At 38.1% G+C, this 60,948-nt stretch overlaps 1 protein-coding gene and 1 long non-coding RNA gene across 4 annotated transcripts; both read left to right on the top strand.

The window, feature by feature from the left end:
- The first annotated feature begins 18,415 nt into the window (after window positions 1-18,415).
- Window positions 18,416-20,716, top strand: LOC145030794 (uncharacterized). Of its 2 annotated transcripts, XR_013676713.1 has the most exons (3): window positions 18,416-19,034; window positions 19,167-19,496; window positions 20,168-20,716. It is a non-coding gene; the product is annotated as an uncharacterized LOC145030794 (long non-coding RNA). The 2 variants fall into 2 exon arrangements; XR_013676712.1 differs by lacking the exon at window positions 20,168-20,716 and having other exon boundaries at window positions 19,167-19,751.
- Window positions 20,717-22,352: 1,636 nt separating this feature from the next.
- LOC145030790 (TMV resistance protein N-like) lies at window positions 22,353-26,873 on the top strand. Of its 2 annotated transcripts, none has more exons than XM_078979212.1 (5): window positions 22,353-22,925; window positions 23,078-24,179; window positions 25,165-25,479; window positions 25,585-25,750; window positions 26,081-26,873. In XM_078979212.1, the coding sequence occupies exons 1-5, from the start codon at window positions 22,441-22,443 to the stop codon at window positions 26,761-26,763; spliced, it is 2,751 nt and encodes a 916-aa protein (XP_078835338.1). In that variant the 5' UTR covers window positions 22,353-22,440; the 3' UTR covers window positions 26,764-26,873. The 2 variants fall into 2 exon arrangements, with proteins under 2 accessions (XP_078835338.1, XP_078835337.1); XM_078979211.1 differs by having other exon boundaries at window positions 25,585-25,806; window positions 25,938-26,194.
- Window positions 26,874-60,948: the final 34,075 nt, after the last annotated feature.

Genomic DNA, 60,948 nt, shown 5'->3' with positions numbered 1-60,948 from the left:
GGCTCAGTCCCAGCCGGCAGCCAAGCGGGCCAAGCCTGATGATTCGAGATCAAGGAACCAGAATGGCCGTACTTGTGCCAAGTGCGGAAAGGGTCATGAGGGAGTGTGTAGAACAGGGTCTTGCTACAAGTGTAGCAAGGAGGGGCATATGGCCAAGGATTGCCCCAAGGGATTTGCAATATATCTTCACTGCAACTAGACCGGACACCGGAAGGTCGAGTGTCTGCAGCTCTGGGGATCAGAAAAGGGAGCATCATAGGGATCTTCCCCTGCTGTTTTTCGAGCTACCGAGAGCCGGCTGGTGAAGGCCGAGGCACCAAAGGAACGAGGGAGAGCTTTCCAACTGACCGCGGAAGAGGTCCGCGCGATGCCCGATGTTTTGGCAGGTATGTATTCTTTCACGTATTCACTATGATGTTTGAGATATGGTGTTTATATTATGTTATGTGTAGGTACTTTCCTTGTGTGTTTTGTGCATGCCTTGGTGTTATTTGACTCGAGTGCGAGTCGATGTTTTGTGTCATTAGCCTTTAGTCAGCAGATCAGTATTCGTCGAGAGGCATTGATTCAACCTCTGCGAGTTTCCATAGCTAACAAGCGAGCAGTGTATGCCACCGATATGATTCGGGGATGTGTGCTTGAAATCCTCGGAGTTGAGTTTCCGATTGATTTGGTTCCGATTGCGATGGGGGATGTCTGTGTCATCCTGGGCATGGACTGGTTGAGCAGATTTGGAGCGGTTATCGAATGTGAGCGGCAGCTGGTGACCATACGAGACCATAGTGGGGGATTTCTTACGGTTTATGGTGAGGGTACCCGTCCTGGGTCAGCATTTTGTTCGGTCGCTAGAGCAAGGCAGAGCCTACAACGGGGTTGGAGTGGGTTTATGGTGTATGTGGTGGATACGAGAGTACATGCAGAGAGGCCGAGGTCGGTCAATGAGGTCCCGATAGTGCGAGAGTTCCCAGACGTTTTCCCTGAGGAGTTGTCGGGTGTGCCTCCCGAGAGGCAGGTAGAGTTCCGTATCGAATTGGTTCCGGGGGCAGCACCTATCACTAAAGCACCCTATCGTCTTGCGCCTCCAGAGATACAGGAGTTATCCTTGCAGCTTCAGGAGCTGCTGGGGAAGGGATTTATTCGGCCGAGTAGCTCGCTGTGGGGAGCGCCGATCCTTTTTGTTAAGAAAAAGGATGGTTCGCACCGGATGTGTATCAATTATCGGGAGTTAAACAAGTTGACGGTCAAGAACCGTTACCCCTTGTCGAGGATCAACGATTTGTTTTATCAGTTACAGGAAGCGTCTTGGTTCTCCAAGATTAATCTGAGATCTGGATATCATCAGATGAGAATACGCGATGAGGATATCCAGAAGACAGCATTCAGGACTTGTTATGGGCATTACGAGTTTGTGGTGATGCCTTTCGGGCTCACCAATGCACCGACGATATTTATGGACCTCATGAATAGAGTGTGCAGGCCGATGCTGGATCCTTCAGTGATCGTGTTCATCGATGGTATATTGGTATATTCGAGATCTAGAGAGCAGCGTGAAGAGCATTTGAGGGAGATCCTCGGAGTTCTAAGATCGGAGAGGCTTTACGCCAAATTCTCCAAGTGCGATTTTTGGTTACGAGAGGTCCTGTTCCTGGGGCATCTCGTTAACCAGAACGGGATATTGGTCGATCCGGCCAAGATTGAGGCAGTGATGAGTTGGGAGGTGTCGAGATCCTCCTCAGAGATCAGGAGTTTTCTGGGGCTGGCTGACTATTATCGGAGGTTTATCAAAGATTTCTCCAAGATTGCAGTTCCTCTCACTAGGTTGACCCGGAAGGGCGTAACATTTAGTTGGGGCCCAGAGCAGCAGGGTTCATTCGAGTCACTTCACCAGAGATTATGCGAAGCCCCAGTATTGGCCCTTCCGAAGGGGATGGAGGATTTTGTGATATATTGTGATGCATCGATATCAGGATTGGGTGTAGTATGGATGCAGAGAGGCCATGTGATAGCATACGCATCGAGGAAGTTGAAGCCTCATGAGATGAGATATCCCACTCACGATCTAGAGTTGGGGGCTGTGGTGTTCGCCCTCAAGATCTGGCGTTACTATTTGTATGGGGTTCGGTGTACCAAATACACGAATCATAAGAGCTTGAAGTATCTGATGGATCAACCCAACCTGAATATGCGCCAGAGGAGATGGTTGGATGTGGTAAAGGATTATGAGTGTGAGATCCTGTACTACCCGGACAAGGCTATGTTGTAGGCAATGCCCTGAGTCGCAGGGTGGAGAGTGCCTCGATACGAGATGTTTGTTTGAAGTTGGCAGTGATGACTCTGGTGTTGGACACCATTCGGGAGGCCCAGACAGAGGCCATGAGACTTGAGAACCGCAAAAGAGAGCGGGTGATCGGTCAGATATCTGAGTTCGTTGTCGATATCCGTGGGCTTATGACATTTTAGGGTCGGATTTGGGTCCCGTTTGAAGGTGTGACACGTACGATTCTGATGGAGGAGGCGCATAGGTCAAAGTTCTCGATCCATCCCGGGGCCACTAAGATGTATTTGGACCTAAAGAGGGAGTATTGGTGGCCCTGTATGAAGAGGGATGTCGTGTGGTTCGTAGAGAGGTGCTTGACCTGTCGTAGGGTGAAGGCCGAGCATCAGCGTCCGCATGGCAAGTTGCATCCACTTGAGGTTCCCGATTGGAAGTGGGAACAGATTTCCATGGATTTTATCACCAAATTGCCGAGGATTGCAAGGGATTTCGATGCAATTTGGGTGATTGTTGATCGGCTGACGAAGAGCACTCATTTTCTTGCTATCAATGAGAGCTCTTCTACTGAGAGGCTGGCAGAGATATATGTGAGAGAGGTGGTATTGCAGCATGGAGTACCAATCTCGATCGTGTCAGATCGAGATGTATGTTTCACTTTTAGATTCCTGAAGAAATTCCATGAGGAGTTGGGTACGAGGCTGCATTTTAGTACCGCATACCACCCACAGACGGATGGTCAGAGTGAGCGGATGATTCAGACGGTCGAAGACATGTTGCGATAATGCATGATCAACTTCGGAGGAAGTTGGGACATGTATTTGCCGTTGGCTGAGTTTTCGTATAACAACAACCACCATTGAAGTATCGGTATGCCTCCTTTTGAATTGTTGTATGGGAGGAGGTGTCGGACTCCCATATGTTGGGGAAAGGTTGGGCAATGAGTGATGGGCAACACTGAGTTAGTGCTTCAGACATCAGAGCAGATACAACAAGTTAGGCAGAGGCTACTAACAACTCAGAGTCGCCAGAAGAGTTATGCGAATAGGCGACAGTTCGAGCTTGAGTTCCAAGTGGGAGACTTCGTACTTCTGAAGGTATCTCCTTGGAAAGGAGTGATCCGATTTAGGAAGAGGGGCAAGCTGGGTCCCCGGTAAATCGGTCCGTGCATGGTGATTGCGATGCTAGGAAGGGTAGCATATCGTTTGGAGCTACCTATGGAGTTGAGCGAGATCCATGGTACCTTCCACGTATTTCAATTGAGGAAGTGTATAGCCGACGAGTCACCGGTAGTACTGTTGGAGGGTATTCTAGTGGATGCAAACCTGAATTATGTTGAGAGGCTAGTTGCGATTGTGGATCGGAGGATCAAGGTTCTGAGGAACAAGGAGGTGCCCCTGGTGCAGGTTCAGTGACAACATCGGAGAGGGTTCGAGTTTCCTTGGGAGCCGGAGTCGGAGATGTGTGAGCAGCATCCAGAGTTGTTTGCAGAGAAAGACTTCGAGGGCAATGTCTGATTCTAGTGGGGGAGAATTGTAACATCCGGATTTCCATGTATTATATTTTATCATTATTTTTGGAGTTAAGAGAGGGACTCGACGAGTTGACGTCTAGACTCGTCGAGTAGGATCGTGTATTGTTGACTGATAAATGACGGGACTCGACAAGTCGGTAAGGGTGGACTCGACGAGTCCGTGCTGATGACTAAAACCATAAATCCTTGGGCCTGTGCCCTATTTAAAGGACCTTCTAGCCCTCAGGTGCGACTACCTGTCCAGAGAGAGTGCCCTTTGAGAGGTTGAGCGAGTTGAGAGAGAGATAAGGCTATAGTAATCAATTTTAGTGTGATTTAGCAAAGGAAAAGTTGTTTCAAGCAAGAGGAGGTCAAAGGAGCAGTGGATCTAGGGTTTTCAAGTTCAGATCTACACTTTTGAGATACCAAATCGAACTTCCTTTCTATTTTTGGGTTAAGATCCATGATCTAGGGTTTTCTATGGCCTTTTTAGAGCGTGATAAGTGGAGCTTATGGTCCTTTGCTATGTTAGACCTCAGATCTGGACCCATAGACGTCCAGAGAGCCTTCCCCATTATGCTTTATGTTGGTTTATGGAGGAAAGGAGGCTAGGTTGCCATGTTAGAAGGAATTTCACCAAAATAAGGCTTGGGGTGCAATGCATGTATAGCAAGATTCGACCTTCACGTGGTTATTGGCTATGGGGAAGCCATATCTATAGATTAGGGAAATAGATCTAACCTCAGAAGGTCATTTGAGTGTTGTCATGGGAGCAACTCGCCAAGTTCATAAGTGGACTTGACGAGTCGAGTCGGGGTTGCCCCGCGATTCGTTGCTGAGTAACCCTGCAAGTGGAGAGGGGACTCGCCGTGCCAAGTGGGGATTGGAAGGATCCAGAGGACTAGTGTGGACTCGATGAGTCGCCTGAGTGCACTCGACGAGTCTGGTCAAATTTTGACCGTTGACTTCGTTGACTTTTAGGATTTAGTCAATGTTTGGACTTATGAGCCATTAGAGGGGTAGAATGACCTTTTACCCTTCTTAGAGGACTTAGAGAGAGGGGTTAACCTAGCCTTTAGAAGTTGTATTAATTACAGTAATTATTATGTGATTAGGCGGAGGCTAGTACAAGGTTTCAGAGTTCGAGGCTTATCGAGTTATCCGAGGTGAGTCTTCTCACTATACTTTACCTTGTGTGGTAATTGGAGTTATGTGATAGAGTATCTTGTATGCTATTCAGGTGATGTGTTGCACAACATTATTTCTATGTGATTTATGTATATCATAGTTTACAGAGTTAGGACCGGAAGGTCCATAGAGTTAGGACCAAAGGGTCCACAGGGTTAGAGCCAGAGGGCTCACAGAGTTATAGCCTCGGGTGGCTATTATGTGATAAATGTGGTATTTTGGGAAATTCACAAAGCATTTATGCTTATAGTGTTTATGTTATGTGTTTCAGGTACCAGTGAGGATTACGGGTAGGCGCCGACATGATCAGTACACACAATTGGAGATTTTATACATTTTAATCTTGGGATGTGTTTTTATGGATTTGATGTGTGATACAACGAGATATGAGAATGTTTATGAATTAAAATTAACAATTTTAAATGTGAAAAATTGTTTTGAAATTTACGTTATTACAACTAATCTAGAAACACAATAGTACACGTATTTTATTCTATACAACCTAAAATATAAAAAAATATATATACTACAAAATTTCAAAGCATGTTCATTTCTTCATGTCAAGATTTCTTGGAAGTTTGTGACAATTTTTGGGAAAAAGTGAGTCAAGCTTGAATCTGGACTTATGGTTATAGATCTGGAACTCCTTAGGTCCCAAATAGGATAAAGTTTCTCCCTTTATGCGATTCAGCCCCTTTCCATGCAGTAAAACCTTGTATGAAGAATAGTTTTGGTGTTATTTCCATAACAGGCCTTGCGGGCATGTAAAGTTTGCAACTTTACGTGAAATCTACATTAAGGAAGGCTAGATATGAAGTCTAAGACTCTAGATCCCATTGGAAAAGGCTGAAAATGAGAAGGACTAAAAGAACTCGCGGAGTCCTTTAATCAACTCGATGATTCTGCCAAGGAGTTTACAACCAAGGGGTTTTCGACTTGATGGGTTTTTGGTCAGGAGTTTGCAGTTGAGATTTTTTGCGGCCACGAACATTAGGGAACTCGACGAGTCACTCGAGTGACTTGGAGAGTTAATGAGTTAAGCAAGAACTCGACGAGTGGCTAGCTATAATTGACAATTTGAGGTCAACATGGGCTGTTAACCTTGGTGGTGGACCTTGACTTTGTCCAGGGTTGAACTGAGGGTATTTATGGGTTTGTGTCAAGTTAATCACCTAATGATTATGGGTAGTTAAGATGGAGCAGCGTGTGGGATATATCTTACTTCAGTTTATCAGTTCAATATTCGAGTGGTGAGGCTTCTCACCACACCAAAGGGTCTAAGGCACCAAGGCCGGCCCATTGTCTCATAGTGGGCATACTTGCTTTTTAGAGTTGTGTGGCATATTTATGCAGTAATACGTGGTATAGATAGCCTTTATGGCTAAGGGTAGAGATAGCCCTTGCGGCTAACGGTAGAGATAGCCCTTGTAGCTAACGGTAGAGATAACCTTTGTGGCTAACAATGGTAGAGATAGGTTTATAGGTAATTGATATGTGATATGTGGTAGAGCTAGATTTTATAGCTAATTGATATGTGATATGTGGTAGAGGTAGCTTTTATAGCTAATTGATCTATTATATGTGGTAGAGGTAGCCTCTATAGCTAATTGATATGTACTATATGGTACAGATAGCTTTTATAGCTAATATGATTTGTTTTTTGTGGATTGTGTGTGAGGTATGCTCTGGGGGGCTCACTAAGCTTTGCCCTTATGGTTTACAGTTTTGGTTTCAGGCATCAACGTTTTGGAAAAAGAAGAGCTTAAATTGATCGCAGTGCATACACCTATGATTTGCGTAATGAATGATTTTGGGATAAACTTTGATAAATGATTTACTTAACGATGATTTGGAATCGTTGAAATAAATGGTATCAATGTTTTAGTTATATTATAAATGAATTTTTTACCCTTGATTTTTGGGTCGTCACAAGTTGGTATCAGAGCCTTGGTTTGAGGGATTTGAGGATACCTTCGGGTGTGTTTGAACTCAAACTGAGGATCTGTACATCTTTTAAAATTTTTCAAAAGAAAATGTTTTCAAGGAAAATGTTTTCTAAGAAAAGAAAGGGTGTGGTGCATGCAATCAACCGAGCTCAAGTAAGTTTCAACAAAATACCTATATTTGTTATCTGTTATGATTTGATTGTGAATCTATGAATCGTATGCTAGTTAGGGCTAGGGGAGATTCATGTATATGTTGTAGGAGCTAGTAGACTTGCATGCTAGTGTTGAGTAGTTAGTAATAGGTTGGCCTGATATGTGGTGCTTGTAGCCGTGAGAATCTTGGATGCCATGCTGGAATGAGAATGATAATTGGTATTCTTAACTGCTATGTGGATGCTTTCAAAATTGTATACGGTTAGGATCTTATAGCCTTAGAATAATTGATTTGGCCTTATTTCATGTTCCTTGTCTGGTTGTGGTCCTAGGGTAGAGTCTATTATGCGACAGTCTATTAGATCATGTTCTGTGTAAAATTTGCATGCATAAGGCAGCCGACTGCGAGGGTGGAGGTGGACAGCATGTGTTGTGGTATGTGGGTCGAATGTTCAGCTTGAGGGTCGGAGATTTCCATAGGGCGAGCCTAGGATGAGATAAGTGACAGGAGTTACCTGATTATGAATTATATGTATAGATGGAATTGTTTGATTAGAATATGTTGGTTAGTTTTCTGTTGTCCGAATGCTACTTGCTTTGTGCTTTGTGGGACCTCTAGCAATGTGATCTAGCTATTAAGTGAATATGCTAGGTCACATGTGGCATAGGCTAGAAAATCTCAGAGTGATGGATTTAGCCCTATTACACAACTCTTGTTTGAGTCTAATCGTTCTAGGATTGATTCTGTTACTCGAAGGATTATTTGATCTCTGTTGCATGTGGCTATATTCATATGGTAGATAGTTGACATTACTGGGAATCTTTCAGCAGCTGAGGACTAGGAGAGGGTGGGAACCTAGGAGAGCCTATGATATGCTCTAATGAGTTAGTGGGGTGATTCAGTTAGGTTGGGAACCTAGGGGGAGCCTAGGAGATGCTACAATAGAGGTTGTCTCGCTATTTAGCAAACATTTAGTATACCTATGGAGTAAATGACTAAGAGGATTCAGGAGGATTACTAAGGAAAGTGTGGGTAGGTGTGGAAGTTAGTATTGGGCACGTACTACTGAAAGCACATGACCCATACTCGAATCGGTGAGAGTCTTGGAGAATCTGAGAAGCTTACAGGAAGGAGAACTCTTGGTTATGCTGTGATCATGGGAATAACTATTTTGCAGAATGAGGATGAGCGTGCATGAGTAGGACCAGGGTTTGGTTCCAGCTCCAGAGGTGAGCTAGTTAGTGGAATGACTACCAGGATTTCGAGTTTGCCTTGGATCTCCTGTATCAGGTGACAAGACGTGATTGTGCGATTTATTGTGCTATAGGATTTGAAACTACGTCTTGGGAATAGTTTATAGCCAACTTAGAGCAGAGGTTGCTCCGGATATGATACTTCAGCTGATGGCGATTGAACTGGTGAGGTTGTCAGGGTATGAGACCCTGAATGGTATGGATCTCAGAACCGAGGATGGAAGATTGATTAGGGGTACCTTAATGAGAGAGGTTCAGGTCAGGTGAACTTAGTGGAGGGCCTTGGATGGAGACCCAAGAGTTTGGTTCAACATTTAAGAGGCCAGTAGGGTTGGATCCAGTGCAACGTTTGCTGAAACTGTGCAAAGAAGATTGTTCCAAGGGTTTAGATTGTCATTAGGATCGGAATGAGGTGTTTCATCATCTTCTTAGGGTGGTCGAGGCATCACATGAGGAGGTGCTCAGGATCCCCTCGGATATTGTAAATATGCTATCTTCGGCCATTTCCGGTGGATATCGAGTACTTGTATCGCTTAGGAATTGTGATAAGTTGGATCTTGGGTCAGTTTTTTGTTATTGGTTGGGTTAGAAAGGGTTGTCAGATGCCATTCAGCTTGTCGATGAATCTTTGAGAGATCTTCAGACGGATGTACCTTGCAGAAATCCGCATGTACCATGATTGTTACAAGCCGTTGTCGGAATCTGTTCAGTGATCTGAGTTGCTACGGGTGTAGCAGGTTTGGTCACGTTTTAAAGGATTGCCCACAAGGGGGAAAGCCTGTTATATTTTTTGCTATCAGAAGGGTGTCAAGGAGGTCGACCTTTTGAGAATAAGAGAGGATCGGTGAGTGTATCCGCTCCGGCTATTTTGAGGATCACCATTGGAAGAGAGGGTAGAGTCGGAGCCTAGCAGGGAGGGACCGCACTTTGCAGGGTCAGAATGGGGTGATCGAAACTCCTGCAGGAAAGGATGCGAGGTATGTGCCCTTTTTCCTCCCCACCAGTGTTGCCTGTATTTAGTAGCGGTTATTTTACATCAACATGGGAAGGCGTATCATTAGTTGTTATCTCTGGTGGTCGTTGAATTACACACACCTTCAAGAAGGTTATATGCCATCTATATACCGTGAATTTGGGTGGAGTAGTACGAGGTCATCTCCTGGTATATCGCGGATTTTTCCAGCATTCGAGTGTCATTTTGAGTATGGTCGGGGTTGGTTCAAGGGTTCGTACGAGGGATTTTGGCTAGGTGTCAATAAACTTGGCAATTATGTTAGGAAATCATCTCAGAGTTGCTGACGGAGAGAGAGAGAGAGAGAGAGAGAGAGAGTATTGTGGAAGCATCCGACCTTTGACTTAGGATCTGAATGTGATTTCAGTGTGAACAACTAGAGTCATTGGCAGTGTTGGGACACATGATGTGTTAGTTGGTTTTTGGGAGCCGTGTTGTTTTGGAAGGGTTATTCATGGGGTTCTAGCTTGGTAAGAACCGATCATCAGCAAGGTGAGCATTGCAACATAATAAGGATTGGGAATCCTTCAATCTTCTTGTGCCGAGCAAACTTAGTTGAATCTAAGTGGGGGAGAACCGTCCATGTATCCAGGACAGAAGCAAGGGTAAAAGTGTTGTAAGACTACAGGGGAGCCATAGCATTCACTAATGTTCAGTTGGGGTGAAAGTGATGTAAGACTACAGGGGAGCTATAACCTTCACTAATGGTCAGTTAGGGTGTAGGGTTGTAAGACTGCGAGGGAGTCGTAGCATTCACTGGCGGTAGAGAGTGTTGTAAGATTGCGGGGGTGACGTAGTGTTCGCAGATTCTTTCAGGTGATTTGGACTAGGGTAGGCTAATTTTCAAGGTTGTGGGAGAACCACAGCTTAATTAGGATCAGGATCCAAGGTGATTGATCGATTAATTATCCGGGGGCGAGCTCGGACGTGTATAGGAGTTCAGGTTGGAACCAGTAGAGACTACTGAGCTAAGGGTTAGACCTTGTGATGCAGGATCTTGTGGCCGAGTAGGCCATGTTTTTGTAGGGTTATGGTTGGGTAGCCCTGTTATGGGATCTTATACGAATCTGGTGGTCGGATCCGATGCAAGATTGGAAATCTCAGGGAATCAGCTAAGGATATTTATTAATTGGTCGCATAAAGGATTACGGGAAGTCATGGGGCATTATGTAAATGCCAATTCGTGGATCTATGGATAGGAGCAGAGTAACAATTCATATTTGGATAGGAACCCGAATCATGTTTCAGTGAGATGGGATGTGAGATGTATATATGCCAAGGGCATCGAGAGCAGAATTCCAGGGAGGTTAACGGGTTGGTTTGATGGCAATTTAAGCTATTGTGATGTGTCTCGGGTGGCTCCATTTGTAATAGAGTCACGACATCTCAGAATTAGGAAACCGTAGGTTGAAGGAGACTGGGTATGATTTAAGACTACAACTATTTTGGTAGTAGTTTCCGTTTCACGTCGGATTCAGTGGCTATAGGTTGTCAGCCTATCCCGATCGGGTGGATCAATTGGCTGGAAGGTGATTGGGCAGTTATGGTTAGACGAGGTATCGTTCGGAGGTCGCAGGGGACTGCTGGGTCTGTTTTGGCTCAGCAATCGGTTAGGTGTCTAGCGTTCCGGATTGTTGGTAGACAGGTTAGGACCAAGGGGGTCCCCGATTGTTCTTCATGAAAGCAGTCATGTGGCAACAAGAGGAATAGGAGCGACTTTAGTGATTTGGGGTCTGGGTGTGGAAACTGCTTGTTATTCGTTAGTTACAGTTGATCGGTTGCTTTGTTCTTTAGGAAGCATCAAGGTATTGTGAGTAGGAAGTATTATGTTTAGGCTAGTTTTCTTGAGGAACCAATTCGAGGATGATTCGATGTGGGCAGTCTATCAAGGAGACAAACCATATTGAGACTTCAAATTCCAGATGGAGCAGATGCGATCAGGTTGCAAGGAATTCATTCATTTTTGGATTTTACATTGCTGAAGGTGTTTCCCTGGAAAGGGATTATCAGGTTTCAGAAAGAAGTACAATTGCGGCATCGAAGAGGCTCCGAATGGACAAGGGAGCTGGAAGAGGAGATGCGAGAGCACTACCCAAATTTGTTTGGGTCAGCAGACTTCAAGGACGAAGTCTAGTTCAAGTTAGGGAAACTTGTAATACCTATTCCAAGTATTATTGGATTTATTTAATTTTAGGGTTTTGGCTTTGGAATCGGCAAGTTCGAGGATCAACATGTCGAGTAGAAGTATTAATTTCGAACGAGGGATCGAGACCTACTCAACGATTCAGAAGGCCCCGACTTGGCGAGTAGGAGCTGTAAAGAGAAACCCAAACTTTTAAGGGTTTTATAAAGGACTTATGGCTCATTTGTGGCCTCCTTCAGCCACTTTCTACGCAGAGGAGAGCGTTTTCGTCCATAAATCCTCCTTTGGTGAGAAAAAGAGCCTCTGTGAGCACCTTTTGGAGGATTGTGGAGATTGAAGGAGAAGGAAACAAGATAGGAGCTGTAGATCCAACATCTATATCATATTGGCCATCAGCCTAAGGTAAAAAGTTGTGGCCTTTACCCCTAATTGCTTAGATCTCTTTTCTTGGAAGTGAATGACTATTTTTGGGAAAAATGGAGTCAAGCATGAATTTGGACTTATGGTTCCAGATCTAGACCTCCTTAGCTCCCCAACAGCATAAAGTTGCTCCCTTTATGTGATTCAGTCCCTTTCCATGCAGTAAAAACTTGTATGAAGACTAGATTTGGTGTTATGGCCATGAGAGGCCTTGCAGGCATGTAAATTTTGCAAATTTACGTGACATCCACATTAAGGAAGGCTAGATCTGAGGTTTGGGACTCTAGATACCATTGGAAAAGGCCAAAAATGAGAAGGACTAAAGGAATTCTCCGATTCATTTAATCAACTCGACGAGTATGCCAGGGAGTTTACAGCCAAGAGGTTTTTTACTGGATGGATTTTCGGTCAGGAGTTTGCAGTTGAGAGTTTGCAGCCACGGACATTAGGGAACGCGACGAGTCACTCAAGTGACTCGGCAAGTTGACAAGTTAAGAAAGAACTCGACGAGGAGTTGGCTATACTCGATGAGTTGAGGTCAACATGGACTGTTGACCGTGGTTGTGTACATTGAATTTGTCCAAGGTTGAATTGGAGGGTATTTATGGGTTTGTGTCAAGTTAATCACCTGATGATTATGGGAAGTTGAGAAGGAGCATCGTGTGGGATATATCTGACTTCAACTTATCAGTTCAGCATTCTAGAGGTGAGTCTTCTCACCATACCAAAGGGTGTAAGGCACCAAGGTCAACCCATCTTATGATAGTGGGTATGCATGTTATGTAGAGTTGTGTGGCATATTTATGTAGTGATACATGGTAGATATAGCCTTTTTGGCTCACAGTAGAGATAGCCCTTGCGGCTAAGGGTAAAGATAACCCTTGCAGCTAAAGGTAGAGATAGCCCTTGCGGCTACGGGTAGAGATAACCCTTGTGGATAATGGTAGAGATAGCCTTTGTGGCTAATGGTAGACATAGCTTGAGAGCTAATTGATGTGTGATATGTGGTAGATGTAGCTTTTATAGCTAATGGATATGTGATATGTGGTAGAGGTAGATTTTATATCTAATTGATATGTATTATGTGGTAGAGCTAGCCTTTATAGCTAATTGACATGTGGTATGCGGTAGAGATAGCTTTTATAGCTAATATGATTTGTGTTATGTGGATTGTGTGTGGGGTATGCTCTAGGGGACTCATTAAGCTTTGTGCTTAAGTATTACAGATTTGATTTCAACTATCAAAGTTTTGGAAAAGAAGAGCTCGGATTGACTGCAGTACACACACCTATGATTTCCACAATGAATGATTTCTAGATAAACTCTTATAAATGATTTACTTAACGATGATTTGGAATGGTTGAAATAAATGGTATCAATGGTTTTGTTATATTATAAATGAAATTTTTACCCTTGATTTTTGGGTCGTTAAACCTCATGTCATGGGTGTTACACTTTCATTCAGACTGTATGGGTAAAAAAATATGTAAGGCCAAAAAAAGTTGTGAAGATACAATAGCTACAAGACAAAACCTGATATTATTATTTTATCTTCTATTAGTAATAGATGTCATTTTATGCATCTTTTAGGTAATTTTTATTAACATTTAACATCATATCTTACACAATTTCATTTCATTAGTTTAAATAATGTCTAGCTCATGTCATTCATTTGAATTCCCATACTGCTAGCGTTTTTTTTTTTTTTTTTTTTTTTTTTTTTTCATTTTTAGATAATTCGAGTGGAGCAGTTCTCTGGGAGCAACTTTGGATGCGTATAATATAGCATTGGAGTTAACTGGAGCTTGGAACTTATGAAGGATTATGAGGAATGCTTGGAAGCTATTTTGGTCGATAAAAATTCGATCGAATTGATCTTACCAAGATAGATTGCTACATTCTAAAGCCTAAAGGATGTGGCTGGCAGCTTTGACCCTCTGTCAGTATTTTGATAATATATCATGGATCATAACTCTGATTCACGAGATTTAAAATGTTCCGGAAAATAGACAAAATTTTGGACGACTTTTGTGTTTGTGAAAAATCAGAAAATGAAAACATGCGATCAAATTGTGCCTTGAAATTCAATCGAAAAAACACTTCGCAGTTCAGTAAGTCACAAACATCAAAAAAATAAATGCAAAACTCGATCAAAACCAGAAAATTTTGATCTTGTGCAGCAAAATTCGATCGCATTTTTGGGTTTTTTGCTCCTGAAGATTGTTGCTCGTAAATATAGTATGTCTCTCCGATCAGACGATTGCAGACTCCGAAAACCCTTCTGAAGGCGATTTCTGATACTTTTAATCACTTTCTGAAGATCCAAAGGTTGTGGATCTTGTTTTACATTTAGTTAGCAAGATTGGTTAGTTAGTTTATTTTTTTATTTAGTTTTAAATTGGTTTTTGGCCATGTCTGGCTAAACCCTAGTTTTCAGATCTACAATAGACTAGTACTTTTCATGTGATCAGTTATCAGATTTGGTTTTCAATGTGTTAGTCTGATATTTAATGAATGTTTGATATTTAATTCTTGTTAGTCTGCTCACCGAGCTTGTGAGAAGTATTGGGTATTGCTGGGAATTTTACACAGATGTTAATGCAACTTTTTTTGATATTAATTAAGAGCTTGTTTAATTAGACAATAAAAAGTGATGGTTAACTGAAGAGCTTGTTTTGGTTAATTTTAACTAGGTAAAAAAGGTGACACTAGGGCTTGTTAGTTTTTCTTAGTACAAAATTAGATAGAATGCATTTTGAATAACCAGATTTGGGATGATTGCATGATTAGTAAAGTCGCAACATAACTAAATTTGCTTTTATTACTGATTTCATTTTATTAATTTCACTGCAATTTTAGTTTTTAGCTAATAATGAAAACCCCCTTTTATTATTTTTTGTTTTAATGAATAGTATGTATATTACGCAAAAAAGCATTGACCATTAGACTGTGTCCATGAGAATTCGACCTTGCTTCCCTATGCTATCATTTACTACATTCGGGCAATGAAAATAATATTTGCTTAAATCGTGTGCGACCATGGTTTAACAATAAGTTTTGTAAATATTTTTGGTGGGTTTTTTGTTAATTTTCAATATATATACCTAGTATATTGGGGTATGTTGTTGTATACCCAATATTTTTATTAATAATTAGTTTGATATTTTTTTGATTTTTGTTAAGATTACCTATGTTAAATATTAGTTTGGCAAATTCTTCCTAGTATTATTCTTTCTTTTCCTTCCTATGATTTGATCGTATTTATTTATAACATAGATGCATGGGAAGAACAATATAAATCGAATGTGATGAATAATTTGAATTACCAAAAAATACTTATAGCAAGACTGATATTTTACAACTTGTAATATCAAATTATAATATTATGTTTGACGTTTTTAAAACTGGTTCGAACCGGGAACCGATTATAACATGTGGTTCAATAATAACCAATTTTATGCTAATTTTTTTATTGGATTGAAACAAACGATACATTAAAAAACCGTTTGAACCGGTTTCTTGGACTTGAATAGTTGGATTTCACATAGGCGATTAAAAATACAGTTCATTTTCCAAGAAAATTGAATAACTCGATCAATCAAGTGTACATAACTTGATGGCTGACACATACCACTGCTAGATGTAGACCAACGATTGAACCGAGAATCGGTAATCAAACCGGTTAAACTTAAAATAAGTTTTTAATACATAGATTATGACTATTGTTTTCTCTGTCATGGGTTTTTTCATGTAACAAATTTCAATATAGAATTCAAAACATAAATTAAGGTACATATTAAATAAAAAAGATGTTATTAAAGATGACATTTGTCCACCGGTTTTTTTACCAACGCACTACTTGTCATGAGTTTTTTCATGTAACAAATTGCAATATAAGATTTAATCACTTAAAATTAAACTTTATCACCTTATGTCTTTACGTCTCACTAAATACAAGGCACAAAGTAAACGTACATATAACATTAAAAACATGTTATAAAAGATAGCATTTGGCAATCATTTTCGACCGTGGCTCAACTTGTCAAGGGTGTTTTCATGTTACAAATTTCAATAGAAGATTTAATCACTTAAAATGTACATATAAAATTTAAAAAAAAAAAAAAAAAAAAAAAAACTTGTTATAAAAGACGACATTTGGCCAACGTTTTAGGCCGTCACACTACTTGTCACTTTTTTTTTATGCAAAACTGATGTTAATGTGTGAAGTCCGATTCGCAATGGCGACTCATTCTTCAGTAAATTATCATGGAAACAATCATGTGAATTAGTTTATGACCGTCATTGACGAAAAACAAGAAAACCGACACCACCTAGCTTTAAAAAACCTACGCCCAAGCAAGTTTTGTACTAGTGGATGCATAGAAAACCTATTGATCCAAACCTAAAACTCAACATCAGACCAACATCGATCTGCAAAGCTTTTCAATTGACTTTGTGCAGTATGCAGTCTTTCCATCACCTACTAAATCATCTCAGTGGTCTTAAGCACAACATCAATACCTCTTATCACTCTCTGTCCAACCTCTCCCTAACAAATTAGGGTCCTACACTTCTTCCCTTAAAGCATCCCGAAGGGATGTATACCTATATTACAACAAAAACCAGTGACGACTTTTACGGTCAATAATTGGATAAAACAGTGACATCTTTTTATTGTCACTGATTGGCTAAATCGGTGATGACATTTTATGGTCACTAGTTGGATAAAACAGTGATGACCTTTTACCGCCACTAATCGGATAAGACAGTGAAAACTTTTTATGGTCACTAATTACACAAACTCGTGAGGACTTTCATTGATTAGTGACTACTTTTTGTAACATTATGACCACAAAACTTTAGGCACTATTTAGTGACCACTTATATACGTTGGTCTCTAATTAGTTTAGTGACGGACCAATAGTGATGACTAAATTTTTGGTCACTAAACCATTTAGTGACTACTCATTTTATTGTTGGTGACCATTTTATATTCCTCAGTAACTAACATTTTTTTTTGTAGTGGCTTTTATGTAGTAAGGTTTTAGTTGTAAGTAGAATCGTTTGAATAAAAGTGAAGGTTTAATGCTTTAAAAATGTTATCCACAAAGACTAAAATTTTGTTAGGAGTTCTAGCAATGTAAAACCACTACCATTACAATCAACTCCAAAAAAAATACAATAAAAGTAAAAAAAATAATAATAATAAAAAATAAAAAATAAACTAAAAAGAAAAACTAAAAAAAAATCCACAAGAAAATCAAGAGAAAGGGTGTATGAACTAATTAAGGAGATGAAGGAAGCTGGTAAATTTTAAAGGTTCTTTTGTTTTTGGTTGAGTTCCTTTGATCAGATTTCATCCACAGATCGACCAAGGATGATTAAACTTGGTTTTGATATGATTTCATTCAAATTGTTTACTTACAAACATTATTCTTGAAAAGAGGTATGGTTTAGATGTAGTTAAATGTTCCATGAAGCAAACCGAAGCTTTGAAATATGAAAATGGCAGTAGACCCGTTTTCAGTAACCAGGTCGACTAAGAAAGGAACCAAATTGCTTTGAAAAGGCGGTGAGATGCTGGTAATGAATGCCTCTGGTACATCCTTGATCTTTGGTTCTAGTCGTATCCCATGTTTTGCTTCTTTTATTAATTTTATTTTTAAATAAAAATTTCAAACCAGCACATCCACTTCGGATTATCTGTTCTGTGTCAACTTGATTTTTTTCCCAAACGGCCGAATATTATTAAAAATAGAAAAACCAGCGGGTTAGCTGTGCTAAATATAAAGTTGGACTAATCAACTTGATGTATTGATGTAAGAGCATAACAACTACTTTTTAAAATGTAAGAGTATAACAACTACTTTTCTACTTTTTAAAATGTAAAAGCATAACAACTATTTTAACAACACCCGTGTTTGGTTGGTGAAATTGGGTGGGGATTAGATTCCTCGTAAGGGAAATAATAATTTATTCATTTGGATACAAAAAGTAGTTGTTATGCTCTTACATTTTAAAAAGTAGTTGTTATGCTCTTACATCAAGTTGATTAGTCCAACTTTGTATGGTGTTGTTAAAAACACCCAAAAATTGGGTCAAAACCACTTATTAACTAAAGTCAAAACCACCATATATAAAACCCAAATTGATATGATGTATTGAGCCAAAGAAATGACGTTTCAGTTTCCTAAAAAATTAATCCCACACGACATACTTAATATCTTTTATTTTATAATATATAATCAAAGATTAAATAATTTTAACACTTTTACCCCCTTATAATTGAAAGAGTAAATTATACGAATCGTCCCTCGTGTAGGTATCAAAAGGCGCGTTCGGTCCCTATTTTTAAAAATTAACTCGGATCGTCCCTGATATGTTTAAAATGTGCATGTTTTGTCCCTGACAGTCATAAAATGACTATATTTCCCTTTCCTATTTCTTCTTCATTTATTTTTTATTTGTTTAATGTTTTATTTATTTATTTATTGATTTTTTATTATCTGAAATCATAAACCCTAAGAATGCCTAAAAGCCTGTGATCCCCATCAAAGATTTCCCTCATACGCGACCGAATCCATCTACAGTTACTCTGTTTCTTCCTCCTCGTGAAATCCGGTCACCGACTATTCTGGTTCTTCCTTATTCGACAACTTCGGTCATGGTTGCTTTGTTTCCCCTTCATCCTGATCTAATCCATTGGGATTGAGTGGCGCAGATGTCAAGATTGGGATTGAGGGAAACATATTGTAGAGGGGTGGAGTTTACATGTTCGTAGTCATCTAAGGATTCATGGAGCTTCCGATATATAAGCCTTCTTCCATCACTACCACGATTACATCACTATTTGTCCAAGACATCCCCATATCTAACCCTACTTTGGTTATGCTTGGAACAGAGTTCAGAAGACTAATGGTGATCGGAAAGTATATGACAATTCCAGCCGGAGATGATAATTTCAGTGCTCAAAATCAAAAAACTGGTGGTTTTCAGAAAACTGTTGGGGAATTTTGGAAGAGGGAAGTGAGATCAATAAAGAGAAAAAGAAGAACATCATCTCAATGAAGATTTTGATGGTGTTGTTGTTTGAACAGGACATTATACAGATCCCTAAATTGCATAGATTCCAGGTATTCATTCCTCTTCTCTTGATTCAGTACCCTTTTGGTTAATTCATGATCATTAAACTGAAACTATGTACCCCCAAATTCTCAATAAAATTAAAATCAGAAGAATCTTAAACGAGATTTGGTTCTTACTAGGTACCGATCGGTAGCCAAGGAAACAGATTCATATACGCATACCGTACACCGGAGCCCTTGTGAGAACATGTATCATTGTTCTTGTATGTCTTAGGGTTTTCAAACATGGAATTTGAGAAAAATTACTAGATGAGTAATAAGTTGACAGGTTGTGGTGATAATTAGGAGCTCTGAAACTGCTGTCAAAATTTATAGAGAGATTGCAATTATTGCTAAGAATTCTCTGTTGTATCTTGGTCAACCTCTAATGACGGAGGTGATGCAGCTGGATGGTGGAGAAGATGAAGTGACGAAGGGTGTGGGTGGTATAGTAGATGTTAAGGGTTTGTGGTAGAGGCCCCATTTTATTTTATTTTTTAATTGTTAATAATATAAACAAACAAAAAAAATCAAAAAGGAAATTGATAAGGGTAAATTTGTCTTTTTAGGTCAGGTTAATGAAACTAGGGACGAAACGTGCACCTCTTAAATATATCAGGGACTATCTGAGTTAATTTTTGAAAATAAGGATTGAACGTGCCTTTTGACACCTACACGAGGGACGATTCGTGTAATTTACTCTAATTAAAACATATTTTCAGTTTATACCTTTCTCTATTTTAAGAAAATTATTTTCAATCCTTAATAATATATTATAAATATATTGATATTCACACACATATAAACACGAATGGTCCAATATGGTTTGGTGTAATTTACGAGTTTGGTCACTAACTTTTTTTTTTAACTCAGACAGTCTTTATTACATCTTTTTGTTGAGCAGTTAGTCCGATCTAAAAAGATTGTTATGCCCTTATTAACTATTTTAATTAATTTTTTATTTACAAATTATTTATAAAATTAAAAGATAACAACACTCCTCACCCCTTCCATTTATCTTCATCACTGTGCAATTGACCCCATCCTTCCATTTCGTATTAGACAAAACTAATAACTATATTTACATTTATGGTCCTTTAAGTTACTCTATATTTACAATAAATATCATATCTTTATTTCAGTGTGGTGTAAATGAATACCACTACGATCAAATCAAAATAAAGTACCAAGTGGACGTCCGCGGTTGAGTACTCAAAGAAGACCTATTGTTCCGCCTAATCAAGATCCAACAACTCAATATCCTCGTAGACATAGTTTTGCGACGTCTATGTCAGATTATAAAGGGTCTAATCAGTTTGATTTAAACCAGGAACCAGAGAGGCACAATACATTATCATTTCAACAACCTTCAACATTTTATTCAAATTTACTTATGAGTGAAATTCCAAATGAATTTCATCCGTACGTTACTAACATTGAAGATGTGGAGGGAGACAGAAATTGTGGATTTCGGGAAATAGCTCTCTCCCTCGGGTATAGTCGAAATTCTTGGCATCAAATCTGCTCAGAATTACGCAACGAGTTATAAGAAAATTGGGGACGATATACAATGATTTTTCAGGATGATATAAATTATTGGCACCAAATTCGCTCCGAATTACGCAATGAGTTATAGTCAAAATTATTGGCATCAAAACATGTAGGTGTATACGAGACTGTTTATGTGAATTATCTCACTATACTATGTATTACTATATATATATATATATATATATATATATATATATATATATATATATATATATATATATATATATATATATATATATATATATATCCATGTATGTTAAGGATAGAGAGCTAGTAGAGTAAAAGTATATTCTTTATATGCTTTAAGTTATTAAACTCGAGTTATTGAGTAGCACCGAAAATATATTTTCTATGTGCTTATTATTATTATACTTGAACCAGTAGAATAGTGTCGAAAGTGTACTCTCTATGTATTTAAATTTTATTATATTTAATTTATTACGGTTAAATTAGGGGTATATGGTTTTTTGGGAAAACTCACTAAGCCTCGACTTATAGTTGTTGAATAACTATTTTTCAGGATGTTCTTTTGATCGTGGAAAGGCTCCAGCATGATTGTACTCGCATCAAAAAAATTAATAATGTTTTTAGACTTCCGCTAAAACTCTCTTTTATGTTTAATAAATGTATGACAATGATATTTCAATAAAAATGAGCTTTTGGACATATTTTCTGTATGTTTAAAAAAATTGTGTTGAAAATTAGGACGTAACATTATGCCGGGTACTGAATTCCTCAATGCTAATAAGTATGGTGTAATCGTCTGCTTTTTAGACAAACAAGGTTCGTCGACATGTTTTCTGTTTTGGCATGGCCCGCAAGACATCTTACATCTAAGATCTATTGTTATCACCTTCGTTTATAATTGCTATTACGTAAAAGTTGATTTACAAGAATCACATCCAATGCCTATAGTTTTGTCACTTTGACACTAACACATATCAGAACGTGCCGCTGGATGAGAAATATTGTATAATGCTCGATTTAATTCATATATTTCACCGACTGCACCATATAATAATTGTAATATTTATGTAGTTGATGTCCCTGATAATTAATAAAATTAAAATATATCAGTGTTTGACAAAACAGTGGTAAATGAAAATGAAAATTTTATTTATTATAGTTGTGAAAAAATATCATATTCTGTTTTTTATTGTTCGTTTAATTGTTTGTGATCATTATTTATCGTTAAAGGTTAAATGAACAAATATGAACAAATCCATATTCATGTTTGTTAGGTTCATCTCACAGCCCGATTGATATCGTTAATATTAAAACATCAAAAAAAATTAAAATATTATATGAAAATCCCTATAATAAAATTGAGATATTATACAAAATAAAATTAATTTTGTAATTATACAAAATAAATTCTATAGGTATACAAAATAAATTTAATTATGTAATTATACAAAATAAATTCTACAGGTATATAAAATAAAATTGGAATATTATGTTAATTCTTAATATAAAATATTTAATAGTTGAAGGTAAAAAATTATAAATCTAATATATATTAGAGGGTTATATATGAAAGTTTTAATAAATTGGTATAACAATACCAATAATTTATTTAGAGATCGTTACTTTACTGTGCACAATATAATATGTCGATTTAATAAATAATCATCATTTAAAATCCCATCAAATTGGGTTAATTAAAGTCAAAGAGGTTTTTGACCTTTACAATGGTTTTTGTTCGGGTGTATATAGAATCCCCACCAAACACAGAGTTCGCATATCAATCAACATCTCGAGGGTTTATACATATGATCTCTAGTGTCTTTTCATTTCCTAAAGCTAGATTTCCAGCAGCAAATATTTGGTTTTATAGGACCTGTTAACATATAAGTTCAGTTCAATGGAGTCTTATTCAACATCGTCCATTCAGAAAAGCTATAAGTATGATGTGTTCTTGAGCTTTGCAGGCCAAGACGTCCGTAAGAACTTTCTTGATCATCTTTATGTTGCTCTTCAGTGGCAAGAAATTGTGACTTTCAAGGATGATGAGAATCTCGATAAAGGAAAAAGGATCAAAGATGATCTCTTCAAGTCCATTGAAGAGTCAAAATTCCACATCATTATTTTGTCAAAAGCCTATGCAGCTTCCACCTGGTGTTTGGATGAGCTTGTCAAGATTATGGAGTGTCAGAACGCCGACAATACCAAGCAGATTGCTTACCCTGTGTTTTATGACGTGGATCCCACGGACGTCCGCCATCAACGTAAGCTGGTTGAAACAGCTTTTGCCGAAAATAAGAACAAGCCAGATGCTGGAAAGTGGATAAAGGCTATGGAAGGAGTAGCTGGTTTAGCTGGATGGGATTTGAGGAATACCGATGATGGGTATAACTCTTTCTTGGTGTTTTAATTATAAAATTCTTGTATTGTAGATTTTTATCCCAAACTGAATTATGTAATTACTTGGTATATATACGTTATAGTTCTTGAATTTTTGTTCATACGGGAAGCTAATTGACTCTCCCCTTATTCTACAGGCATGAAGCCAAAGTCATCAAAAGAATTGTTGAGAAGATTTCACTCGAGTTACGTTCCACTAACTTAAAAGCCGATGAATACTTAGTAGGCATGGAGAGCCGGATAAGAGATATAGTTTCCTCTTTGGAAATGGATGTTGAAGATGTTCGTATGATAGGTATCAAGGGGATTGGAGGCGGTGGGAAGACGACTTTGGCCACAGCTGTTTTTGACAAAATATGCTTTCCGTTTGAAGTTAAAAGCATCGTTGGGAACATTAGGGAAGTTTCAAAATCATCGATGTTTGGGTTGCAATCGTTGCAAAAACAAGTGCTTTCCATTGTGATAAAGGATAGAAATTTCACCATATCGACTGTTCGTGATGGGAAAAGCTTAATGAAAAAGAATTTGTCGGGTAAGAAGGTTCTACTTGTTCTAGACGATGTGGATCACTTAGATCAGTTGGAGGCATTAGTTGGTGCGCTTAATTGGTTCAAGGGAGGAAGTAGAATAATTATTACAACTAGAGATGAGCAATTACTCATTGCCCACGGAGTGAAAGCGATTCATGATGTCACTCTTTTATCACAGTTTGATGCAACTCGCGTCTTTAATAGGTATGCATTTGGTAAAGATATTCCAATTAAAATGTGCAAAGAGCTATCACTCCAAGCTGTCCGTTATGCTGCGGGTCTTCCCTTAACCATCAAAGTTTTGGGTTCATTTCTCTGCGGTAAAGATGAGCTTGAATGGAAAGATGCACTGGAAAGATTGAAAAAAATTCCATTGAAAGAAACCCTTGAAAAATTGGAACTAAGCTATACCAGCCTCGATCATGATTACCAGGATATATTCCTAGATGTTGCATGCTTACTAAAAGGTTGGCGGAAAGACGATGCTATTAGAGCACTTGAATGTTGTGGATACCATGCTAGGATTGGCTTGAGAGTTCTTGAACAAAGATCTCTCCTAACTATTTCACGTAATCAGGAGTTAGGCATGCATGACCATATACAAGAACTAGGCCGGAATATTGTTCGTCGGTTGCACCCTGCTGAGCCCATCAGACATACCCGGTTGTGGATTCGAGGGGAGATTGAAGATCTATTGACCGATGACTTGGTAAGGATTAAGTAATTAATTATATATATATATATATATATATATATATATATATATATATATATATATATATATATATATATATATATATAGATTCAGTAAGAATTTTTTTTTGTAGAAAGGTAAGATGTTTTTTTTTTCTACATATTTTTTTGACGAACAAAATAAATAAATCACTAGATGATTCATTTGTAAGATTATTCACAAGAAAAAATTCCCAAAAAACATATTTATGATTCATTTTTAAGTAAATTAAGAAAAAATTCACTTTTATGACAATTTTACTGAATAACAACAAAATCATTGTATAAATGAATCATCGAGATGTTTTTTTGAGAACTTTTTCTTGTGAATCATCTTACAAATGAATCATCTAATGATTAATTTTGTTTGTTCGTGAAAAAAATATGTAGAAAAAAAACTTCTTACCTTCCTACCAAAAATTTCCTTCTTATTTGATCTTGACTCTCTCTCTCTCTCTCTCTCTCTATATATATATATATATATATATATATATATATATATATATATATATATATACATACATATAACAAAAAGTGAATACACCCTTAAGGGTATATAAACTTAGTTACCCAAACACACCATAATACGTCATTTTCTTTGATATATTTATTATAATGCTCTTAAACTTCAACCTTAACTTGATTTACTTTCAAGATATTTGAAATTTCACTATTATCTTTCTCTTAAATCACATCTTTTTGCCGAACATCTACTGGACTATATATATTGTAGTTAAAAATGAAAATTATATAAGAGGAAGATAAATGTGTAATTTACAAAAATCTTAGAAGTACATCAAGTTAGAAGTTAAATTATAAAAACATTGGACAATTAGAATGTATTATATGATTGAAAACGACTTATTATGGTGAGTTTGGGTACCTAAGCTTATATACCATTAAAGGTATATTCACTTTTCACACATGGCGGGAGTCTCATGATGACTGTTATTGGATTACAGGTTACTGAAGCAACAAGAGCTATAACAACTCACACATATCCATTGCTATGCGAGCAGGGCATCTGTCGTTGTAGAATTTTTACAAAAGGTTTTGGAAACATGAAGAAACTTAGATTTCTTCAGGTGACTTCTTCGACCAGTGATTTGTTGGAGGGGATTGAAGTTGGAAAACACTTGCCAAATGCGTTACGATTTCTGAACTGGCGAGGTTACCCTCATTCTTTTTTACCTAAAACATTTCAGGCAAATAATCTTGTTGCACTTGAAATGCCTTATGGAAGAATTAAACGACTATGGGAAGAGGGGGAAAGAAAGGTAGAATGTTTTAATGCTATATTGCATGATATCATTATACTGTTATTGTATACGTATTACTGCATTAATTAATATTCATCTCTTTCTCTTTCTTGCTTATGATAGGCGCTTAATAACCTCAGATATCTTGACATGAGCCATTCAGATTTGACGACCCTTGATTGTGGTTTACTTCCAAATCTCGAGAAGTTAAATCTTAAAAAATGCTCCGATTTGGTGAAACTTAATGCCCCCCATGGATCTCTAAGAAGGCTTGCACGGTTAGACTTACGTCGGTGCCAAAGTCTCGATACTGTTTCGTTTATCAGACAGTTGGAATTGCTTCAGGTTCATGATCTATGTGATTTATATCAAAACATAGCTCTTTTGCTTGATTCATTTTGCTGCTATACATCTGATTCTTAATATATTATTACTGCAATATTAATCTACTTTTTGTTCTTGTTAAATTCTCATAGGTCCTTGAAGACCTCATTTTCCTGGACTTCAGCTATTCAAGTTTGACGACCCTTGATTGTGGCTTAGTTCCGAATCTCGAGAAATTAATTGTTGAAAATTGTTATAATTTGGTAGAACTTCAGGTGCCTATTGGATCTTTGAGAAGGCTTGAATGATTGCAAGAGATTAAAATCAATTTCTTTTATCGAACAGTTGGAGTCACTTCAGTTTCTTAATCTAGGTTGTTTAGATCTCACGCAGTTCTCAGATATAATCCCAAGGAATAATATCCAAGAACTACCCTCTTTCATTGGAAATCTTCAAAACCTTGTTTCTCTAAAGCTCTATGGGTCCAAAAACCTCAGGAAACTTCAATCAGGCATATGTGTTCATTTACGACATCTAAAACACCTTGACCTTGAAGGTAGTGACATAGAAGAATTACCAGAGGATCTTGGCCACTTAGAGAGTTTAGAAACTCTAGAATTAGGTTATATGCCTCTTAAACATCTCCCTAACAGCATTTGTATGTTGACACATCTGAAAACTCTACTTCTTGATGGTTGTAAAGGTATTAAGGAGTTACCTGAGGATCTTGGCCTATTAGAGTCTTTGGAGGAACTAAGTCTAGGACAATGCAAGATAAGAGATGTTCCAAGTAGCATCTGTAAGTTGAAACTTCTCAGAAAGCTTTACCTTCGCTACTGTGATCAACTTAAGGGATTGCCCGAGAAACTAGGAGACTTGGAATGTTTAGAAGATTTAAATCTAGAAGGTACAAGAATAAGTCATCTTCCACGGAGTATTTCATTATTGAAAGGTCTGAAAATTGTTGGATTTAAATAAAGATATGACGAACAACAACCACAAAAAAGGAGTTTGCTATGCCATGGTATTTTGAAATTTAGTGTTGTTTAAACCTAAACGATTTTGTACTTTTACTTTTTTTATTTAAAGACATGTTAAATTGTAACACTGTTGCTTTTGAATTGTTTTCTACTTACGTCACATGGTTACATATTTTAATGGTGAAATAACATAAATGTCCTACCAACTTTTTAGGGTTTATCTGTTGAGTCCTTAAAGTTTTTTTCGGGTTTTATGGATCTCTAAACTAGGATATGACTTGTTCTTTTAGTCCATGTCAACCTGTAATAGCCGGTTCAGTGACCTTTTAGACTAAAAAATTTCAAATTGTGCCCCTATAAAGTCAAAAAAATAAGTTCGGAGATCAACTCGTACAAAAAAACACTAATTTTCTTCTAAAGTCGGTTCACACTCAATTCGTTTTGATCCCCGAACTTATTTTTTTTGGCTTTATAGGGACATTATGTGAGTTTTTTGGTCTAACAGGTCACTGAACCGGCTATCACAGGTTGACAGGGACTGAAAGAGCAGGTCATATCCTAGTTTAGGACTTATAAAACCCTACAAAAAATTCAAGGATTCAATGGGTAAACCCTAGAAAGTTCGTAGGGGATTTGTGTCATTTTCCCTATTTTAATTGTTACTTTTTATCACTTAACAGTTTATATTTTTCCATTGTAAGTATTTTGAGTAATCATGTTTTCATTTTTCACCTTGTGGTGTACTTATTTTTTTCTTCACTTTTCTTGTTTCAGTTTACCCTTGTATATTATGTTAAATTGAGTTTTGAAAACTATTTATTGATTAATGATAATAAAGAACAAAGAAAAATACTCTAATGGATTGCCTTCTTAGTTACACTGTGTTTGGTAGAACACAGGTGCCAAGAGCAACGGGTTCAGATCCAAGGATATCATAAACGAAAGTTTTGTGGAATCAAGACATGTCATCAAGATACGAGTAAATTCAAGGATCAAAGATTAATAGGTCTTGATCCGTTTTGCTAATGTAGATAAAGAGGAGACTGTTGACTCCGGGTAAGTGTGGTTCACAATATCACCCATGTGAGTTGGATTCTGAAGGTCCTTATCTTAGGTTGGAAGTTTGTTCCGAGTAAAACATCTTTGGACCCAGGATACCAAAAGTTGTGAGTCACATGCTCATTGGACTCAACTATGTCAATAGAGTTATGTAATTTATCAATACCAACATTAATTCAAATGTTATTGTTAACCAAAAAATTTCCTTTGCTTACTAAAATTGCACATTTTTCATTTAAAATAATACATTCATCCATAGGTATTACAAGTTTGTTTTCTAAGGAGTATATAATAAGCTTGCATTCATCATGAGGTAGTCTAAGTTTGGTCAACTCACTATTAATCTTCTATCAGTCATCTACGACAGTCTAATAGACTTTTAGGGCTTTTAGGGATTTTGTTAAATCCGATTAAATTTTAATTAGATAAGGTTCACAGACAAAGCTATCAAAATTATATTCAAAACACATAAATTATACCTCTTGGATGATGTTTTGGTTTGGTGGGTTGTTTGAGTCTATATGGCAATAGTTGTGCTAAGCATCATCATCAAACCTAGTAAACAATAACTAGTAAGTAGAGTCACATTCCATGTTGTGTCTATCCATAAGACACAAATTATTCTCTTCACCACTCTCCTCATCAGCAAATGACTAGTACCCATCATTAGAAGAATAAACACATATGCCGACAACATCTATGCTGACGATAGTTGTTATTGGGACAAGGGACCCCATCTTAATGACTAGTCATCGAGACAGGGTCGAGTAACTTAATTTTAATAGGAAAACTATGACAACGACTTGTCTTCGCCATAGATTTGGTAGGAACGTAAAGTAATTTACATGGTTTCTCAAAACCTATCCCGACGACATGTCGTCGGTAAAGTTTGTGTAGATTATCAAGTCCAAAGTCTATGCAATACTTAACCAATAAGCACTTAATTCATAAACTCCAAAGCCTATCCTTTCCATATGTTATTCTAACACCAAAACTAACCTAAAAGTTGGTGCTTTATAGACATGCATGTCTAATGCATGTATTGAACAAATATTAGGTCAAAATGAGGGTTTATGACCTAAATTTCATGCATGGCTTGAAAATCCAACAAAACTCTAGATCCAAGGTACAATTTATACAAAATGTCCCAGAGATTGATATAGTTACAAACTTGATGAGATCTCATCACCCCAACAAGCTAGAACACGAAGTTTATGGGACAAAACTCAAGATATAGCAACCTAACTTGATAAAAATCGAGTCTCAGACACTTATTAAGGTCTAGAAGAGTGCTAGGCTACAGAATGGAGACTTGCTTGCTTGATTTTTTCTTCATTTTTCCTTCTTAACTTCAAGGAACACCAAAACTAGCTCAATAATGGATGAAAATAATTATTGAGCCGATGGAGGCTGAGGATGAGCAAACCCTAGCCTCCCCATTCCTTGAAATATGGAGCAAACCCGGAAAAATAGGATTTGCATGCCACCCCTCACCATGTCGTGGCCAATACTATAATGTCGTGGTGACTCGAAAACACACGACCTATTTTCGCCTCGCCACGTCATGGTGATGCTTGCACTATGCCATGGTGATCTCAAAATGATATTTTTAATTGGAAATGAAGTACCTAAAGATCTGGGTGTATATATATATATATACACACATTGTAACGTCCCAAAATTTCTGAGTAAAAATTTCATTTTTGTATATGTGAAAACCCGTCATTCATTAGCCCAAACGAAAATCATAATAAAAGTATTCTCAAAATATTATAGTTAAATAAAAGATAGTCAATGAAATATAAATCTCCAGAGGATGGAGGGTGATCAAGTCGGGACATTCCCATTGAAACTAGAAGTACATGAAACATTTTAAACGTAAACCGTAAGCTCAAAGCTTAGTGAGTTCCCTAAAATACCCCATATCGTACATACGTAACATTCAAAACATAATTGGATGTATTTTACCCCCATTCAGTCTCTTTCAACCGGTAATGGGACTATTTCACCCCCTCTAGTCTCTTTCATCCGATATCGGGTCAATTTCACCCCCTACAACTATGCATACAATCATATCAACAAGTGTCACAAATACAACAAGCACATACAGGCGTAACAGTAAGTGTCAAAAAGACAACTAAAATCCTACAAACATGATTTATTGGGCCGAAATTGGTGACTGTGACCCACGAACATTGTGAAAGAACTTACCTTACAGACGAAACCACCACTAAGAGCATCAATACTTGAAGAATGGTGTTAACACCTCCTATTAATCCATACTAAATTAATCCTTAGTCTACCTTCTAAAACTAACAATGGCCAAGAGTCAACCAAGTCGAAAGTCAACCTTCAAGGTCATCAGTAAGTCCATAATCAGTTCATCTCCATGTTACGGCCAGCCCATGTCCACATTGTGGCTATCTGACAAAGTCACGGTCCAAACATTTACCACACAGCGGTGCTCAATTTTCCACTATGTGGCATGCACTAAACAGACAGATAGTGGATAACATAATCATCACGTTGTGGCACCATCCAGCCATGTCGTGGCCGCTGCCTTTGGGATAGCTTAAGCAATAAATCCTTAATCATTTTACCCACTCATAAAAACCCTTAGAAGCCATTCATGCACCTTAAACATCCAAAAATCATTCCTTTTTACATATGCATGACCTATGCAAGTCTTGGGCTTAATTTAGGTCAAGAAGATAAAAAAGAGGTCAAAACCTCAAGCATGGAAACATGACCTTACCAATTCATGGATCTAGAATATATGATGACCAAGGTACCAAAGTGAGCTAAAAAGTTGAAATTTTATCTCTTTCAACCATCCTAAACTTAACAATAGACCAAAACATACCAAATAACGAAGATCTATAAGGTAAACATCATCAAGATGAAAATTTAAGAACTCGCAAATGACACAAAAGACGCACAGAAGAAATATAGATGAGTAGCTTGCTTGATCTGTGCACAAAAGCTCCTTCTTCTTCCTTCCAAGGCAATAAAAACACACCAAATGTGACAAGAGCTTCAAAGAGGGATAGGGTTTAGTTTTCTTGGTGTTGGAGGTTGTTAAGAGATGAAACCCTAGCTGGTACTTCCTTTAAATAGAGTGTAAGAACACGAAATTTAGGGTTTAGACCACCAGACGGCTGCCATTCCATGGTCAAAAGAATGACACGTCGTGGTGACTTAAATGAAGTTTGCGACCAATTTACCCTCGTCTCGTCGTTGTGGTTCCTCCACCACGTCGTGGAAACCCCTAAAACTCATAATTTAGCAAATAAAATATATCTCAAGAGTCTTAGTGTTACAACTCTCCCTTACTTGAATTAGATTTCGTCCTAGAAATCATTCCTCATAACTTACTCAACCATACTATCCGGCCTCGTTTGAACTTCTTGAATCCCAATTAGAACTAAGAAATTATTACACACAATGACTGACTTCCAATACCACTACCAGATAGATGGTAACAATTAGATAGAAAGTCCAATTGCCCTGCTCAAACAATAAAAGCCCCGAACCATGTCTAACTTCTAGACAGACAATACCATTTCAAACCATCTCAATAATGTAACACCCCGTTCCTGGTAGGCATTTAAAACATTATATTCTTCATCTTTTAGAAGTGTGACAACCCAAAATTCCCATTATGAACAAACAATATCACTTCAATAGAAGTTATAACAGTCACAGTAAATTTTCAGACTTTTCAGATAAGTTTGAGTAATTCAAGGTTTACACTTCAGGAGATATCAGGAGAGTGGATGCACTAGGGTTTCGTGCAACACTATTATTCCAATACTCTGTTATATTAGAAATCATTTCGGGAATAAAAATATTTTCTGCCAAAAATATCTCAGGACTATAAATAGAATTCTGAACCAATTTCATTCGTTATTCGCATTTTCAACTAGAGAAAAGCCATTTTCTCTCTCACGGATCTTTGGGTTTTTATCCCAAAACGTGAGTATCTCTTGCTAGTAGTGTTAGATAGCTTATTATGTGTTTATAACATGATTTAGATAACTAAATAACTAGATTTAGGAGTTTACTCCCCAAGGTGTTCTTGGGCGGTAAACTCCCGAAACAAAGCCTAGCCTTTCCCCCGTGATATGCTACTACCTTGGACTCGTATATGGTGTATTTGGGACATGAAAAAAAAAGAATCACCAAGTTTTGGGTGTTCACATCCCAAGAAGATCTTGGACCGTGAACTCCAAAATCATGGACCAAAGTGTGTTTTTAAGACACCTAAAGCCTTGGACATTTACGTGGAGTTGTTCCTACTTAAATCAAGGACCAAAACACATAAAAAACACATCATTTTGGATAATTATGGCCCTAACAAGACTCTTGGGCCGTAAACATGAAAGAAAGGCACCAAAGTGTGCCTAAGGCCTTCATATGCTTGGGATAAAAGTCTAAGACCTATACTACATGTGCAAGAGACATGAAAGCATCAAAAACACCATTCCAAGGGAGTTTACGACAGTAAACTCCAAAGGAAATGGTCTTAGGGTCGTAAACTCCTCAAAGGAGTCTTTCTATGCCCTAAACCTTCCAAGAATTAAACCACCAAGTTGGAATACTTCTAGGGATCATTTAGAATCTCAAAACACAAAATAACACCAAGTTTAGGAGTTCACGGCCATAAACTCAAAAGTTTACGACCGTAAACTCAATGTGTGGGATTATATGGAGAGTAAACTCAAGTATGAGGTCCTTTGGAACCCTAAACCCATTTTCCTTGTCCCACAACAACTTAGATGCAATCCTTAGGGCTTATAACACTTATATAAAGTGTTTATCATGTTCTAGGATGTCTTAACATTTACAATTAGTAATTTAATACTAATTTGGTGCATATATGTATGATTATATGTTCATTAGGATCATAGTGTGTGTACAAGTCCTCACTTGACACCTAACAATCTGACACCGTTCAGTGCGTCAAAACCACCATCTACAAGTGAGTTCATACCCCTGAATCAATGTTTAAAATGATCTTAAATGCTTTAATGGGGGGGGGGGAATACAAGTAGAAAACAGTATGTTATTAAATCAATCTTATGTATTTTATAACTGTGTTTTCACTCAGTAGATTTCACATACTTCAAAAGGTGACACATGAAATGGTTTTCTATCTTAAAATACCTTGATAACAAAAGTATTAGTTTTGAAATGTTTATTAAAACGACATCAAGTCACTCTTAATTATTGTTCAAAAGTCCTAGATATCTTGCAAAACCATTATTCTTACCTTCTTGAGCAAAACTACACTTATACGCATATGATCTTATATATGTATTAATGTTGTAGTTTCCATCCTTCGTTCAGTATCCCACACCCTGGTGTATCGAGGGTGCATAAATCTACTTGAACAACCAATTACTTTCCAGTTAATTATCATAGGGATAGTTAGAAGAAACAAAACATTATTCCTATTACAAGGAATCACACAAGAGTCAGTTCATTCATGAGTCTATACCAGTACTTTACATGATACATGAGTACAAATACCTAGGATTACATGATACATGAGTACGTTTACATAGCTAAATTTATCTGAATACGCTTACATGAATACCATACGTGAGTACTGTTACTTAGATACATTATCCTGTATTCACTTACCTGGATACTTGTATCTAGAGTTATTAGGAAGATTTATTCGTACCTTCTGTGTAAATTTTCCTGCCTATCCCTGTTCGATGGGATGTCTAGATGGGACTAACCATTCCGGAACCCAACTGTTAGCAACACTGGGTGATGAACATCTATGGATGTCTAAGGTTATCACTTATAATAGGTGGATCGATATCGGAACTAACCATTCATCCATCCTACTGTTGCAACAGAGGATGAGATGAAAATCTTCGGATGATTATTAGGTTAACGCTTATATTTGGAGTCAGCCACCGGATTAACCCTTCCTCCAACGTGTTGCTGCTACAGAGGACAATTGGACAATCTTCGGATGTTTATTAGGTTATACATGTCGCTTACTGCGATGGCGTGTTAGTCCTCGTAACCAGGGATAACACTTACATGATTATATTTTTCCTATTTACTTTATTTTGTGATATATTAACATAAACGATGAGTTAGACTACGTACTTTTAGTACTAGTCAATAGAAAGGAAAAACAATCATTTTACTTACAGAACATTTAGGTCTTGGTAGAAGACTATCATATTATTTTCCTATTTTACTTTATTTTGTGATATATTCACATAAACGATGAGTTAGACTACGTACTTTTAGTACTAGTCAATAGAAAGGAAAAACTATCATTTTACTTACAGAACATTTAGGTCTTGGTAGAAGACTATCATATCATTTTCCTATTTTACTTTATTTTTTGATACATTCACATAAACAAAGAGTTAGACTAAGTACTTTTAGTACTAATCAATAGAAAGGAAAAGCCATCATTTTACTTACAAAACATTCGGGTCTTGGTAGAAGACCACATTTCATACTTATATCAACTGTTCTATTTAAAGATTTATACGACATTCTTAACAACATTCCAAAACAGGACAATAACACCTAAATACTTATGAATTCACCAGCTTTAAAGCTGATACTCGCTTTCAAAATAACGTGTATTCTTAGGTCATCAGTTAGATAGGTGCGATGGCCAGGTTTTTGAGAAGACGGAGCACAATCAAGACTCATATTATTTTGATTATTTATTTTGTTGTTGTACATTATGAATGAACACACATGTATTGAAACTTTACTTTTAATGCAATGGATGATGTTGTTGCTTGTTTACTACTTTACACTATTATGATACTTCACATGACGTCCTGCACCCTGGAACGTTTCCGCCGTTCTTGGTTTTGGGGTGTGACAGATTGGTATCAGAGCATTGTTTATAGTGAATTAAGTATATCAACCCATAAAAGATATACTAACTATAAACACATTGGGATTAAAACACTCTGTATAAGAGTTTATACTTTTAAATAATAAAACATTTAACAAAGTATATGTGCCTGCATTCATACTAAAATCCGTGTCACAATGACAAGAACAAAAGTATTGAGATTGTTGAATATCATAGGTAAGCTTGGGGATGTATGGTCAGTCTTGGGAGTGACATAGCCTGATCAACTATGCTGTTCCGAGGAGTGATTAGCACATGCCCAAGAATGGTTGTGATATGGCAACAAGTCTAAAAACTTACCAACATTACCACAATGAGAACATTATAACAGAACCTAAGTCTAAAATACCATAGGGGTGTTTTGTGTTACTATAAGTACTTTATACTTGAGAACTAAAATGGAATCTTCATTCCTAAGTTGATAATTGCTAATTGGATACGCTAAAATTATATGTAACTAGGATGTTATAGACTTAGAATCGGTGAAATTTTTTCTTTACCCCTATTCCTTGTGAATTTGGAGTTGAGGTCACTTATTCGAAGGCCTATCCTGTGTTGATTACATATAACTGGTATGCACTTTACAAATAGCGAGGGAACTAATGAAGATTTCCTAAATATTATCTAGATAGTTCGTCTAATAATTATTTTCTTACCCCAATTCTTGCGTAGATAACATGGCTGGATTCCATCCCCACGGCAACCTGTTCCTTCCGAACGAAGTGATTGCTGGATGGTTTGGAGAAGAACCAGATCATGATCATCCAATCCCTCTGAATGATCATCATGTTGACGACCTTTCAGATGATGCCATCTTCGAACCTGAGGTTGAGAACCTACCCTAGGCAACTCCCTTTCCAATTCCTAACCCTCGTTCGGCTTTTTATGGCCCGATGCCTGAGTGGGTAAAATGTTTGGAAACATGGAGCCAAGGACAAGATCAGTCCATGCCATTTAATGGTGACCGAAGCTTTTATGACGTGAGCAATGGGGGCTCAGCAGACAGAATCATGCCAATTCTGATCCGAAGAGTTGCCCAAAACGAAATTCAGGGCAGGACAGCTCTACCACATATCACAGAAGTTGATACAAATGGAGGAATGCATATGCTTCGCACCAGTCGCCTTGAACATGCTTGTGAGAGTTCTGAGAGAGACCATGAAACCCTGCTGCAAGCATTGGCTGAATCATGGGCCGAAGTCATAGAACTTCGAGTACGCCAGAGAGTGTACGAAAGACACCAACTTGATGTGGAACGCCAACTGGCTGAACTGAGAGTTCACCAGAGGGATGGCCGTCGCTAGTAGTAGATACTTTACCTTATATTCCTTGTTAGAAGGGAATCGTGTTCCTATCTATGCCCGATGTGGCATTTTCTATGAAAATATGTTGTACTGTAAGTACTTTAGTTAGGTCTTTATGCTGTCAGGAACTATCTTCTCTGGATATGATGTAAGACCTTTTACAAGGTCATTTTCCCGAACCTGTACGTCATGAATATCAAAGATATTGACAGTCGGCTAACTTCTGTGTCATTCTTTATTCAAATACTCGTATCATACTTTCATTAGAGTCTATTTGAAACATGCTCTAGTCAAGTCATTAGACTATAGCAATTTAATTCCGGAGACATCTCCGAGTCTCTTTTCATGGTTAGATCACGTTATTCGCCAACCAACGATACCTCGGCTAGAACGACAAACATCTTGAGACCATTGTATGAACTTACTTCCGATCTTTGCTAGGACTGCATCATAGGGATGTAGGTCAAACCTTCGTGAACATACTTCCATTCCGTATTAGGACTGTATCATAGGGATGTAGGTCAAACCTTGAAAAACATACTTCTATTCTTTTCACGAGCGATCGAACTACGTCTAGGTTCAACCATTTTCGCTCACAAATTCATTTTCTTTCTGTGAAACAGAATCATGTTGCCAAAGAAAAACGATCAACCCAACAACCAAGCACTGACCCTTCAGATTGATGCGGCTACTTTTCAAGTTGCACTCTCGGCTGCCGTGTCAGCTATTCTGACCCACATGAACGCTAACAACGCAAGTGTTAGCGGGATTGTTAACAACAATTCCAATCCGAGTAACAATCAAGCACCTCAACGAGCAACAAACTACCACGATACCTCAAGTGTCGAGGCCAAGAGTAACAAACGGATGTTTTGGGCCAAAAGGCAGGACAAATCGCTTCGAGGGGGGAATAAGAAACAACCACCGGTAACGACCTTCACAGCTACGACATCTTCACCTCCTACTACCATTCCTTCTGGTGTCCCAATTGTCCCTACACCAGCCAGACAATATGCCGGAAACCTACCGAAATGCTATGAGTGTAGCTTTCATCATCTGGGTAGTTGTCGACCGTTACACTGTTATAAGTGCAACAGGAATGGACATACTACCAGTTGCTGCAGGATCCAGATCCAACACGTTTCTTCAACCACCAATGTCCAAACCTCTCAGATATGCCATCTATGTGGTGTCATGGGACACTTCAAGAGGGACTGTCCAGCAGGGAAGGGCAACGATGAATCCGGAGGAGTTTGACCTCAGAATGGGAAGAGGCAGTTAAGGACCCTAATATAGTATAGGTTCCCTCCAAAATCGTCAGTATTTCGAATGTTCAAAAACATGTTTAAAACTAGTGCAACCAGAGTCTTATCTTTTGCGGGATCCCGTCCGTTTAGGGATGCTCGTGCTGCGTGTACTTGTCTTTTGCAGTATACCTTGTTCGTAGCAATAGTCTTGTAGTAAATCTAAAAGTACAGTAACTCTGTTAATGGTTGCACTATTGTGTTTTTGTCTGTAACGCCTTATGTTCGAATCTAATATCTTTAGTTTCCATATGTTTCCGACTTTATCATACGACTCGAGTAAATTTGATCCTCGCAATACCAACTTCATAAGTACATCTCTTTCTCAGAAATCATCTTTTAGCGTAGCCGTCATATCAGAACAACGAAGTACTCATACAAGGAGTACCTTATAGCTCTTTTCCTTTCCGAAGCAATCCCCACAGTATTACTCATGCAGTACGTCAAGTTCAATTCCAAGATTCATACGGTTGATCTATCACAGAAGAATGTATACATGAGAGTGATATATAATCAATGTTCTACAGGTTTAGAATTGATGATTCCACTTTAACTTCTTTTCCCTCGATGGGATGTGAGATTAAGGAAAAATCAGTTATTCGACTACCTTTTCAGTCTTAATAATATACGACTCGTATACATGAAATTGTGATCATTGAATCACGTATGAGTTCTAATATGAACTTCAGGACGGAGACTGTCCAGGAGTACGAGTAATTGCATTGGCATAGGAACAAACTTAGAACCCAGTATGACTCTTATAACCAGATCGCCTTCAGTCTAATCACCTATGGAAGATACAAGAACAGTTCGGACAACACAACGAACTACTCAACAATAGAATTAGAAGACGAGGCTTCTCACCCTTGAGAGCTCCGGTCTTATTATTACCAGAAGTCGACGGAGTGCATCTTATGTACCTCGACAACCGGAGACTTCATTAAGATTTCCTTTGGAAATCATTATCTCTGCCTCGCATAGATGAGTTGATTGAACAAACGCAGGGAAAGAATTACATTCAGAAATGGACCTGAAATCTGAATATCACCAGTTCAAGTGTTAAGGAAGGATGTCCTATAGACTACCCTTTGAACTCGATGCGGACACTTCGAGTCCATAATGATACCCCTCGGATAGGACCTATACGCCCATAGTATTCATGAGCTAAATGAGTGGAGTACGCCTTTCTTACTAGGATCGGTTCGTCATTTCTCCATGTAATGACTTACTTATCTACCCTCGTAGTAAGAAAGAACCCATAGAAACATTACCCTCGGAGATACTTTTCACAAAGTTCTCTAAACATGAGTTTTGGAATTAAAGAGTCAAATTTCTAGGGACACACTATTAATGATGTGGAAATTCTTGAGTACTCTGTCAAATTATCCAAAACTATTGGGAATTTGTCGGCACTGTAGTCACCGATGGAAAACTTCGCCAAATTCTAGGTCTTACAGACCTACTATCGTAGTCCATTCGGAACTCCCCGCAAATTTCAGAAACCCTTTCGACTTTGACCCAGCAAGGGATGACCCTTGATTGGGAAGTAAGCGAGAGAAAGAACCTTTGGAATTCCAAGTGAGAGACCAAATTCTTTAGGAAACCTCACTCTGGGAATGGCTTAATACGCTTCGTAAAGCATGGAAAGCTAAAATCCAATATAGTTAGGACCTCCGAGATTCTTACCAGAATCGGTCCTGCATTTCACAAACTAGACCTACTCCGCGAATTCAGTAACGTACATTTTCCCCTTTGCGTCTCGAACTTGAAACAATGTTTTTCCGTTAGGACTTTCGTAAGCCCTCTCGACAAGATCGAGATTTACGAGATCCTTGCCTTCATATTAGAAGCGTAGTGACGATCAACCGAGTGGTCAAGCGGACGAAGCAGCACCATCGCCCGTTAGTGAAGGTTCGTTGGGATACCAACCGAGAACCTGATTTCACTTAGGAGCGCGAGAACCAATCGATTAGGAAGTTCACATAACGACTTGATCTTTCGTACCTACTTCCTTGCCTAAACTCTAATTTCGGGACGAAATTCCCTTTAACAGGGGGATGATGTGACAACCCGAAATTTCCATTCTGAACAAACAATATCACTTCAATAGAAGTTATAATAGTCACAGTAAATTTTAAGACTTTTCGGATAAGTTTGAGTAATTCGGGGTTTACACTTCAGGAGATATTAGGAGAGTGGATGCACTAGGGTTTCGTGCAACACTGTTATTCCAACACTCTATTATATTAGAAATCATTTCGGGAATAAAAATATTTTCTGCCAAAAATATCTCAGGACTATAAATAGAATTCTGAACCAATTTCATTCATTATTCACATTTTCAACTACAGAAAAGCCATTTTCTCTCTCACGGATCATCGGGTTTTTATCCCAAAACGTGATTCTCTTGCTAGTAGTGTTAGATAGCTTATTATGTGTTTATAACACGATTTAGACAGCTAAATAACTTGATTTAGGAGTTTACTCCCCAAGGTGTTCTTGGGCGGTAAACTCCCGAAACAAAGCCTAGCCTTTCCCCCGTGATATGCTACTACCTTGGACTCGTATATGGGTGTATTTGGGACATGAGAACAATAAATAATCACCAAGTTTTGGGTGTTCACATCCCAAGAAGATCTTGGACCGTGAACTCCAAAATCATGGACCAAAGTGTGTTTTTAAGACACCTAAAGCCTTGGACATTTACGTGGAGTTGTTCCCACTTAAATCAAGGACCAAAACACATAAAAAACACATCATTTTGGATAATTATGGCCCTAACAAGACTCTTGGGCCGTAAACATGAAAGAAAGGCACCAAAGTGTGCCTAAGGCCTTCATATGCTTGGGATAAAAGTCTAAGACCTATACTACATGTGCAAGAGACATGAAAGCATCAAAAACACCATTCCAAGGGAGTTTACGACAGTAAACTCCAAAGGAAATGGTCTTAGGGTTGTAAACTCCTCAAAGGAGTCTTTCTATGCCCTAAACCTTCCAAGAATTAAACCACCAAGTTGGAATACTTCTAGGGATCATTTAGAATCTCAAAACACAAAATAACACCAAGTTTAGGAGTTCACGGCCATAAACTCAAAAGTTTACGACCGTAAACTCAATGTGTGGGATTATATGGAGAGTAAACTCAAGTATGAGGTCCTTTGGAACCCTAAACCCATTTTCCTTGTCCCACAACAACTTAGATGCAATCCTTAGGGCTTATAACACTTATATAAAGTGTTTATCATGTTCTAGGATGTCTTAACATTTACAATTAGTAATTTAATACTAATTTGGTGCATATATGTATGATTATATGTTCATTAGGATTATAGTGTGTGTACAAGTCCTCACTTGACACCTAACAATCTGACACCGTTCAGTGCGTCAAAACCACCATCTACAAGTGAGTTCATACCCCTGAATCAATGTTTAAAATGATCTTAAATGCTTTAATGGGGGGGGGGGGGGGAGAATACAAGTAGAAAACAGTATGTTATTAAATCAATCTTATGTATTTTATAACTGTGTTTTCACTCAGTAGATTTCACATACTTCAAAAGGAGACACATGAAATGGTTTTCTATCTTAAAATACCTTGATAACAAAGGTATTAGTTTTGAAATGTTTATTAAAACGACATCAAGTCACTCGTAATTATTGTTCAAAAGTCCTAGATATCTTGCAAAACCATTATTCTTACCTTCTTGAGCAAAACTACACTTATACGCATATGATCTTATATATGTATTAATGTTGTAGTTTCCATCCTTCGTTCAGTATCCCACACCCTGGTGTATCGAGGGTGCATAAATCTACTTGAACAACCAATTACTTTCCAGTTAATTATCATAGGGATAGTTAGAAGAAACAAAACATTATTCCTATTACAAGGAATCACACAAGAGTCAGTTCATTCATGAGTCTATACCAGTACTTTACATGATACATGAGTACAAATACCTAGGATTACATGATACATGAGTACGTTTACATAGCTAAATTTATCTGAATACGCTTACATGAATACCATACGTGAGTACTGTTACTTAGATACATTATCCTGTATTCACTTACCTGGATACTTGTATCTAGAGTTATTAGGAAGATTTATTCGTACCTTCTGTGTACATTTTCCTGCCTATCCCTGTTCGACGAGATGCCTAGATGGGACTAACCATTCCAGAACCCATCTGTTAGCACCACTGGGTGATGAACATCCACGGATGTCTAAGGTTATCACTTATAATAGATAGATTGATATCGGAACTAACCATTCCTCCATCCTGCTATTGCAACAGAGGATGAGATGAAAATCCTCGGATGATTATTAGGTTAACGCTTATATTAGGAGTCAGCCACGGGACTAACCCTTCCTCCAACCTGCTGCTGCTACAGAGGACAATTGGACAATCTTCGGATGTTTATTAGGTTATACATGTCGCTTACTGCGATGGCGTGTTAGTCCTCGTAACCAGGGATAACACTTACATGATTATATTTTTCCTATTTACTTTATTTTGTGATATATTAACATAAACGATGAGTTAGACTACGTACTTTTAGTACTAGTCAATAGAAAGGAAAAACAATCATTTTACTTACAGAACATTTAGGTCTTGGTAGAACACTATCATATTATTTTCCTATTTTACTTTATTTTGTGATATATTCACATAAACGATGAGTTAGACTACGTACTTTTAGTACTAGTCAATAGAAAGGAAAAACTATCATTTTACTTACAGAACATTTAGGTCTTGGTAGAAGACTATCATATCATTTTCCTATTTTACTTTATTTTTTGATACATTCACATAAACAAAGAGTTAGACTAAGTACTTTTAGTACTAATCAATAGAAAGGAAAAGCCATCATTTTACTTACAAAACATTCGGGTCTTGGTAGAAGACCACATTTCATACTTATATCAACTGTTCTATTTAAAGATTTATACGACATTCTTAACAACATTCCAAAACAGGACAATAACACCTAAATACTTATGAATTCACCAGCTTTAAAGCTGATACTCGCTTTCAAAATAACGTGTATTCTTAGGTCATCAGTTAGATAGGTGCGATGGCCAGGTTTTTGAGAAGACGGAGCACAATCAAGACTCATATTATTTTGATTATTTATTTTGTTGTTGTACATTATGAATGAACACACATGTATTGAAACTTTACTTTTAATGCAATGGATGATGTTGTTGCTTGTTTACTACTTTACACTATTATGATACTTCACATGACGTCCTCCACCCCGGAATGTTTCCGCCGTTCTTGGTTTTGGGGTGTGACAAGAAGCTACTCGATGAGTCAGTGGCTCTATCTCGTCGAGTTGCAGCGGGTCAGCACGAGAAGTTTTTGTGGCGACTAGACGAGTCCATATTCCTGACTCGGCAAGTCCGCCAGTCTGGATGAAGCCCTAATTTTCCGTGTGTGTACCTTATATAAACATCATTATAGCCCCAAACCAGCCTCCTTCACCTCTCAAAGACTTATTCCAGAAACCCTAGCCTCCTTGAAGTGTGTGTGAGTGATCTTTGCCCTTGTGAGGGAATTTTTGATGCATTATTGAGCAAGAAGAAGAAGAACTCAAGGAAGAAGAAGTAGATCCAGATTATACTCCTCTTTGGCCATCCTTTCTGGTAATAAAGCTTTCATCTTGATTATTGCACTACTAGATCTGGTTTGTTGTCAAATTGATGGTTTTGAGCTCAAAAACCCCAAAACCCTAGTGATGAAGCTTTGTAATCAAGCCATATCTCAGAACTAGCCTTTCTTGAGCTCTAGGAGCTTAACAAGGCTACCTTTTGACAACCATGGTCTTGTTTTAGTCAAATAACCCCCCATAATAGCCAAGTGTGAGTACTATTGCTTCATTGCATCATAGATACACGTAAAGTTAGCAACTTTACTTGTTCAGATAGTCCCAGAAACCCAGATCTATGTGTTGGATGCACTAAAGCTGATTAGACTTGACTGAATAGAAACTGCATGCCAAGGTCGCGAGTCTTAGATTCCCGGTTTAGTAGTAGCGAGTCAGGTTGCGAGTCTTAGATTCCCGGTTCAGTAGTAGCGAGTCTGTTTAGTGAGTGGAGTAAGGACTCAGTGAGTTAAGTAATGGATCTGAGTGTAGAGGGACTCAACGAGTCTACCCCCTAACTCGGCGAGTCCAAGGAAATCTCCTTACCCGTAAGAATAGACTTGACGAGTTGTTCATACAACTCGGCTAGTCCCGGACTAGACGTGTTCTTATGTTGAAGGTGAACTCAACGAGTTGTCACACCCCAAAACCAAGAACGGCGGAAACGTTCTGGGGCGGAGGACGTCATCTACAGTATCACAACACAGTATAGTAGTAAACAAGTAAACAACATCATCCATTCCATTAAATATATAATTTTAATACAAGTCTGTTCTGTAGTATATAAGACACCAAAACATGAATCAAAATATAAGATGAGTCTTGTATGCGCTCCATCTTCTCAAAAGCTGGCATCGGTACCTGTCTACTGATGACTTGAGAATACAAGTTATTTTGAAAGTGAGTATCAACATTAAAGCCGGTGAGTTCATAAGTATTTAGGGTCTATGTTTGTATCAAAATGTTAGAAATAGTGTTTGAAGTACGAGTTTGTAAAAGTTTGTAGTAAAAGTATGTGAATGTTTGTAAGTGTTTGTAAAACTTTGTAACTCCTAGAAAATCCTATATTTTCTACTAAAAGTAACTTTCTACCAAGGCACATCTGTTTTGTATGTTTGTTTCTTGTAAAAGTGTGCAATTTCCTCAAGTGTAACTATCATTATCAAAATATAGTTTGTATATTAATGTTTAGGTGAAGTGATCACAAAATATATGTAAAGGGTAAATTAATGTAGTATGTAGTGTTGTATTATAAGAACTACTGTTGTACTAACTACCTTAAACCGGATTTATATCAAGGTATTATGTGATTCATTGTACCATACTATCGACTGGAAAACACGACAATGTAAGTCGTCAAAAGGTATGACATTTGGAACACAAAGACCTGCAGGTCCCAATGTAGCTAGAAGCAAGGTGTAGGATAGTTAATCCAATATGGATCTATACGCAAACTCACGCTCTCCCTCTAGGAGATTCTGGTTACAACTCGGGCCATGACAGTGAAGGCATGCTCCGATACAGTGGATCACATTTATGTTAAAGTATACTTGTATATGTAATGTATTGTTTCTCATCATAGTATCGTTGTATATGTTCTCATCATAGTATAGTTGTATATGTTCTCATCATAGTATAGCTGTATATGTTCTCATCCTAGTATAGTTGTATATGTTCTCATAGTAGTAAGTAATGACTCATGAATGAAATGACTCTTGTATGTTTCATTGGACTAGAAGTAGTAAGTAGTATAACCCTAAACTATACCTATTATAGTTTATTAGTAGACTTGTTTGTATGACTGAATGTACTAAACTGAGATAAAAGTCTTTATATCTATACATATATATACATAATATAGAACTAAGGATTCAACGACACTCGGACAAACAACCAGGTACTTTAAGAACACAACCAAACAAGGACAGGAAGTAAAGTGGGTTATCTCTCCTAAGTCCTTCAAACCTTATTTATATAACTATATATGTATTACACATGGTTTTAACAAAATATAAGTTTGAAAACTGTAAAAGAAATATTGGGTATACAAAAGTGAAGTTGATAAAGAGTTTGACATGTAAAATAGTTTGATAAACAGTTTGAAGTCATTTGTTTGGTAAAACAGTTTAAATTATGATAAATCCATTTGTATGCTAGTTATTAATCACATGTAATAGATCTAATAACTAACATGATTCAACTTGTATCCCCCCTATAAAGTATTTAAAAGCATTTCAAAGGTTAGTTAAGGGGTATGAACTCACCTGTCTGTGAATAAGTCGAATATAAGATCGATATAGGAAGTTGAGTGTCAATTGAAGACTTGAGCACAAACGAATCCTATTAACCATATAATGACATATATATGTATATAATTAGCATATGAAATAACTAACTATTGATTTGGAACCACCTTAGGAATGTGTTCCAAATGTCATACCTTTTGACGACTTACATTGTCGTGTGTGCGGCTGCACACTCCTTATGGAATGTGTCAAAATGTGATTTTAATCTATGAGGGACATCTAGGAAGGTTTCATTCTTCATGCCTTATCCTTAAATGAAGTTTGTTGCCGATTTGAGACCTAAAAAGGGTGTGTGCGGCCACCATGGAGGTGTGTGCGGCCGTACACACTTGAAGATCATACGAAATGATGTTTTTCACGTATAATTTCAAGTGTTCTTAGCATATAACTACTTGTGATAAGTGTATACACGTTATAGAGGCTTGAAAGGGGTGATTATGGTCCAAAAGTTAGTGTGTGTTCTTGGTGTTCTTGAAGATCTAACACCAAAATGTGTTTTTCATGGATCATAGTAGGGAAGAAGGTTAAATAATTTCAAGTATCAACTATTCAAAGGAAGAATTACTTATTTTTATGAAGATCAAGATGATGATGTGGATAGTACTTGAGATAATCTCGAGTTCTAGCCTTGAAGGAGTGGAAAAGTGATCAAAATTGGCTAAATGTTCTATTTATATGAAGGAGTGTGGCTGAAATGGGTGTGTGGCCGCACACTCATGTGTGTGGCCGTACACTCATGTGTGTGGCCGCACACTCCATATGTTGGAGTGTTTGGCCAGGTTTTGATTAATATGCATCGAGTTAACCCATTTATAAGCTCCTAGCTTGATTGTATTACGTTTAGAACACTCCAATAGACCCTAAACAGTGCTACAAGATAGAAAAAGAGTCTTACTTTGATCGAATTGATATATTGAACATGAAAATTTTGGGTTGTCACATCATCCCTCCGTTAGAGAGAATTTCGTCCCAAAATTAGAGTTTAAGCAAATAAGTAGTTACAAATAATTAATTAAAAGGATGAGGATATTTCAGTTTCATATGATCCTCGCATTCCCATGTGAATTCAGGTCCTCGCTTGGCGTTCCAGCGAACCTTCACAATCCGGATATGGCTTTGTTTTGTTTTCTTGACCTCTCGGTCTATGATCTCTATAGGTTCTTCCACGAAGTTGTGGCTCTCGTTGAGTGGGATTACAAGAGTCTCGTCGGATAGACACTTTTTCAAGTTCGAGACATGGAAAGTATGATGTACGTTACTGAGTTCACGCGATAGATTGAGTTTGTAAGCTACATGGCCGATTCTAGCAAGAATCTTGAAAGGCCCTATGTATCTTGGATTGAGCTTTCCACACTTTCTAAAGCGTATCAAGCCCTTCCAGGGTGAGACTTTAAAAAGAACACGGTCACCCACTTGGATTCCAAAGGTTTCCTTCGTTTGTCTGCGTAGCTTTTCTGTCGGTCTCTAGAGGCTTTCGATTGTTCACGAATCTGAACGATCTTCTCTTTCGTTTCACGAAGGATTTCCGGACCTGCGAGAGTGCTGTCAGGAACTCGTCCTTTAGCTAACTAGGTGTCGCCCACTTTAGCCTAGCATAGAGGGGATCTACACTTTCGGCCATAGAGGGTTTCGAATGGAGTAGCCTTGATGCTCGTGTGATAACTGTTATTGTAGGAAAATTAGACAAGGGGTAAGTGAGTATCCTATCCCTTCCTAAAGTTGATCACACAGGCTCTCAACATATCTTCCAGTGTTTGGATGGTTCTCTCACTTTGTCCGTTGCTCTGAGGATGGTAGGTTGAACTCATGTCCAGCCTCGTTCCTAGGGAACTTTGTAGGGACTGCCAGAACCTCGATGTGAACCTACTATCTCTATCGGAGATAAAGGATATAGGAACACCATGAAGTCGTACGATTTCCCTAATGTATGTTCTCGTAAGCTTTTCCATCTTGTCAGTTTCTTTGATAGGCAGGAAGTGTGCAGACTTGGTCAATCTATCGACGATGACCCATATGGTATCAAGTCCACCCGCTGTCTTGGGCAACTTGGTTATGAAATCCATAGTGATCCGCTCCCACTTCCATTCTGGTATCTCTGGTTACTGTAATAAACCAGAGGGTTTCGAGTATTCGACCTTAACCTTTGTGCAAGTAAGGCATTTACTCATGAAGGTAGCAATCTTTGCTTTCATGTTAGGCCACCAGTATAACTTTTTAAGATCCAGATACATCTTGTATGAACCTGGGTGGATGGAATATCGAGTGTTGTGTGCCTCGGTCATGACCAAGTCTCGGAAGCCACCGTGTTTCGGTGTCCAGATCTGGTCCATGAAATATAAGGTTCTGCCACCCTTGGCTTCTAAATTCTTATCCATTCCTCTAAGGGATTCACCCGCCATGTTTTCAGGTTTCAAGGCTTCAAGTTGAGCCTCCTTTATCTGTGTGGACAAGTGTGAATGGATGGTCATCGTCAGTGATTTGACCCTTCGACTAGAATATTCTTTCCGACTTAGGGCGTCTGCTACTACGTTGGCTTTACCCGGATGATAACGAATTTCTCATTCGTAGTCATTGAGTAGCTCGACCCACCGTCGTTGTCTCATGTTGAGCTCCTTCTGATCGAATATGTGTTGTAAAATCTTGTGGTCTGTAAAGATCGTGCCTTTTGTGCCATACAAGTAATGTCTCCAGATCTTCAGGGCAAACACAACTGCCCCCAGCTCAAAATCATGTGTGGTGTAGTTGACTTCATGTGTCTTCAGCTGTCTCAAGGCATTGGTGATGACCTTACCTCGTTGCATCAGAACACAACCGAGCCCTTGGTTGGATGCATCGTAGTATACCACGAAGTCTTCAATCCCCTTGGGGAGGGCTAGTATCGGTGCGGTACATAAGGCTTGCTTCAGCGTTTGAAACGCTTTTTCTTGTTTCTCTTCCCATTCAAAGGCCACTCCCTTCTGGGTCAGTGTAGTAAGAGGTTTCGCAATCCGGGAGAAGTTTTGGATGAATCTGCAGTAGTAGCCAGCGAGACCTAGAAATTGACGAATATCTGTAGGCATCTTCGGTGTTGACCAGTTCTCAATGGACTTAATTTTGGATGGGTCCACGTGGATTCCCTCTTCTCTAACCACGTGTCCTAAGAATTCGACTCTTCGGATCCAAAATTCACATTTAGAGAACTTCGCATAGAGCTTCTCCATTCGTAAAGTTCCTAGAACTTGTCGCAGGTGACCACCATGCTCTTCCTCACTTCGAGAGTAGATCCGGATGTCGTCAATGAAGACGATGACAAAATGGTCAAAGTAAGGTCGACATACTCTATTCATTAAGTCCATGAATACTGTAGGTGCATTGGTCAATCCGAATCGCATCACCACGAACTCATAGTGTCTGTAACGAGTTCGGAAGGCTGTTTTTGGAACATCCTCATCTAGCACTCGTAACTGGTGATATCCGGATCTTAGATCAATTTTGGAAAAGTAACTCGCCCCTTGCATTTGGTCAAATAAATCGTCTATGTGAGGCAGAGGGTAACGATTTTTGACCGTCAGCTTGTTGAGTTCTCTGTAGTCGATACACATACGGAATGATCCGTCTTTCTTCTTAACGAACAAGACCGGTGCTCCCCAGGGTGAGAAGCTTGGTCTAATAAAACCCTTGCTGAGTAGTTCGTTAAGTTGACCAGATAGTTCATACATCTCGGGTGGTGCTAGTCGGTAGGGCGATTTGGCTACTGGGGTAGCTCCTGGAACTAAGTTGATTCTGAACTCGACTTTTCGTTGCGGAGCTAACCCAGGTAGTTCTTCTGGAAAGATGTCGGGAAAGTCGCTCACTACCGGGATGTTCTTTAGTTCTTTCATTTCTAGGATCGTATCGACAACGTGAGCAAGGAATGCATGAACCGCCACAACTCTCTGCTTTTTAGCAGCTCTTCATTTCTTTTTATCATCCCAGAACTTCCGCTTATTGTTAGCGGTCTAGAGAGTTTTGAGATGGTCAGGGTTGTTGTTGATGATGGGGATTGGACTCCATGATCGATGAGTCTCTGCGCCAATCGTTTGGCACTATCGAAGGTAGCAGGGTGTGAAGCTAAGACATTTCCCTGATAGGGAGGCACCAGCCCCCAGATGTACCTTTCGATCTTTTTCCTTTCGGTGGGAACCATGTTGGGACAGAGGGCCACCAGTTCCCTGAACCTAGCGGTATACGCGACTATGTTAGAGCCCCTCATGGTTAGGCTCCACAACTCCTGTTCCAACTTCTGGATCTTTCCCCTCAGGCAGTATTCCTCAATCATGAGGTCTTTCATAGTTTCACATCCCATCTCGTTTGCCACTACAAGAATGAGTGACTTGACATGGCTGTTCCACCATGTCAGGGATTTCTCCTCAAAGGTGCAAGCGGAAAACTTGACCTTACTCGCGGTAAGGCAGGAGCAAATCTCGAAGACCGAATCCGTCTTCTCGAACCATTGCGAGAGGGCAATGACTCTGCCAGTCCCCTTGAAGGACTTTGGCTTGCAGTTAGTGAATTGCTTATAGGAGCACTCTCTCGAGCGCACAAGGAGTTCACCTTGAGTAGAGTTAACAGGGGTTCCACCTCTGCTAGCATCAGTGGAGTGATATTGAGCCATGGCCATAGCCACACACGCATCCACTGCAACATTCAGAGCTGCCGCATCAAATTGTGGAGGAGGTGGTATTCGAGTTCGAGTACTCGGAGGATTACGCCTTGTTGATTTGTGAGGAGGCATCCTTCAACTATAAGTTTAAAGGAAAGATGTACATGGTGGTTAGAATCAATTGTAAGCATAATGGGGGTTTTCCATGGGCTAAATCGCCGTAGTCCAACAGTTGAATGAGTTAATTTTTTGAAATAGCAGTATGGCAGAAGAGTAGGAAAAACACAAGAGTGCAGATTTTTCCAATAGATTAAATAACTGCCAATATTACTGGTATTACTGATGTAAACGAGTTTGGGAAAAACGACCTAGCAGTAGGTCTTACATCAAACCATATGAGGGAAAATATTTGACAGCTTAAACGACTAGATAGTGTACTGAAAGATAGGAATATTTTACAGAAAAGTGCTTCATAGAGCACAGATACGAAAGGCTATTCCTTAATCAAAAGAAAAGATGTGCTAGAAATCTTTTAACGGCGATGGGAATTCCTTGGGCGAACCCTAAGGTCTTCCATCTAACGGACCACTTCTTGGAGGTTTTGTTCATGACCCCTCTGGCGAACTTGAAGTTCTATGACTTCAGCTCGAGAGGCAGCTAGATGTTGCTGCGTAGTCTTGTTAGTCCTTCTGGTCCTTTCCATCGCCTCTTCGAGATGGTGAATGTGGACCGTGTTGACACCAGTGTTGGCATCAATCTCCACTACTCAGCCGATGGCTGCTCGACCTTGCCTACAGACTATGATGGGTAGGGCTCGGTCAGCCGAACCAACCTCGCTTATGTTGCTGAAACTTCGGCCCCCGTTGTAGGGTAAGGGTTGACCTTGTTCTTTTCTCCAGCAATTCAAGTTTGTTTCCCACAAGGGTGTGGGACCCTGAAACGCTGGTCGGGGTTGCTAACTGGGGCTTGACCTACTTGGGGTAGGTTGTTGACTTCTGGCTCGGAGTTAGATCCATCCGAGAAGCCTTCTGCGTGATGATCATCCAAAGGGATTTGATTCTCATCATCGGACTCTGCTTCAAGCCATCCAGCATTGCCGTGGGGTGGAAAGTCCGGGTCGCCATGATGATGGAATCCAGCCATGATATCTACGCGAGAAAAGGGGTATAAGAATCTTATATAAATAGATGTACTACCTAAGATAATTATAACCTGATCTTTATTAGTTATGTCAATACTTGTGTAGTGTATACCAATTATAAGAAATTGAAGTAGGATAGACCTTCGAATAAGTGGTCCTAATTCTAAATCCACAACCAAACAAGGAAAGGAAGCGAAGAAAAGATCACATATTCTGAGTCTATAACACTTGAATTTCATATAACCTTAGCGTATGCACTTAACGACTATTGGACTACTTGATAGATACCTTTCTAGTTCTCAGATAAGTGATTATAGTAACACAAAATACTCCTATAGTATTTTTAAACTTATGTTCTGTTCTAGTGCTTTAATTGTAGTAGTGTTGGTAAGTTTTTAGACTTGTTGCCATATCACAACCATTCTAGGGCATATGCTAATCACTCCTCGGACCAACATAGTTGATCAGGCTATGCCACTCCCAGGACTGACCATACATCCCCGAGCTTACTTGTGATATTCAACAATCGTAATACTTTTGTACTTGTCATTGTGACACTGATTTTACAATGAATGCAGACTTGTATACTTAGTTAAATATTTTATTATTTAAAAGTATAGGCTATTGGTCAGAGTGTTTTAATCCCATTGTTTTTATAGTTAGTATATCTTTTATGGGTTGATATACTCAATTCACTATAAACAATGCTCTGATAACAATCTGTCACACCCCAAAACCAAGAACGGCAAAAACATTCTGGGGCGGAGGACGTCATGTACAGTATCACAACACAATATAACAGTAAACAAGTAAACAACATCGTCCATTGCATTAAATATATAATTTTAATACAAGTGTGTTCTGGAGTATATAAGACACCAAAACATGAATCAAAATATAAGATGAGTCTTGTATGCGCTCCATCTTCTCAAAAGTTGGCATCAGTACCTGTCTACTGATGACCTGAGAATACAAGTTATTTTGAAAGCGAGTATCAGCATTAAAGCTGGTGAGTTCATAAGTATTTAGTGTCTATGATTGTATCAAAATGTTAAAAACAGTGTTTGAAGTACGAGTTTGTAAACATTTGTAGTAAAAGTATGTGAATGTTTGTAAATGCTTGTAAAAGTTTGTAACTCCTAGAAAATCTATATTTTCTACTAAAAGTAGCCTTCTACCAAGGCACATATGTTTTGTATGTTTGTTTCTTGTAAAAGTGTGTAATTTCCCCAAGTGTAACTATCATTATCAAAATATAGTTTGTATATTAATGTTTAGGTGAAGTGATCACCAAATATATGTAACGGGTAAATTAATGTAGTACCGTAGTGTTGTATTATAGCAACTACTGCTGTACTAACTACCTTAAACCGGATTGATATCAAGGTATTATGTGATTTATTGTACCATACTATCGACTGGAAAACACGACAATGTAAGTCGTCAAAAGGTATGACATTTGGCACCCAACCTGCAGGTCCCGCTGTAGCTAGCAGCAAGGTGTAGGATAGTCAATCCACTATAGATCTATACGCAAACTCACGCTCTCCCTCCACCAGATTCTGGTTACAACTCGGGCCATGACAGTGAAGGGATGCTCCGATACAGTGGATCACATTTATGTTAAAGTATACTTGTATATGTACTGTATTGCTTCTCATCATAGTATCGTTGTATATGTTCTCATCATAGTATAGTTGTATATGTTCTCATCCTAGTATAGTTGTATATGTTCTCATAGTAATAAGTAATGACTCATGAATGAACTGACTCTTGTATGCTTCATTGGACTAGAAGTAGTAAGTAGTATAACCCTAAACTATACCTATTATAGTTTATAAGTAGACTTGTTTGTATGACTAAATATATTGAACTGAGATAAAAGTCTTTATATTTATACACATATATACATCATATAGAACTAAGGATTCAACGACACTCGGACAAACAACTGGGTACTTTAAGACCACAACAAAACAAGGACATGAAGTAAAGTGGGTTAGCTCTCCTAAGTCCTTCAAACCTTATTTATATAACTATATATGTAGTAGACATGGTTTTAACAATATATAAGTTTGAAAAATGTAAAAGAAAGGTTGAGTATACAAAAGTGAATTTGATAAAGAGTTTGACATGTAAAATAGTTTGATAAACACTTTGAAGTCATTTGTTTGGTAAAACAGTTTAAAGTATGATAAATCCATTTGTATGCTAGTTATTACTCACATGTGATTGATCTAATAACTAACATGATTCAACTTGTATCTCCCCTATAAAGTATTTAAAAACATTTAAAAGCATTTCAAAGGTTAATTAAGGGGTATGAGCTCACTCGTCTGTGAATAAGTCGAATGTAAGTTCGATATAGAAAGTTGAGTTTCAATTGAAAACTTGAGCACAAATGAATCCTGTTAACCATATAATGACATATATATATATATATATATATATATATATATATATATATGTATACAATTAGTGTATGAAATAACTAATTATTGATTTGGAACCACCTTAGGGACTAGTAAACACTTATTATGAAGTGTTACAACCATATAAGATTGTATATGAGTTGTCTATGACTATGCAAGGGAGTGTATGGTCAAAATGCACAATAAATATGTGTGTGCGGCCAGGATGTGCAGCCAGGAGGTGTGTGTGGCCACACACTCCTTATGGAATGTGTCAAAACGTGATTTAAAGCTATAAGGGACATCTAGGAAGGTTTCATTCTTCATGCCTTATCCTTAAATGAAGTTTGTTGCCATTTTGGGACCTAAAAAGGGTGTGTGTGGCCACCATGGAGGTGTGTGCGGCCGCACACACTTGAAGATCATATGAAAAGATGTTTTTCACGTATAATTTCAAGTGTTCTTAGCATATAGCTAGTTTTGATAAGTATATACACGTTATAGAGGCTTGAAAAGGGTGATTATGGTTCAAAACTTAGTGTGTGTTCTTGGTGTTCTTGAAGATCTAACACCAAAATGTGTTTTTCATGGATCATAGTAGGGAAGAAGGCTAGATAATTTCAAAGTATCAACTATTCAATGGAAGAATTACTTACTTTTATGAAGATCAAGATAAAGATGTGGATGGTACTTGAGAGAATCTCGAGATCTAGCAAACGACTATTGAAATTTTCCAGGATAAATTCTGCTGGTCAAACCCGTTGAGAGCTTCATATGTTACTTTCCACCAGACCAAGGCTTCTCCGATGAGCATTGCAAAAGCATAATTAGCCTTGTCTTCATTATCCACATGAGAGATACGAAATACTTTCTCTGTGTTCTGAATCCAAGTTATAACAACTATGGGATTAAGGACACACCAGAAAACTCTATAACACCACTACTCCTGAAAGTTTTGAATGAGGGACGTCTCGTCATCTCCCTCAAAGATTCTCCAGTGGATTTATATTTGTATTTATCATTAATGTTTTTGTGTTCTTTGAGAGTCTTTTGAATAACACCAGTATGTTTATTCATAAGTCGCACTTCACGAGGGGATACTGGAGTGTCTCCTTCATCAGGACGAGGATCTCCACCCACCTATAGTGTATGGCTACTGACTTGCTCAGCTATTGTTCGGAAATTTGAAGTAATATATTACTTTAGTATATTAGCATTTATCATTACCTAATACTTTAATTAAATCTTTCTAATGGTTTGTATCTATATATAATGAATCCGTTCATATATTGAACTTTTGACGGTTCAAGTCTAAATACCAATCCGTGGAATTTAGTTCACTTAAACTACTGCTCTGATACCATGATTGAAAGACACACACTTTCATATGATTGAGAGAACCACCTTCAATAATACTTAATCATATTCCTCCAAAAGATGCTACATGGATATTTATAAACAATATTTCACATTGATAGTTTGATTACAAACAACTGGATACAAACTGACTAAGTTTTAATATGTTACAAAACATCCCAGGATATTATACTTTTATACATACATGATCCCTAAATACAAAAGTAATATTATTAACTACTCTAAATCTTCTAGCAGTAAATGTCTATATTGGATCCTTATTACCTGCAATAGTTAAACACTGAGAGGCATAACCGGTGACGCTTAGTAAGATAAATAATAGATACAATATAACGTTATGCCATACATATATACTTCAATATGGCAGAAGCAAAGAGGAAAAAGGAGCAACAAAGACATGTGAATCAAGTGACAAGCTTTCCATATCCATCAATGATTTGATTCAACAATCAATGAGACATAACAATTTCAATACTTGATATACATCAATAAAGCTCCGACCCAAATGGCACAGAAGACATACACTTCCTAATTAGACATTTTGGTAGATTTCTGGCTTTTAGCCCTGTCTAACCTTCTGCCAATGCCATAAAGGTAGAATTCATTCTCTTACGAGGGATGCTCTACACGGCCAGAAGCTAAATACCAAAACTATGGTGAATCTCAGTCCTTTCACTTATCACATGGTCAGAGGTACAACTTTGCCACCATAATAGCATGAAATAATAACACGAGATAATAACACGGAAAAGCACATAGCACATATAACACATAACATACAATTGTTCCTATATATTGAACTCACTGTGAAATAACCGGAGGTTAAAATGGTAATTTGGGCAGCACTCCATTACTATAATTAACTTTCTTCTATGAAAACCGGGAGCTTTATTAAAAACCAGGCCTTGTGAGGGTTGTGCTTTAAATCGAAAAAATAAATTTCTAAGGGTCTTCGGACACTTCGTAACGTATTACAGGTGTTGGGAATGATCTCAGGACTTCAGGGGATTAAAAGTGGCTTAAAATAAGGCTTAAGGTGTAAAAAGTGAGAATTTTCCAACCTTCGTCGGGAGATCTCGCACCTCTTTTATATAGGTGCGAGCCTCAGATCCGAAGGAAGGAAAAGGGAGCACGTGGCTCGCATGTGAGGGGGAGGTGGGGGGGGGGGGCAGGTGGCAGCAGCAATGCGAGACACGCAGCGGACAACTGGCTTCGGTCGCGAGGAGTTAGCAAAACCCGTCGGTCTCGGATTGGGCCATGCCTTCGGTGCGAGGAGGTTGCTACACACGTCAGACACGTGGCATCAGCATGTGAGGGTGACGTGACCAAACCCTAGCCATGCGAAATTCCTCGGACTTTGTGATTTTCTCGAATTTTGTGTCCCCCGAACTTCAAAAATCCATAACTTTGGCATAAGAGCCATGTTTTCGACGTTCTTTATATGCACACATAGGTGAAATTATGATCTACAACTTTCGTTTAGAGTCTGTTGACTAATTTTCAATTTATTTTTAATATTATTATTTTTAACAGACTGGGACAGGAAAATCCATTAAAAATTCATAACTTCTTCATCCGATGTCCGTTTTCATTTGTCTTTTTACTGTTGTACTACTATTGACGAGACATTCGATTCTCATTTAGGTTGTGTCGGCTAAAAATCATTCGATCTTTATTTCGAGTTTTTAGTTGTCTATTGTTATACCGAAACATAGAAATATCATAACTTCCTCATACGAAGTCAGATTTGGATGTTCTTTTCATGAAAATTCTCGGTTTAATGAGTACTACAAATTTCATTTAGATCACTAAGGCTAAAAATTGGTTTATCGAAAACTCACGTTTTACGCGAAATACTGTTGGTCGACTTTGTCACGGATCTTTGATTGGTCATAACTTCTTCGTTATAACTCGGATTTCGATAAGGTTTTCGCCTAAATGTTTCTAACAAGATTCTTTACAACTTTCAATAATAAAATTATACTTATTTAAAATTTTATATTTTCGTTAAATTTTACTATTTAACTTTCGATCAGAATCTCATAAGACTTCCAAAACATTCTGAATGATTCGAAACATAGTTTTATTTCAATTTAAGTAAAAACTATTTGTTAGAAGTCAATAATCAAATTCATATAATATTTCACAATATTATTCATTAGAAAACACGATAACTGAACGTGTATGTTACACGTTAGAAATGACAAGGAATATTATTTCTTTTCTTGATTTGTACAGACAAGGTTTTAGATATTCATTTAATAATGAAAGTGGTTCTATAAATGCTTATTATAAATGTATTTTTTTTTTATTTTGAAGCATTGCCTTGTGATGGTGTATATGAAACTGTGATAGTTGTAGACAACTTAAGAAATAATGTGTTGCATATTGATTCATCTAATGATTTAGACAAGCCATGCTTGTGGCGTTGTCGTCTTGGACATGTCAACAAGGAGTGCATTGCCCAACTCCAAAAGGATGGAGTATTAGAGTCAGTTGATCTAAGGTCAGATGACATTTGCGAGTCTTGTTTTCTTGGAAAGATAACTAAATCACCTTTCACTGGTACTTGTGAAAGAGGTGAGGGATTGTTGGATCTCATACACACAGATATGTGTGGGCCCTTCAGATCCATCACAAGGGATTTAAATTGCTTCTATGTGACTTTTACAGATGATTATAGTAGATATGGATGTATCTACTTAATCAAGCATAACTCAAAGACCTTTGAAAAGTTCAAAGAGTTTAAGCAAGAAGTGGAGAATCAATTGGGCAGGAAGATCAAGATGCTCAGATTTGATAGATGTTGTGAGTATCTTAGTATCGATTTCCCCGACCATCTTAAGGAATGTGGAATTGTTTCACAATTAACACCTTCTATGACACCACAACTTAATGGTGTGACTGAGAGGCATAATCGAACCTTGATGGACATGGTTCACTCCGTGATGAGTCTAGATTCGCTACCAATCTTATTCAGGGGGGGGAGGAGGAGGATGCCTTAGAGACCGCTGCCCATATCCTTAATCTTGTCCCAATGAAGAATGTTGCTAAAACAACTCACAAGATGTGGACATGGAAGGTTCTCTAGTTAGCACCTATCAAGGTTTGGGGTTGTGAAGCTTTCGCTATATGAGAGACTCATGACAAGCTTGAACCTTGAAGTGAGCGGTGTATTTTCATCGACTACCCACAGATGTCCATTAGATACTTGTTCGACCTAGTGAGAATGTGGTCTTTGTAGCACAAAAGGGAGTCCTTTGTGAGAGAGAGCTCACATGCCAAGGGGACAGCAGGAAGAAAATTGAACCAGTTGACCAGTCATTACCTCTTAGACGTTCCAGTAGAGTTAGTGTTCCACCTGTGTTGTATGGCTTCCATATAACTACAAAAGGTTATACATTTATCAGTAATAGTACACTGATAAATTTGGATGAACCTGCTAACTATAAGGAAGCCATGGCAAGCCCTGAGTATGCTAAATGGAAAGAGGCAATATACAGTGAGATCCAATCCATGTATGACAATCAAGTTTGGAACTTTCTTGACAATGTACCAGGTCGTAAGATAGTTGGGTGCAAGTGGATATTTAAGAAGAAGACCGACATGGATGGTATGGTGCACACGTTCAATCCTCGACCAGTTGCAAATGGCTTTACTCAAATCCCACGGGTTGACTATGATGAGACCTTATCATCAGTAGCCAATATTAAGTTTATTAAGTTTATGTTAGCCATAACCGCGTTTCATGATTATGAAATCTGGAAATAGATGTCAAAACCAATTCCTTAACAGGATGTTGGCTGAAGATGATTACATGTGTCAGCCAGAGAGTTTTGTGGATGCTAAATACCCCAATGGAGTGTGTAAGCTTGAGAAATCCATTTATGGATTGAAGCAAGCATCTCGTAGATGGAATCTTTGCTTCGATGAGAAAGTCAAAGAGTTTAGTTTCTCTAGGAGTGAGGATTAGTCTTGTATATATGTCAAAGCTAGTAGGAGTATAGTTAACTTTTGAGTATTATGTGTTGATGACATACTACTCATAGGAAACGACATTCCAACCTTGCGGGAAGTTCAATCCTGGCTTGGAAATTGTTTCGCTATGAAGGATCTAGGAGAGGATGCCTATATTATGGGAATAAGGATCTTGAGGCATATGAGTAGAAGACTAGTTAGAGTTAGTCAAAGTACTTACTTGGATAAATTGATAAAATGTTTTAGCATGAAGAATTCCAAGAAAGGAGAGTTACCTATCTATAGTAATACCAAACAAATTAAGACTCAAAGTCCAAGTACCGATATAGAGATAACATGTGACAACTTGTAATTTATTCCATCACTGTAACCCGTTCCCGTTAATAAAACCGTTTGTATTTCCGATTTTTCTATTGACTTTTGGGTTAAGTTAATTAAATTGAGACCTTTATTATAATCTTGTGAGTGTCCAAACCCAGTTGAATCATGTTAAAGCATCCCAATTTTTAATTGGAAAAATTTTAGTTTTGACCACGTCAGATTACGACAACTAAATCGGGTACGACCATAAGCCTCGTTTAACGTCAGCATCGAGTAGATTTCCACCGGGTCTTAAACTCAAACCATATATAAAGTTGAGGGGACCTCATTTGAGGCTTTTCCACTCTCTCTCTCTCTCTCTCTACTCTCTCTCTCTTAAATCCAAATCTTTGATCCAAAATCACCCCTTTCAAGCTCCAAATCGGTATGTAATCCATCTTAGATCATAGTATAGCTTGTTTAACATTCAAATCCATGTCTAAATCATCCAAAAGGACCAAAGACATGTGTTTACGGCCCAGGAACAATCCCAAATCGTAAACACCCTTAAATGGGGTTTTAGAGCCCCAAAACACTTCCAAACCACTTCTTGAGCTTAGATATGACTTAGGGGCTTACATAATTGGACTTAGAACACCAAAATCTTAACATTTGGGGAGTAAACATGAGTTTACGGCCCAAGAGCATGCTTGGACCGTAAACACCCCTTGTAAGGCCATAAACACCTTTTTAGGTGTTAAAATGCCCCTCAAAAACACCTCCTAAGCCTTGGAATAATGTCTAGAATCAACCACCATTGTGTTAGGGACCTTAAACATGAAAGAAACCACCCCCTTAGGATATTACGGTCGTAAACCCCCCAAGGAATGGTTCCTAGGCCGTAAACTCCTCTAAAGTGGTCAAATGGTGCCCTAACTTCCTTCCATGGCTTGTACTTTGGACTAGAACCACTTGTGCTTTACCTAGGACCATCAAAACACATAAGGAAAGGGTACATGAGAGTTTATGGCAGTAAACTCCTTGTTTACAGCATTAAACTCCTTAAAATGGTCCATATGTTGATCAATTCACTTCCCTTGCCTTAGAACTGAACCTAGCCTCATCCTACAAGTGTTGTAAGACCATTAAGCAACCAAGAACACACCACCCATGAGTTTACGGTTGTAAACTCATGGGGATATGATCTATGGGTCGTAATCTCCCCTAGGAGTTTACTCTTGAATAGCAAACTCCATATCTAGACCATACACCTCCTTAGATGCCACCCGGATCTCTCCTAACACTTGAAATGAAGTTTTTTCGCGCCTTGGGGTGTATATTCTTATCTAATTAGTAGTTCAAAGTCTAATTAGATACAATTATGTATCTCTTCATATTACATAGGAACCTCCCGTGTATTCAAGCCCCGAACTGACACTTAACATCCTAGCCAGCACATTTCTCGATTGGTGAGTTCATACCCCTACACCTTTTTCTGTGTTTTTCAAGGTTTTCAGTGGGGAATACAAGCAAAAGTACAAGGAAATCTTGTACTCAAACTTATGATTTCATTGGAAATGTTTCATATTTCGTATGCTTTTAACATTGGAAATCGTATTAACCTACCGTTTAACTTGCAGAGTTAGTTTTCAAACTGTTTGTGAAACTCGTTATAAAATGTTATATTTTATTTTCACAAATGATTTTTCCACATCATTACTGTTAAAAGCATTAGCTAAGAACTTTATAAATTTCCTTGATAACACTCCCCCTAGATACGAGAGTGAAGGACTTCAGAACTTTAGTCATGTCCTTGATAACACT

Source organism: Lactuca saligna, chromosome 2 (assembly GCF_052625555.1).
Source record: "Lactuca saligna cultivar CGN05327 chromosome 2, ASM5262555v1, whole genome shotgun sequence".
In the NCBI taxonomy this organism is placed as follows: Eukaryota; Viridiplantae; Streptophyta; class Magnoliopsida; order Asterales; family Asteraceae; genus Lactuca; species Lactuca saligna.
The sequence above is the reverse complement of the archived record's forward strand: the minus strand, read 5'-3'. Positions and strand labels throughout refer to the sequence as shown.

Bases quoted from the DNA above. Each gene is read 5' to 3' on its own strand.
- LOC145030790 (XM_078979212.1), top strand. From the start codon at position 22,441: ATGGAGTCTTATTCAACATCGTCCATTCAGAAAAGCTATAAGTATGAT. The intron at 22,926-23,077 runs GTATAACTCTTT...CTTATTCTACAG, and splicing joins TTGAGGAATACCGATGATGG to GCATGAAGCCAAAGTCATCA. The intron at 25,751-26,080 runs GTCGGTGCCAAA...TGGATCTTTGAG, and splicing joins GCTTGCACGGTTAGACTTAC to AAGGCTTGAATGATTGCAAG.